The sequence below is a fragment of the Panthera tigris genome, chromosome B3 (genome assembly GCF_018350195.1).
Source record: "Panthera tigris isolate Pti1 chromosome B3, P.tigris_Pti1_mat1.1, whole genome shotgun sequence".
NCBI classification, from domain to species: domain Eukaryota; kingdom Metazoa; phylum Chordata; class Mammalia; order Carnivora; family Felidae; genus Panthera; species Panthera tigris.
Genome location: NC_056665.1, coordinates 35713487 through 35783896, shown reverse-complemented (window position 1 = coordinate 35783896; position 70410 = coordinate 35713487). Strand labels below are relative to the sequence as shown.

General features: G+C 54.5%; 2 long non-coding RNA genes across 3 annotated transcripts; one reads left to right on the top strand and one right to left on the bottom strand.

Annotated features, from left to right (window-relative positions):
• Positions 1 to 32859: 32859 nt before the first annotated feature.
• LOC122239436 lies at positions 32860 to 35315 on the bottom strand. Of its 2 annotated transcripts, XR_006218533.1 has the most exons (4): positions 34805 to 35315; positions 34085 to 34321; positions 33625 to 33784; positions 32860 to 33298 (listed from the first exon to the last, which is right to left on the bottom strand). It is a non-coding gene; the product is annotated as an uncharacterized LOC122239436 (long non-coding RNA). The 2 variants fall into 2 exon arrangements; XR_006218532.1 differs by having other exon boundaries at positions 32860 to 33784.
• Positions 35316 to 56484: 21169 nt separating this feature from the next.
• Positions 56485 to 70161, top strand: LOC122239435. Its single transcript, XR_006218531.1, has 5 exons — positions 56485 to 56820; positions 65282 to 65387; positions 68421 to 68592; positions 68858 to 68943; positions 69950 to 70161. It is a non-coding gene; the product is annotated as an uncharacterized LOC122239435 (long non-coding RNA).
• The last annotated feature ends 249 nt before the right edge of the window (positions 70162 to 70410 follow it).

Genomic DNA, 70410 nt, shown 5'->3' with positions numbered 1-70410 from the left:
TAAGGCAAGGCCAAGGTGAGGCGCATTCTACAAAATACATGGCCTGCGCTCCTCCCAAATGTCAGGGTCACAAAAGATGTATAAATGCACGGGAGCCGTTCCAGACTAAGGAGACCTGACCATCGCGTGTGAGACCTGATTGGATCTCGGGCCAGAAAAACATTGCTCTAAAGGCCATGATAGGTCAACTGGCATGAGAGTTTGTTGATGTGGTTGTATGAGAAAATGTCCTTGTTGCTCAAAAATGCATGCTGAGGTAGCTAAGGGGGAGGGGAATGGTCATGACATAGGAAGAGCGGTGTGTATAAATAGGTAAGTCAGTGTCTGCCGTGTCACAGGTCCTCAATGAGTGAGGATCAGTTACCTTTCTTCCCCCAGTGAGGACCTGCCATGTGCCAGGCACGGACCTACCTACTTACCCAATGATGCCCATTTTACAGATGAAGAAACTGAGGCTTAGAGAACCAAAGTAACCGGCCCGGGGCACACAGCAGTTAGTGGTTGGGCAGGCAGAGAGGCAGCAGAGGAAGGGCATTATTAGTATGGCACCCTCCGTGGCTGGTCCCAGACCGGTTCCCCTGAGCGCTGAGCAGGGGGCAGAGATCCCAAGCCGTGGAGACCACTTTGGGAGGATGCCCAGTGAGGGGACGGGATGTTGGGAGAGGAGCCCCAGGCCTCCCACGCCCTCGGCTCTAGGACACAGCCCCGATTGTGACAGGGCTGACAGAAAGGAGAAAAGAGGGCCAGTATCCAGGCCAGCAGGAGCTCAGAGCTACAGCTCTCCCGGGGGAATCACAAAGTCCCGTAACTGAATCTGAATCCCAGTTCCACCTGCCTTTAGTCAGAGCCCTCTGCTATGGTGACCAGTGTCCCAGTTAACCCTGACCCCCCAGCCATCCGGGAGAAGGGTCTGCTAAATGAATTGGCAAAGAGGAGTCAATACCTATACATTAGGTAGCATCCCCTGATTTTATTTTATTTTTAATTTTTTTTTGATGTTTAGTTCTTTGAGAGGGAGAAAGAGAGAAGAGAGCAGGGGAGGGGCAGAGAGAGAGGGAGACACAGAATCCCAAGCAGGCTCCAGGCTCCGAGCTGTCAGCCCAGAGCCCGACGCAGGGCTCGAACTCACGAACTGTGAGCTCGTGACCTGAGCCGAAGTCGGACGCTTAACCGACGGAGCCACCCAGGCGCCCCAATAGCATCCCTTTATTTAACTGGCAACCCCAGGAGATCATGACGCCTGACTTCCAATGAATAAAGCTCTCATGGTAGAACTTGAGGCACAATAGTAGGCTCTGAGGGAGAAATGTTGACTTGGAACCAATGGAGAAGACACACACACCCGTAGCCTGAAAAATCACAGCTTCATAAGACCTCACGCCACCCAGAGCAGTCTCCTTCCCCAATCTGAAACTGGAATCCACGTAAAGTATCCCCACCAGTGGTCATCTGGTTTGATTGCCTCGAGCGTCAGGGAGCTCATTACCTCATGAGGCAGTTTATTCCATCTTGGACAGCTGCTGGGTAGCTTCATTGCATAATAGCTAGCATGATCCATTTTTTTCCAGGACTCCAGCTGGTCTCTCTGACGGTGGCTGGCTGGGGCTGACTGTGTTCCAGCTGGAACAGGTGTGCACTTCTCCCTGTGACAGCACAGAATCAGTCAGCGTTCCTCACACCCGAGGTCAAACATTTGTCGCCTCTCCATGGCAGCAGCAGTCGGCCTGCCTTATTTTTCCACATCGGAAGAATCCGATTATAGCAGTCCTCTTCTGGGGTTACATGTCATAGACTTCTCTGACATCAGGTTGTATTTAAAGTCTCGGCGCCGGGACTGTCCCCTGCCACACCCCACCAGCCTCGGCTGCTTCGTTTTCCTATCAGTTCCTTTTGGTAACACGTAGGTCAAGCCCCCGAGTCTCAGTTGAGTGTTACACGCCGGGAATGGTGGCGACAGAGGTCCGTGACCTGGCCCTGCCCTGCAGAGGCTTACGGTGCTGTCTGGAAGGCACTGTGCCCACGAAAGAGACACCAAGCTAAGCACTCCTGATCTGCCTCACTCTACATGGGAGTGAATAACATGAAATACAATAGGGTCTGGTGCATCAACATTTGGCTCTGACAATGCCTTCTGGGATGGGGGAGGCGAGGCCGGCTATCAGTGGCATGATCGGGGCATAGTTCCTGGGGTTGGTGGCCTCTGGGTTCGTTTTGAAGAGTGGTTGGAAGGGGCTTTGCAAAGCGAAGGGGTCCAGCCGCCATAACTACAGAACGAGGGCTTAACCACAATGGAAGTGCATTTCTCCTTCACAGAACCGTGGTGATATCTGAAGCAGTCCAGGGCCAGGACGGCAGTTTCAAGGGTTTGGAGACCCGAGATTCATCCGTTGTATTGCTCTGCTCTTGTCCACTGGCAACTTTTATCATATGGTCCAAGATGACCCAGCCCCTGCCATCATATGGGTTCAGCCGACGGAAAGAAAAGAAGAAAAGTGGAGGTTGAGGAAACACCAGTCCCATTAAGGCCAGATATGACCCAGACCTTGCACACACTATTTCCCTCATGTGTCACTGGTAGAGCATGGGCTCCGGGCCACACGGCCTCTGGCAAGGGGGCCTGGGGACTAGGGCCTTTAGTTCTATTACTAAAGGCCATGGGAAGAGCGGGTCCTTGAAGAGAACCAACAGTCTCTGCCAGAGGAGGGTCCCGGGCAGCAGGAGATGGGCGTGAACTTGGCCTGGGAGCGTGGGGAGGAAGAGCTGAGTCCTCGAGGCCCTCACACGGGGCAGCCCTGGGAGGAGAACTCTGGCAGATAGGTGGGAGGCGCGGGGCCTTACTTAGCAGGTAGGGTTCATCTGGCACCTCATCCTGAGGCCGCAGAGAATGTAAAGGGGCCTTGGTGAGCACAGGGATGAATTCACAGAATTCCACACCTGAGCTTTGTTCTATAAACAGACATGTTCCTGATAAATCAGAGCATTTACAATCGTCCCCTGTTTTCTCTATTTATTTATTATTATTTTTTTAATGTTTAGTTTTTGAAGGAGGGAGAGAGACGGGGTGTGAGCAGGGGAGGGGCAGAGAGAGAGGGAGACACAGACTCCGAAGCAGGCTCCAGCCTCTGAGCTTGTCAGCACAGAGCCCGACGTGGGGTTCAGACCACGAACCGCGAGATCATGACCTGAGCTGAAGTCAGACGCTTAACCGACTGAGCCACCCAGGTGCCCCTTTACTTATTTATTTTTAAATGTTTACTTATTGGTTTTGAGAGAGCACTCGTGTATGTGTGAGCCTGCGCGAGACCAGGGGAGGGGCAGAGAGGGAGTGGGAGAATTCCAAGCGGGCCCCTCACCGCCAACGCAGAGACTGACGGGGGCTCGAACTCACAGACTGTGAGATCATGACCTGAGCCGAAACCAAGAGTCTGATGCTTAACTGACTGAGCCCCCCAGGTGCCCCTGTCCCCTATTTTAAAGTAGCCTAGAGGAGAGGGGCCAGCAGGGGGTTGCAACTTAAAGAAACCCAGTGGGTCATTTTGCAACTCGGAGAATCCTTGGGTCGAATGAAAGGTTACTTCTCCATTAACCTTTTCGCGGTAAATCCCTCATCGCATACACCTTTTTGGGTACAGGTTTGTATACCTGTGTAGTGACTTTGCCCGACTGGAAGGATCTGCTCACATCAACATCACGCGATCAGCAGACTATCCCCGTTTGAAAGATGCGGAGACTCAGGCTTTTGTCTCCCCCCCCCCCGTGTCCCCTTCCAGAAAACAGGTGGGTGTCTCCAGCAAGACTTGCCCACACCTGACCCACCAGGGTTCCTCTCCCACGCCCCCTGCTCCTCTCTGGCAGTGTTCATCGGGCCAGAAAGGGTAGGAGGCTGAATATCAGGGGACCCCCCCCCCAGGTAAAGTCTGGGATTCTCTGAACGAGTAGCTTCACGCCCCCTGTTGGGGTTTTGCAGAGACAACACTCCTCTCCCCCTCCTGGGGTTCAGAACATATCGAGGGATCCCTGCAGGGCCACTCAGATAGAAAGCAAAATGGCGGCTTTATTCTGGTAAGTGCTGCACCTGCAGATGGGGCTCGGGTCTGCGGGCAGACTTTCCCACCCAGGTGCAGGCCCGATGGTTGACCGCAGACCCCCTCGCAGCAGCAGGCCCGAAGGCACCCTCCCTGCAGGCAGGCAGGTCCCCAGGAGGCGGCACCAGGAAGGGCGGGGCCATGGTTTCCGTTTCTGTCCGAGGTCACCATTCAGGTAAGCCTCGGATCCCTCCTAACACGCTTCATGCCTCAGTTTCCCTACTTGTCGGACGGGATTGATGAAACCCACTGTCTGCCTCCAGTGGGGGCAGTGCCTTGAAAGGCAGATGGCGAAGTGCCTCGAAACATGTGAAACGGGCTTATTTGGGGGTCCGTTCTCCTAGTTTTCTCACCAGCTTCGTGTCTGTGTTACACAACTCGCTCACCCGTTCCTTCAAGAAGTGCGTATGTTGGGTGTAAGCTGGGTGCTGAGAGAAGCAAGAGCAGATCTCCTGCTCAAGGAGGCAGAAGACTTGGGGCTCATCTGGCCCAAGTCCCCGCCTGCGGGTGAGGAAGCAGAGCTCAGATCAGTGAGGGGCCTCGCCCAAGAGCTGGGACAGCAGGGCTGCCGCCGAGCCTCCACTCTGCCCCAACATGCCCCGCCCCTGGCGATGTCCCCGCCTGCCTGACGCTTGAATGCTCTCTCCCCTCCTCGCTAGCTCTCCACACCGATTCCGTCTTGTCTTCGAGAAAACTCCAGACCCGTTTTCTCGGCGGAGCCGTTGTTTATTCTGGCCACCCCTTCCTTGCATCTCACTAAACCCTTATTATCCTCTGTGCTCATCTCTGCACTTGACTTTCTCCTGTGGTTTTATGAGGCTGTGTGTCACCTCCTCACTTAACTGCCCCAGGCCCCTTGTCTTGGGCACAGGGCTGGACACGCAGGAGGGGTCAGGGAGGGCACGAGGACTGACGGCCCGCCGGTGGATCTAGCCGGCCAGGGAAGGTGGCAGGCTGGCCATGATCTCATTTTCCCCTTTTGCTGACATGCTCCTAATTCGGCTTTATGAGATTTTTCTGGAGTGTCAGCTGTGCTGTTTTGAGCTGGACCGCGAAGGGCAGAATGTCCAGAGGCAAGGGGAATGGTATGTGGGAAGGGCTTGGCACAGGGAAGGGAGTCTGCAGTCCTTCCCAGCCTCCGGCAGGGTCTCAAAATGTTCTGGCCCACTTTGAAGTCTTAAAGGGACATGTCCAGGAAAAAAACACAGAACGCTCAGAGAGATTTGGGGAATGTGGACCATAGGGAGCACTTCGCAAAAGGCCAAGGGTTAGGCCCTTCAAGGCAAATCACCTACAGATGGAGGAGTCGGGGCTGGGGTCCAGATACTGGCATTGCGCTCTCGGGGGATGCCATCTTGACCCGCATGGGGGATTCCCCACAAATGACTCAGCCACACTGGCCAGTGGTCCCTGCGTGGTCTCCGGCGGGCCACCGCTCTGTGCCTCAGATTCCTCATCTATCAAAACAGGATGCAGTTGAATTCTATTGCCGGTCATAAGTTAGTCCCGGGTGTTTTATTTTTAACCTTGGATTGTTTCTATATTTAAGTGTTGGACTATTTTACATTAAAAACTGTATTTTATAGATGCTTTTAAAAAGCCGGAAGGTGCAGAAATCCTCGGCCTGCGGGACGATGAGCGGTGTGGCAGTCACCCCCTCCCCCCACCCAGGTCCTGGCTCTCCTCTTCTGACACGACCTTGCGGGCCCCCCTCCCCCTCCCTGCCACTGAGGCATTCGGGTTTGTCCCCAACTCTTGCCCTGACCTGATCACAGTCTTCCTGTAGTCCTTTCCGGCGAGAGCACTGGGGATTTGGAGTGGAAAGTGGGAAGGGAGGTCAGACAGAACCGCAGGGTCCGGGAGAGCCGGCCTGGGTTCTAGCCCAGGCCCTGCCTACACTGACTCACTGGCCACCCTGGGGGGGGAGCCGCCCTCCCTCTCTGCCTTCATCTTCCTCATCTATTAAAAGAGGGAGTTGGTCATACCCATCAATAAGATCCTTTCAAGTTTTTGCATTCTGTGACCCTATGAAAATGCCATTTACCAGAAGTGAAATGGGCTGTGACTTCCATGTTGAGGAATCTGGCTGTCCCGCCCGTGCAGGCGCCATGGGTGCCAGGGGGGAGAGAGAGAAGAAGGGACCGACGGGTGGCTCAGGGGATCCTCACTGTGATCTCCGAGCAAGTCTGTGGCTCAGGCAGGCCTTCTCCAGCGGCCGGTGGAGTGAGAGGCAGCCCGGTCTCCTGGAATTCCTTCCAGGTCGAGGTCCTGAAATTCCCCCAGCCCCACCCTTTCCAGAAGCCCGAGGCTCTGGGATAAAGCTGAGGGTGTACAAACCAAGCATTCACAAGAGTGGACCCACAGCCAAATTCTTGGCTACTCCGTGCCAACAGAGACTTCTAGACGGAGCCCTGGGGCGAGGGCAGAGTGCTGGGTCACAGCGCTCAGCGGGAGAAGCCCGCTCTGGGGTGGCGAGGCCTCTGTGTCCCCTCCAGCTCTTTCCTGATGGGCCATTACTTAGTTGTCTGGGCCTCAGTTTCTCTGTTTGTCAAACAGGCTGGAAACAAACAAACAAAAAGCAAGCCTGTTCTCTCTGTCATCTAGAGAGAAAAACATTAGAGAGCAGAGGCCAGATTCTTGGAGAAGAGATGAATGCCGTCCCCCCATCCCCCCACCGCCGCCTCAGGGGACCCGTGGGGGTTTCTCAGGGTCCTCTCTGCGGTTTATGTGTCACAGTTTCTCTGGGATGTTCCCACTTGCCCGGTGCCATCGCCGGCCTGCCTGGCTCAGCCCGGGGCAGGCAGGCGCCACACCGCTGAGCCCCTAGTCGGAATGGCTTCCCAGGAGGCACCATCCGGGGACCCGCACCCTTTCAGCTGCCAACTGCATGCCCTCTTTCACAGCCCTCTCTGCCTCAGGACTCCTCAGCAAGAGAGGCCCTTCCTCATCAGCAGGGCAAGGGGCCTCCTGGTTGGGGGAGGGCCCCACAGGAGCGCAGAATCCTGGGAGGACTCAACGTAAGGGCCCTCAGATGCAGGGACTCCTGGCCTCCGCGGTTCCCTCTCTAGCCTGCCTCGAGGCTGAGTGCCAGGGAGTTAGGGTCCAAGGGACTGAGTCCTCCAGCCTCAAAGGAATCAGAGGTGGCCCCTGTCCCCTACCGCTCTGCACCCCCACCCCCTTGGTTCAAGATCGTCCCCTTGGTCCCTCAGCCCCGGAGATGACCAGGGATAAATCGTGCACACATCATTCCTTCCCCACCCACCGTTATCTGGAGGCAGCATCCCTCTGCTAGGGAATCGGAGGTGCCGTGATACCCTTTCTCTAAGGTTCTGTGCAGCCATAGAGCAGTGCACAGGGGCTGGCCGGGCCTGAGCAGGAGACCTGGGAGGAGTGAGGCCCTGGCAGCCGGCCTCAGGCCCACCTCCTGGGTGAATGCCCAGAGCCCTGTCAGGCAGCTGGACTAGCCCGTCCCAAGTGGGGCTGGGGGGCCACGGGTGACTGCGAGAAGCGGTCGGCCAGGAGACGTGAGTCCCACTGGGCAGGTTCTGGTCCCAGGCCCGGATTTCCCTGTAGGTGGACACTGTCTCCCCGAGTCTCGGCTGCAGGGGGAGACAGCGGTCAGGGAGATGGGGCTTTGCCAAGGGCTTGCATGCGCATTATCGTAAGGAAACCTCGGAGCGCCCTGGGAAGGTGGGGGCTACTCCCAGTTCGCCCAGTTGCCCGCACACGGTCCGTAGGAGTGGAGCTGAGACTCACAGACCCGGCTCTTCTCTGGCCAACCCCGCGCTCTTCCCAAGACCCCATAATTGGGTTCAGCTTCCGTGTGCAGTGCGGGTGAAAAACAGAGTAACTTATTGATGAATGTCTTCATTACTTATTGATAGCCCGCCTACTTCCAAAGAATTGTCAACCAACTTGCAATATGGAGCTTCGATACGGTCTGAAAATAAGGTAACCCACGCTCAGAGTCTTGGTAACAAGAAAGAGGAGGCCAGGGGTGGGAACTGAGAAAGGCCGAAAGGCGAGTTGCCACGGGGAGCCCTCCCGGGTGCCCGACATCATAGAAGGTTCTGTGCGACGTGCGAAATAGTCTGATGCCCTCTCCGAGTTAATGAACAACTGGATGGTCACAGTTACCTAATAGTCACGATTCACTGAACGCTTGCTTTGGCCAGACGCTATTCTGAGCACTTTGCTTTTGTTTTTTGTTTTTTGGGTTTTGGTTTTTTTTTTTTAGATAAATTTTTATCTTGGAGTAATTTTAAGATTCACAGAAAAGTTGCAAAGAGAGGACAGGGTTCCCCCGGCCCTCACTCAATTTCTCATAACGCTAGCGTCTTCCGGAACCGAGACGTGTTGGTCGCAACCGAGATATTAACGCCCAGTGTATCATTATCAGCTAAACGACAGACTTTATCGGGAGTTCCCGGTTTTTCCACCAATGTCTTCTTTTCTGTTTCAGGATAAAATCCAGGCTATCACATCGCATGCGAAAGCTTTTCACCCCCTTTTTTTTTTCCCTCCCTCCCTCCCTCCCTCCTTCCCTTCCTTCCTTAATTCTCTCCTCCTTCCTCTTCTCCTCCCCCTCCCCCTCCTTCTCCTCCTGCTCCTTCTCCTTCTTTTAATCCTCACTGTAATGAGAAACTGAAGCATAAAAAGGCATTTTCTGCCCATTCAAGGCCACACCGCTGGGAAGTAGCATTGCTGAGTTTATATCCAGTCAGCAGTGTTCCTGGGAAAGACGAAGGAGAGGAGACAGAGGGGGAGGGGAGGGAGAGGAGATGGGGGAGGGGAGGAGGAGGGTTAGCAGGTGGGGAAAGACCGGACACAGGAGGGTCCGGGAGAGAAAGCACTTCCTGGCCAGTGCTGGTGACACATTTTTTTAACAGAGGGAAAAGAGAAGGGTGCTGCCCCAGGATTTATGCCTCAATATTCACCCCTCCTCCCTCTCCCTCGCTGCCTCTCCCGCCATTGGCGGGGGAAATTTTTGTGGGGAAGATCTAAAGTTCAACCTGTTCTCCAGACCACCCCTCTGCTTGGGACGAAGGCTCCTTTCTTCGGGCTGTTGCTTTCTTTTTGTCATGGGTAAGCCCCACCTGTTGGTTGGTGGGTTGGTTGGTTTTTAATATAGTTTATTGTCCAATCGGCTTCCATACAACACCCAGTGCTCATCCCAACAGGCGCCCTCCTCCATGCCCGTCGCCCGCTTTCCCTTCTCCCCCGCCCCCGAGTCCCCCTCAGTTTGTTCTCTGTGTTTAAGAGTCTCTCATGGTTTGCCTCCCTCCCTCCCCTTTTGTAACTTTTTTTGTTTGTTTGTTTGTTTGTTCCAATTAGGGAAAGAGCCTAAATGTCCATCAACGGATGAATGGAGAAAGAAGGCGTGGTTTGCATGGGATACTCCGTGGCAATGAGAAAAAATGAAATCTGGCTTTTTGTAGCCGCGTGGACGGAACTGGAGAGGGTGATGCTAAGTGAAATAAGTCAGGCAGAGAAAGACAGATATGTTTCCACTCCTACGTGGAAGTTGAGGAACGAGACAGAAGAACACAGGGGGAGGGAAGGGGAACAACGTGGTACCTGTTTATGTAGGAAAATGTGGCCAAAATATTCATAAATGATCCGGAAGGCTGTTTGTCTATGACCCATCATGCCACATAGCATGCTTTTTCACAGAAAGGAAATGTCATTTTACTGCATGGACTCTGGCGTCCGCTAAGCGGCTTTTCCTACCCAGCGATGTATCCTGAACATCGTTTTTATGCCCAGGTGTAGGTTTTTGTGACATGAAGTCCAAAAGAATTCTGTTGTAGAGACGGACCACAGGTGACGGAGCCAATCTCCCTTTGTTGGACAAGTATGTTCTTTCTAATTCCTAGGAATATGCCTGAGTTCAGATATTTGTGTCCAGTCTTTATCATTCCACGGGGACGGACTCACAGACACAGAATTGCTCAGTTCAGAGGCCAGCACCTGGTCAGAGTTGTGCGGCCCCTGCCACCTTGCTCTCCAGAGAGGAGGTTCTCTGTGTCCGTCCCACACAGAGGGGCTGCTGGTCTACACAGCAGCCCGCTTCCCTACAGGCTCTCCCCACAGAATAGTCATCTTTTTTTTTTAATTCTTTTTTAATGTTTATTTTTATTTTTGAGACAGAGGGAGACAGAGCGAGAGCAGGGGAGGGGCAGAGAGAGAGGGAGACACAGAATCGGAAACAGGCTCCAGGCTCCGAGCAGTCAGCACAGAGCCCGACGCGGGGGCTCGAACCCATGAACCGTGAGATCGTGACCTGAGCCGAAGTCGGACGCCCGACCGACTGAGCCACCCAGGCTCCCCTAGAATAGTCACCTTTGCCAAAGGCATACCACTGTTTGGTGTGCATTTTTCTTTATTATTTTTTATTTTCTCGTTTTTACTGATTTTAGTTTTCACTGCGATTGAAACTACTTTCATGCATTTCTTAGCTGCTTCTGTTCCTTCTGTGAATTGCTTGTTCATTTAAGGCTGACCTTTCTGTGTTTGCTTTTGCTCTCTCTTGCCTGGAAGGAGTAGTTCCTGGCTGAACTGATGGCTAAGGGGTGAGCCAGGATGTGGGCGTCCTGGCTTCCAGAGGTTTCTAAGATGGAAGGAAATGAGCCGATTGGCCTGAAAAACCTGGGAATGTGCCAGCCTCCACTCCCTGCAGAAAGATGGGCGGGGCCAGCTTTCCATGGAGAATTTTCTAGGGAGAATTTTCCCTGGTCCCCAGACTCCACGGCAGAGTGGAAATCTGGAGGCCAAACTCAGGTACAGCCTGGCTTCCAGACCTGTCCTGGGGTGACTGTCAGAGTCAGGGGAGGAGGGCTAGAGAGGCAAAGGAAAAGCAAAGGCCTTACGCTCCCAGGGCGAGCAAGGACCACCCTCATGGTGCCTGGCTCCCCATCTTAGCATCAGGCATAACTGGTCCTTGGTGCTGTTTTCCTTTCACCTCGCCCTGGGATTCTTCCAGCCCCGGAAATGTGGACCACCAGAGCCACAAAGGTCCCAAAAGCTCTTCCCGAGGGAGGACGGGACCCAACAAAAAGGAAAAGTAGAAACAAGGCTGGGCATACATGCCTATGGCCGCATTTATGCACGTATAAAACATTTCATGTATTTATGCAGTACACCTGAAAAGAAAATGGGCAAAACACTTTTTTCCCCCCAAAATAATCCCCCCCGCCGCCAACGATGGTTCCACAAAAGCTCTGCTAAAGAATGGTGACGGGGAGATGAGTTTCTTCTTACCCATCATCTTATTTTACAGAAGGGGAAACTGAGGCCCAGGCATAGGCCCAGCAGGTGGCACTTGATCCCGAATCCAGGCTCCTCTGTGATGTCTGGTTCCAGTGAAGCTACGTTGAAGGGCTGCCTCTTGCCTATAGAAAATATTCCTTGGGACTGAAAAAATAAATCCGAGAACAGGCCGGGTTGGCAGAGGGTACAGCGGAGGGAAACGCATCCCCTCGTTACCCCGACCTCTGTCAACAGGCCACCATTTTCAACCTGCTGAGAAATTGTCCTTTTTTCCCCTCACGTCATATTTTGGGAGTTTCTTTCTGAGCCTCCTGTGCAGGCACTTCAAAGCTGATGACACACATCATACAAAGCAGAGGCGGAGGGACAGAGAGGGACTGGGGGGGTGGCCCCAGAGCCAGCGTGAGAATCAGGACTCCAAGACGCTTTCTAGAATCTTTCCTTCTCACTAAGGAGCTGCAGAGACATATTTTTTTCTTATAAGTGGAATGTTGGCTTTTGGGCATTACGACCCCCTCCCCCCCACCCCCCCGGCTTCTAGAACATTCTCCCTTAATTTCTCTCTCCGAATCCTCTCAACCTCCACCACTGGGTCACGTTCTCCTTTTCCAAGCACGTTCCCAGTGAATGTCTCAGTAGGATGGTCACGGTGCTCTGTAAGGAGACAGAGCCAGACCTAGGGGATCCCTTCTCTGCAGAGGCCATGCCCCGAGATGTTCAGGGACAGTCACTGGGCACGTCAAGGTCCGCATTTGAAGACTTCGCACTCCCAAATCAGTGCCCTCTCTCATTCTCCAGCAGGTGTGTGATCGGCATTTCGAGAAGGTAGAGCCGAACCCTGGCTCAGCAAGCTTCCTTGGAGGGGCCCCACTGGGGCTGAGCTCTGGGTGACCCCAAGGCTGGGCTGGAAGGGGGGGGGCTGCTTCCAACCAGTCAGATGGTCCCTCCTGTGTCAGCCGCTCTGCACTCCTCCCGAGCTCTGATCCCACCGCTTGCTGGATCCAGCCTCATTGGACCCGCCGGGGCTTCTGGGCTCGTGGGCCTTTATTTTCCCGAGTTGCCCTAAACGCATCACTCCGTTGAACACCACCATTTCTTCACGGGCTGTCGCTGACCCTGCAACCGCTAAGCGTCCTCGCGGTGGCCCAGTGTCCCACCAGCTGCCGGTGGCTTGTTAGCACCCCCAAACCCGGACAGCCGGGTGACAGCCCGTGACACAGTGGATAAAGCCCAAACCCGCAGCGACACTGAGCTCTGAGCCTGCCACAGGTGACGCCAGACCGAGAACAGGACAGTTGCTGGAACTCTCAGCTCTCCTCGCGCACTGGGGACACCGTGCCAACGGCTAGACCCCCTTTCTCCTTTCTTCCTTCCCGATTAGACTTGCCAAGGATGCTCTGCTCCAGAACCAGGTCTAGCCTTTGTATCTCTACTCTTCTCCCTGCCCCGCCCCCGTCTGATTTCTCATGACTGTCACCTTTGTATGTGTCCCCTTTGCGTCCCAAGAGAGCCGGCCGCCTGCTTTCTCTCTGCGGGGCTGATTCGCTTTTCTGGGTCATCAATTGTATGTGTCACTACCTACTTCCAGAGTGGTTTTTTCATGCAGCCATTGCGTTTTTAGCTACTTTGTAATACTTCCATTTCTCACCTCCTGTTAACGTCGCCTCCTGAGTTCAGCTTGGCGCGAGATCTGTATCTTCTCCCTGCAGGTCTTTTCAGCGGGTCATGAGCTCCCTGAGAAGGCGGACAAAGGTTCTGCTCGAATCTCCGGCGGGGTCGGGCACCCGGCTCGGTCCCTCCTTCCTGGTTGGTCTGTGCCGTGCTCCGTTGGGATCCGGAAAATCCGCCTGGGTCTCTGGCTGTTGGGGGTGAGGGGGGTTCCATGGGAGGGGGGAGGGGCTCTGCTCGATGAAGGCGTCCTGGGCAGGTCAGCGGACACTGCTGGGAATTCTGCCCTTTGTCAACATTCCAAGACGTACTTAGAACGTGTAAAGGCTAATCAGGGAGCCACTCACTACGATGAGCTACACGTCTATCCAGCTTGTAAAGCACTCTTACTCTTTGATCCCTCCCCTGCACTGACTCCATCATTTTCCAACAACCTCCCCCGAGTTTTCACTTAGGCACCAGCCACCTTTTAGCCCCGGTGGCCTGAGCGGGTCCCTGGAGGTAGAGCACATGACCCTGACCTTAGCCAATCAGCACTTCGCATTCCCCAGCCGCAGCTACTGGTTCGGCGGCGGGCACGTGACCAGAAGCTGGTGCGATCGGAAGGAGGTTCAGGCCTTTTGCAGAAAGTCCTAGAAAAGAAGCTCAGGTTTCCCCTCTAGACCTGAGCCTGAAGGCTGGTGAGGGGAGCCCCCCGTGGCATCCGGGAGCCTGGGCACGAAGCCGAGAATTGGAGAGAAGCTGTGTCCTGAGGACGGCAAGGAGCTCCGGATCCAGCTTTGCCTGAAGCTGGCCCTACTTCTGGATCTTCCCGCGATGAGAAACAATAAATTCTCTTTATATGTGGAAGCCCCACCTGAGTCACGTTATCAGTCATGGGAAGGCGAATGAGCCCTCATTTATGCAGGTTGCGATCAAAGGGTTAGGGAAAAAAAGGAGCAAATATAAGGAGGACACATTCCCAAATGTTTACAGTATTATCTTTGGGTGGCAGGAATGTGGGTGATCCTTATTTATCTCTTTGTATATGTTACTCCATTTTCCTACGTTTTTGGTAACAAGCACGTCTTGTAAAAAAGCACAAACAAGAAAGTCCCCCAATAAACACTATATTAAACATTTGCTTCTTCATTTTGGAAAGGCAAAGAGGCTAAGGGCGGATGCTCACGTTCTTGCTGAACTTGTGGAATCAGAGCCAGGCGCTCCTGGAGGGGTGGGGCGGGGCGGGGCGGGGCGGGGGGGGGGGGGGGAGGCAGGCCCCCACCTGACCCTGTAATCGCCGCGCCGCGCGAGGAGCTCCCTTAAAGCTGAAGGAGGAAACCCTTCTCGAAGCAATAGGAGGCGAACCAGCTGTTCTCACCCGAGGAGGATACACGTTGAAAACAGAAATGGTTTCAAGAGGTTTAGAAATGTCCCCGAATGGCAGTTCTGTCACAGAGGGGGAGAGGGGTGTGGTAGGGGTGGGGCCGTCTTGGGCCTTGGGGTGGGTGTCAGGGAGGCTCCCCAACCGTCCCCAGGGGCCAAGCCGGGGCCACCCGAGGGGCTGGGCAGGGGGCAGCCCACGGGGAGCTGGGCCGGGAGGGGGGGAGGGGGCAGTGGGCGGTGCTTGTCGTCAGCCTGCCCCTGAGTGTTCTCCCCACGGCGGGGACTCTGCGGGCGGCAGCTGCCCCCGTGCCAGATCTTGAGTGGCACAGAGGACAAATGAGCCGCGTGGAGTGTGGAAACCCCAAATCCTGAGTCACTGCGGACTGTTGCCGCAGGCGTAGGACTCCAGCTGAAGGCGTTTAACGCTGCTTCTGTCTGTGCTGTGCAAGAAGCAAAGTGGTGACAGAGAGAGAGAGAGAAAGAGAGAAGGAAGGAAGGAATAAATGGAATCAGGCTGGGCCAGGGAATTCCTATGTGTGCAAGTGTGTGTGTGTGTATGTGTGTGTGTGTGTGTGTGTAAGAGAGAGAGAAAATTTTAGAAGTCATGCAAGATGTCTTTTCTCATGTGACATTTGCTAGCTATTTTTCGGCAGCACTGTTGTTTCCCAGTGTGTTCCATTGTATTCCAGTTCTAGAGATAAATAAGCAACAAGGAAATGTGTTTGTAGCAAAAATTCATTTGGGAAATCAGGTGTGTGTACTATCATCCCGTCCTGGAAAGTCACCAGTGTACCGTAGCCTATGAAAGGCTCTGACAAGTCCTGCAGTAGAGGACTGGTTGACTGAATGACCGTGGAACTCATTTCGGGTGGCTTACCCACCCGCTGGGTGGAATGATGAGGCACGAGGCCAACTGCGCAGAGGGTGACCACTCCCTGAAGTGTGGACAGGGGTCGCCTCGAGAATGGTGGCGCTTTGGGCATGGGTGCGTGATCCAGCCAAGTATGCTGTGTGGTTCGGCCCCAGAATATTTAAAGCCTAAAGCAGATCGTGAGATCTCGGAGTCCATCTGGTTTCAACACCTCATGTTGTAGAGAAGGCCAGCGAGGTCCCTAGAGGGGAGCTGTGTTACTCATTGTCACCGGTCTGGGTTCTTGGCTGTGCACCGTGACCAATGCTGGATAGCCAAGGGGAAAGAGATGTGATGGTGGGGGGAAGGAGGGATATTAGGGAGCCCACCGAACCCACTGGAAGCCTGGAGATCCAGGTTCAGAAAACAAGCAGGAGTCCAGAGAAGGCAGGCTGCTGAGGGCATGGCCCGACCACGCTTCAGCTGGGGCCGTGATGCACTAGAAATTGACCCAGGGCTCTTAGGGTCACTCCCGGGGGGGAAACAGCCGATTGGCCATGTGCCCCCCGCAGTGGTCAGGGTCTGGGAGAACATGTCTGGCTGTTTTGGTGTCTGCATCTGAAGCCTGGAGCCTGCCTCTCACCAAGACTCATGAAGGAAGGAAGTGCCTCCATTTGGTGGGGGACAGAGTGAGGCTTCAGATCCTGTCTCCTATCTCCCAGTTGACATGATGCAGCCAAGGGTACTCTCTCCGATACACGTTTAAAGTCTTGATTTCACCAATAAGTTGGACCTTGGCGAATTTCTACTTACCATGGAGGATACCATTTTGAAAATATTTAAAACATCCCCCTATACCGTTCTTGGTGGTTTCTACCTTTCCCCAGGCTTTACTCACGGACCCCATGGTACGGTCATCGCAGCAGAACTACAGAGAAGCGGGGCGCCTGGGTGGCTCAGTCGGTTCAGCCTCCGACTTCCGCTCAGGTCACGATCTCGCCGTCCGTGAGTTCGAGCCCCGCGTCGGGCTCTGTGCTGACCGCTCGGAGCCCGGAGCCTGCTTCGGAGCCTCTGTCCCCCTCTCTATTTCTCTTCCTCTCCCCTGCTCTCTCTGTCTCTCGAAAATAAACATTGAAAAAAGAGAAATACAGAGAAGGAGAAACGAGAGAGCACATAACTTGTGAATCTCACAGTGGAGACAATAGCTTGGGAGTCTCAAAATCTTCCCTTTTGAGGATTCAAATCCTGGGCATCCATCACTTGGGAGGACTGGTGTGTGGTTAGTTAAGCCACTTTTTTCCACCGATAACCCAGATTAGGTTAATGCTTCCCTGAGGGGGGTGCTAGGGGAGAAGCAGAGGCCTCCGAAGGAAAGAATGAGTTAGATGGGTCTCTGGGAGCGGTGCAGGCTCCATGGTCCCACAGCCGGGAGCTGCGGGAGCAAGGACCCCCTCACCAGCCCATGACCGTGACCGTGACGCCCGGGACTGGATGGGCAGGGCCCAGCTCACTGGAGGTGACCCCAGAAAACCAGCTGTGCGCCCCTGGGGGCCCTGATGCGATGTTTCCCCCACCCCACCGGGTACAGCGCCTGAAGGACAGATGGGGAAAAATCCCCGGATGAACCAAAACAGAGGTCCTGCCAAGAGCAGAATTGGGGATCGAGGGAGAAATCGGCTTTCTCTTTCTTTCTCTTCCCCACCCCCCCCCATCTGAATTGGCGGCCTATGAAATTCGTTCTGATATGATACAGCGAAGACGAATCCGCAATCTTTAAAAGGCTTCAGGCGCCGTTGTCCTTGAATTACTATCAAACGCTATCTGACTTTGGTTTTCCTTCCCACATCCTGGGGCAGAAAGTGAAAATGATAGACCGCACGTAGGGCAGTTATTTCCTTAACAAACAGCTGGCGCTAGTGGTCGCCTTCTGGGCCCGTCCCCCCCCACCGCAGCTGAGTGTCCAGAAGCAGCCCAAGCCCCCCGTGGAGCCAAGAGGGAGTCCCTCTTGCTGCTGATTGAGCGATCGTGGACACTGGTGACATAGGGGCTGTGACATCGGCGTCTGCTGGGGCTGTGTGACTTCAGTCACGGCTCCCCTTGTGGGGCTCGGTTTCCCCATCTCGGAGGCCGCGTGGCTTTGCAACTAACAGCCCCCCCCCACCCCCACCCCCCGGCCCAGGCCTCACGAATTCAGGGCCTGCAACACGCAGGCGCCTTGTGTCGTCACCACAGCCCCGCCAACCGCTGCTGGCCCCAGGTGACGGGGACTGGAAACAGGTTCCCAGAGGAGAGGGAACTTGCCAAAGGCCAGACGCTCAGAAGTCCTTCGTCGAATCTCAGATTCCGTAGGCCGTGGGACTGTTTTCTGAACAATATTTCAAAAGCCCCCAATATTTTATAAACAACAAGGAAAGGAAAAGAGCTGCCAAGCATTCACGGGTTATAAGACACCTTCTGATTTTAGAGAGGTTAAAGGCACAAAAAGCGGGCCTCGGGGCTGGGGGACAGCCGCGGTAGGCAGGCAGTGACGCGGCGCGACCCCAGGTCCGGGGGACCCAGAGCCCGTGTTCTTTATGTTCAAGCAGCCACATGCCGATGTGGGGCTTGAAAGAACCACGGGACAAAGGAGGACTTCTAAGTGGGCAGCATGCCGTGCAGACCCGAGGAATCATCTCCGGGAGGGACGTGCCAACAGCCGGAATGAATAAGTCACCTGCTGACTCTTGTAGAAGCCGCCTCAGGCAGGCGGATTTTCAGCGAATCAGAGTTGGAATAGGACTTGGGTGGAAATCTGGCCCAACGCGGAAGACTGATCTTTGTTTTACGGGGTCTGATAAAACCTCAGAAGCCAGCTCATCCAAAAACCGCTCGGTTTAACACAGACCCGATTCACCCACGGAGAGTAAACTCCAAAACCAGGGGAGGCAGCCTTTTGGGCGCTCTAGGGGACTTCCAGCTGTTGGAATGGACGAGAACGGGGTCCGCAAGATGGCCTGGGCTCCACACGCCCGGAGGCTGGTGCGGGAGGCCCTGGGGCCTGCCTCTCTTCTGCCCCTCTCCTCGGGTGGCGTGGAACCTGCTTCCCTGGGGCCCCGTGCTGGACTGGGGGACGCGTCCCGGTGAACCGAGGTGTGAAGCACACCCACAGGCCCCGGAAACTGACTTATCTGTGAAACCCTCCCCCTGCACATCTGATCTGCCTTTCAGACGCAGTCCGAGTCCCCATGGCTTCCGAATTGGGATAGAGCCCTTTAACCATCCCTTCTGGGATGGTGTACCCCCTTCTGGATCTGGACCTTTCCTTTTCTGGCTCCGTCGCCTGCCCTGCCCCCTTCCCAGATGGCCATCGGACACAAGTTAGCGTTGCCATCGCTGGCTAACACAGACTGAGGGCGAGCGGTCCCGGCACCGTTAGGGGGCTTATTCCAAGTCTGCTCGATGTGACCCGAGCTAGCAATTATCACCCCTATTTTAGAGATGGCACACTCGAGGCTCAGAGAGGCCAGTACCTAACACGTCCGAGGCCACACAGCCCAGAAACAAGAGAGGTCTTCGCCAAGTCTACACCATCTGGAACAGCACCGGAGTCGGCGTGAACACTCAATAAATCCCCGTTCAATCCCCTGAATGAAAACCGCCTTAGGATGATGATGCGAAAAAGTTCACGTCTGAGCACCTGCGTTTGTGCCCGGTGTGGACCTACCTACAGAGGAAGTGGGTTCCAGGCAAGCAAGGCTGTAATACACACACACACACACACCCCCCTTTAATGACCCGCCTGCAATTGATATACTGCTAAGTAGCATTTCTTGTACTGGGGAGATTCTATTTCCACACTAGCAGCAAATTTGACCTTTGTGTCAGCTGCCAGCTGCTTATAATTCTGACAGATGCAAGCACATTTCTGGGAAGCTATAGCCACTCAGGACCTTGCAGATCAACAGGCAGTGTTGGCGGCTTTGGTGAGATTGATCGGCCCACGAGAATCCCATTTACAGCCCGAGCGGAGCCTCGGTTTACCGCGGCCAGGGCACTAATGACTTCGACAGCCCCCCTCGAAATCTGTCAGCTGGGGCTGGTGGCGATATTAAAGAACACTCTATTTATACGAAGCAGCAATTAGAGGAATGCTTGCCAATGGGGCACCGCTTCCGAGTAAATCCCTGGCCTTCCAAATGGTGTCATGCTCGTGGTTATTTTAATCCGCTTGGAATTTCAGGGATATTAATGTGACGGGCCATCGAGGAGGATTAGCCAGGTTTATTTCTGCTGACATTTCGGAGAGCACACTCAGGTTCCCAAGACGAGCCTGCGCCTCCCCCACTCCCCCCCCGGCACATGGCTGGCGGGGGCAGCCCGGGCGGGAGAGACAGCTGCAGAGGGGGTGAGCTCTCCCTCCGGCTCCGACTGCCCATCGCTTCTCCTCCCCCGGCCTCCTCCCCCCACCTTCCCTGAGACACCTCCGTCTTCTGCCCCCCTCCCTCTCATTTCCCTCTCTGCACTGTCCTCCTCTTGTTCTCTCCAGGAAACCAACCTGTGTCCGTGCTACGTGGTCTTACGGAAAGACGTGGAAGGGGCCCGTTTGGCAGTTAAAAGGGCACTGGTTATCGCCGGCAGAAATGGGGTTGCCAGGTAAGATACAGCATGCTCCCTTAAATGTGCATTTCAGACAAACAACCACAACCACAACAACAACAAAAAATTTTTAGTATAAGTATAGCCCAGGCAATATTTTGGGATATACTTACACTAAGAATGTGTTTTTTGGTTTTTTTTTTCCATTGCATATCTGAAATTCATATTTGACTGAGTGTCCTGAATTCTCATTTGCTAAATCTGGCAACCCTACACAGGGAGGGTGAGCGTGAAGCAGACAGAGCACTCCTGGACAAAAGACTGTCACTTTGTCCTTTGTCTCAATCACCTTGTTGGAGGCCCCGAGGGCTCTGTGCCTCGTGTTACACAGCCCCTTACTTTCTGATGATCTTTTCCCCACTACACGGTGAGTCTCCTGAGGGTAGAGAGCAGGCCTATTTCCCTTCAAATCCTCAGGCCCTGACATCCGTGACATCCGGAGGCGGCCAATACATATTTATTGAACGAACGGATGAACGGAGGCACGTTTGACTCCGACAATGGTGACGTTATCCCTCGAAGCATTCGGGGAACGCTTTTTAATGCAGTGATGAACCCGGTTCGTGGAGTGGGCCCCTCATACTAGCTACGAGCCCTTCAGTTGCCAGATTACGGGAACATCTGGGGTGGGGGGGTCTTGAGTGGCCCTCAGGGACACGAACAGCTGACTGCCGCCAGCTGGCGTGGAAACATTTCGATATTTTAGCTGTAAGCACGGCTGCGTCGTTGTAGATAGCAGCTGAGTGTCGTGGCATGCCTGTTCTGGAAACAGGTAGAGTTATCTTCACTCCCCTCTGACAGGTGAGCAAAGAGAGAGGCTAAGGAGTTTGCCACGTGTGAGCCCAGGCAGCCTGGCTGCTGGCTCTGTGCCGTTATTTCCTTTCCCAGGGCTGGCTACCCTTTATTAAGTTCCTAGGGTTCCTCCGCGGCCAGGCGTTGTTCTAAGCACTTTCTTCTACGTGCACAGTCTGTCTGAGTCGCCCTGGGCTGCGGTAACAAAGTACCGCTGACTTAAAACACAGAAATGTAGTTCTCACCCGTCTGAAGGCTGGAAGTCCAAGATTAAGGTGCCGGCTGATTTAGTTCCTGGGGAGAGCTCTCTTCCTCGCTTGCAGAATGACTTCTTGCTGTGTCCTCATGTGGCAGGGAGAGAGAGGGAGAGAGAGAGAGAGAGAGAAACAGAGAGGAGGGGAGAGAGACAGAGAGGGAGAGGAAAAGACAGAGAGACAAGTCTCTCCTTGTAAGACGGACACCCATCTCATCACGCGGTTCAGCCCTGTGATCGCATCTAAACCCGATTGTCCCCTAAGGGCTCTGCCTCCAGACACCCACGTTGGGGGTTAGGGCTTCAACCCAAGAACCTGGGAAGGACACACCCCCTCCATCCCCGATGCCGCTCCCACCAGGACCCTGTGAGGCCGGCTCTTGTTTCCACTTTGTAGATAAGAAAGGGAGGCAACCTGAGGTTAAGTTACTTGCCCAACTAGCGAGGAGAGGGGTTCGGATTGACCCCTGAAAAGTCTGTGCCATTGCCCACACTCTTGTGGGGTTTCCGCATGGGGGTCGGGACCCTCTGTCGTGGTTTTCCACAGGATTTCTATTTGAGGCTTGCAGGGCCCGGGCCCTTGTTCATTCCCCGCCGGCAGGTGCTTCGAAAGCACTTGTGCCTTGCAAGGCACTGACCACAGTAGGCACCACGAAGGACACAGAGGGGCATGGACCGCCGTTCCCACCCGCGAGTAACCGAGCACAGGAAGTGCATCCACTGCCGTGCTCTGGCCTTCTTCTACTTCTGGGATGCTGTCTCCAGCTCTCCGGTGACGGCTTTCAAAGGTGCACAACTCCGTGTGCCCGGCCGGCCTCTGCCTACGGCACAGAGCACGGATCCAGAGGTCGCGATGGAACTCCAGGGTCACGGCCAGCGGCCTGCAGGTGCGAGGCGGCACCCCACAGCCTGGCGTCAAGGAAGGCCTTCCGTGGTTGGGTTTTAAACCGCGGGTTCCCTTGATTTAGCCGGCAAGGTCCTATGTCCCAGCCCGAACGAGCTGCTTCCTGCCCCCTGTACTAGCTGACGGTTTCTGACTCGGGGGCCTGGCCTTGTATTTCCCAAGAGCCTAGCTCCCCTACTGGACTCTCGGCGGGGCCTGGGTTCATTATGGCGGACCCTCCCAACTTCGGAGAGACAGAACGGAAGAGGCCTGCTGGGAGGCAAAGGTCCAGGGAGAAAGGGGGAAGCCAGGGACACGAGCAGTGGCTTTGGGGTGGCAGGAGGGGACACCATCTCGGCAGAGAGACCGAAACGGGGATGTGAGGAATGGCGGAGGAAGTCCCAAGACAGGGCGGTAGGTGGGGTTGGTGGTGCTGTAAAGTGAGCTAAAAACCCTCAAAATCCTCTAGAGGAGGGGCGATCTGAGTTATTGGCAAGAACTCAACTCACCCACCGGTGGCTGACATTGGGAATAAGAAGGATTCGCTTTCAGCCCCTCCCAGATCACTTTGGCCACCGCCCGGGGGATGTGCCTGGGTGTCTCTGTTGTCGGCAGACTGCGGGGGACCCTCAAGAAACATCCCCCGGCCAGGAATTCTTTCCGTCCCACTCGGCGGCTGGAGGTGGGGAGTGTGCAGGGAAGGGCCGACTGAGCAGGGACACTGGAGGGCTACCGGGAAGCGGAGGGGTGGGGGGGTTGCCCAGGCCCCAAAGATGGACAGAACGCAGAGCAGGCCTGGGAGGGCAGCAGGGGAAGCATAAGGGCGCTCTGGGACTCACCCCAGCCCCTGGGCAGGAGGGAGGATTCTGGCCTTTCTGCTGCACCCACATGATTCACCCTTAGGCCTGAACCAGACTGGCCTTGCAGGGTGGGGCCCTGCGCCTGTCCCTGAGCAGGAGGTGGGCAGAGCAGGGGCGTGGACGGGCTGACCCTGCGGCGTGCCAGGCCCTGTGTGCACACGGGCGCGGGGTCGCCCGGAAATCTCGCTCCAGCCTGCCAGGTGGGCATTATTGTCTAGATGGACGAAGCTGACCATCGACGAGCGAAGGGGCCCTTCAGGTCAGGAGGAGAACTCTGGGAGCTTGGTTTTGACTCCGGGCTCCCTGATTCTGGCTGCGGCTCTCCATTTACCACCCCCTCCCCGCATCTGCCCACCGTGCTGTGCTCCCACCTTACAGGAGTGTTTTCAACCCCCCGACACCACGGCCTCCGTGGTGGTGAATTTTATGTGCCAAGTCGATGGGCTAAGGGGTGTGTCTGTGAAGGCGTCTCTGGAAGAGATTCGCAATCGAATCGGCCAACAGCCTCCTCGCTGGCCTCCTCCATGCGGTGGGTGATGGCCTCCTGGATAGCATCCAACCCCCTGAGGGCCCCTGAAAATGGGGAGGGAGGGCAGATTTACTCTTAGGCCTTCGGACTTCCGCACTCGGACTAAATTCCGCCATTAGCTTTCCTGGTTTCCTTCCTATGTATCCATCCATCCATCCTGTTGGCTCTGTTTCTTTGGACAACCCTGACTGATACCCGCTCTCTGGCCTCCAAGCAGTTGCCCATTCACCTCTCTGGTCTTCTCCACTCAGACGTCAGTTCCAGGACCCAGACTGACAGCTAGCTGCCCCCTCCCCCCGTGCTCCTGCGTGACTAGAACTGCTTGGTGACTTGTTGCCTCCCCGCCCCCCTCCCCCCAACTGGATTTCAAGGTCTTCCCCCCTGCCGGGTCCCCAGATACCGTTCCTGGCACACAGTAGGTGTCCTGTCTGTGTCTCTCCAAGGGATGTGTCCGAAACGCAGGCCCCTCCTCTCTGTATGTTGAGGCCCCAGACAGCCTGGCAGACCAGTGAGGAGGAGCCTGCGGGCAGGGACGCAGGCCACCTCCGTGTAAAGTCTTTCCAGGGGAAGAATGGCTCTGTTATCTGTGACTTGGCCTGAGGCTAGGATGCCGGGAGGCCCAGGACCGTACATCTGGGCATGTGGAAACGTAAAAGAGTGCTTTATTGCTGTTTTAGGAGTCTTTGGACAATTCCTTCTGGAAATAATTTTGGACTGCTGCAAGAGCCCGGGGTTGTCCAGAACTCGGCAGGGGACCAAGAAGGCCGCAGGCGTGGCCTCTGTGACTAGGTGCTCCACCCAAGCGGCGGGCCAGAAGGGCGTTTACTGGGGCTCTGGCTCCCCATCCTGGAGACCCGCTCATAACTGTCCCTACCTTTGCGCCTCGGGCAGAGCCCCGTTCCTCCTGGGCGGGCCACGGAGGGAGGGACGAAGACGGCACATTCCTCCTGAACCCAGCCCTGGTGCGTGTGCTTGAAGGGATGGGGGGCCGCCGGCAGAGAGATCACTGACGTCCGCAAGCAGCCCGGGTTCGAGGCCCACATCCGCCACTTTCTCGTCCGGCACTTGCGAGCGAGCACGTGGCCACTCTTCCAGTCTTAGTTCTCTCATCTACGGAATGGGAGGCGTAGCACCAGAAGCCCACGGTGCCGATTGCTGAGAGAACCCCAATTTGGAAGTGCCCGGATACCTCAAACTTACTGCCAAGAGAGTTATTGGCACTCTGTTTGGGGAGGGGGGTGGTCTCGGTAAACCCAGACTTCCTCAGCCGCTTCGCGTGAAGAGTATACAGGACTGGGGGCGCCTGGGTGGCTCAGTCGGTTAAGCGACTGATTTCAGCTCAGGTCACGATCTCGCGGTCCGTGAGTTCGAGCCCCGCGTCGGGCTCTGGGCTAATGGCTCAGAGCCTGGAGCCTGCTTCCGATTCTGTGTCTCCCTCTCTCTCTGCCCCTCCCCCGTTCATGCTCTGTCTCTCTCTGTCTCAAAAATAAATAAACTTAAAAAAAAAATTTAAAAAAAAAAAAAAAAAAAAAAAAAGAGTATACAGGACTGTGGACTCCAGTCCCGCCTTGGGAGGGGGCGGCCCTAACACGGCTTCACCATCCCAGGAGCTTCCGGCGTGATGTGCGACGCTGAGTGTGCAGAGAGAGGAGGGGTGGGGGTGGGGCAGCTGGGACAGGGCAGGCCCAGGGCTCCCTGATGGAGGGGAGTGGGGACCCAGGGCATTGAGAGGCAGGGTGGGGGAAGCAGAGGGCTGAGGACCGACTCCGGGAGGGGGAACCGGGCGGCGGGGTTCCCTAGAATTTGGGTTTCCTAGAATTTGGCAGGGGGTGGGGGAGGGGGGGCTGGAAGCCAAGCTGGGGCCCCCCAGGTCTCCACGGGCCCTGGGAGGCGAGCCGTGGGGTGGAAGCCTGTTCAGGCAGCCCCGAAGCCTGGTTCTCCACGTCTGTCAACCCCTGCCTCCGTGCCCAGAAATCTCCCTTTCTCTGGAGTGATCGCCACGAGCCCGCTCGGGGCCATCTTACGCGTCTCTGTCAACACCCCCCTGTTTTCCGTCCACGAGAACAAGCGAATGTTGCGGAGGGCAGCGCCCACCACTCCTCTCCAAGACCTTCTCGTCAGCTGGCTTAATGTCCACCAATACGTCCAGATCCAGATCCATTTACTTGTGTACTCTTCCCACGAGAGGGGAGGCCTGCCCGCTCTTTTGCTTTTGGAGTTGATGCTTCCATCCAGAAAAAGAAGGTAGAGTGGGCCTCTCTTGTCCCCACCCTCCACCTGTGCCAAAGACCGCGTGGCTGCGTCCTGTGGGGACAGACGCGCCATGCCCGGGGCAGAGCCACGTGGCGGGTACCTTGTGCACGTGGCCACAAGCCCTGGGGCTGGATCCCTCCACTCCTGGGCTGGAGAGAGCAGACGCGTCCCGGAGATCGTGGGGCTTGTGCGCGGAGAGGGGCAGGGCGTGCCTTGGTCTCTCTCCTTCTCCCTCGATTCCTGCTCCTCGACTTCCCCCTCGCCTCCCCCAAGCCCCTCAGGGGGTGTCCACGGCAGCGGCGGCCGGCTTTGCTCCGTGTGCTGGCCGATGAGAAGGTGCCAGGCGCCAGGTTCAAGGGGTCGCTGGCCGCGGGGCTGGCTGCCCTTTGAAATTCCTCAGCTGGAGAACGTCCCCCACGAAACCAGACTGGGATCGTAGCGCAGACCTTAAGTAACACTTAGCTCATGAGTGGAACCAGACAGAGCGTAACACTACGGGTTCCACGTGGGGAATCTGGTTTTTCAATCAATCTGAAGTTCCCTTTGGTGGATTTCTTCTGGGTGGGAATTTGGGCCCCACCCCTGAGACAGTGAGGTCAGGTTGGCCGGCAAGGGCTGCGGGGGCCGGTTATGACAGAGCTGGGGAGCTACCGTAAGGACGGAAAAAGCTCGCGGGAGCTCATCTCAAGGCGGGAAAATAAATCGATAATGGGATCCAGCTTGGGCGATGGTATTACAGGGCTGAGCCAAACCGACTTGGGCTCAAGTCCCAGCAGAAACACCGAAAGGCAAGTTACTTACTGCCTCTGCGCTCAGCTTCCCGAGGGAGGGCGGACGAGAAGAAAAAACAAACAAAATACCAACCATGCACCCTTCTCTGACATCACATGCTCTTTTTATTTTATTTTTTTAAGTTTATTTATTGATTTTCTGTGTGCGTGCGTGCGTGTGTGTGTGCGCGCGTGTGTGCATGAGCAGGGGAGGGGCAGAGAGAGAGAATCCCAGGCAGGCTCCGCACTGTCAGCGCAGAACCCGACGCAGGGCTCCAGCTCACCCACCGCGAGATCGTGACCTGAGCCGAAATCAAGGCTTGGACGCTCAACTGACTGAGCCACCCGGGTGCCCCCACGTGTTCTTTTTCAAGTTGCATCGTTAATTCCCGGCGGGGCGTGTAAATGTGTGTGTGTGTGTGTGTGTGTGTGTGTGTGAGTGTGCTGGGGTCTTCCACTGTTCACGTGTACCCCATCTACTTACGAAGCTTCGCGTTAGTTAAATAGCCATTATCTCGACACCCCAGCATGAGCCTCTTCGCCTGCTGGGCTTCTGGGTCACCATCTGTCAAACGCCGGTAATAAAAACGGTTGCTTTCCCTCCGGGGCTCCCATGGCGGGGAGGGAGGGGGCAGGGGTGTTGGAACCGTTAGCCACAGATCAAATCTAGTGCTGACTCAAACGAGCCGTGTGAGCTGTTGGCCCCCGTCGTTCAGCAAATCCTCGTCTTCCTTTCTGGGTCTCAGTGTTCTCACAGGTAGAATGGGTCGAAACTGGACGTCTACCCTGAGGCTGGGGGACTGCCTGGGCCGCTGTCAGTGAAGGTGCACAGAGCAGTGGCTTCCCTCGGGGGGCGGGGAGGCAACCCCAGACGTGCTCAGAGCACTGCTAACGGGCGCCGGGGGGGTCTGGGTGGAGTGCCTTTTCAGGAAGAAGGGAACCGGCTGTCTATCTCTCTCAAATATAAATAAACATTTAAAAAAAAAAAAAAAAAAAAGAACGACGTCTAGAGCCCCACTCTGCCTCCGTGAAAACTCTGGGTAAGTCTCCAGATCGCTCCGGGCCTCAGTTTCCCCATCAGCAGGGTGGAACCAATGTTCAGAATGGGGCCAGGTGTGGAAGTCGCTACCGTCCCTATTCGACCAGGCTGTGCCATCTCTCTGAATCACGTGTCACCAGAAATACGGAGTCTCAACATAAGAGGCTAAAAGCCTGGGTCTCCTGCTTACTTTTTAACTTGTCTCTCGGCACCGCTTAGAGAACACGGCAAAATTGTAAATGAAGTTTGGCTAAAGGCAGGGTGAGTAACTGCTCACGCAGGTCCTTCTTTCTTTCCTCCTCGAAAGCCACGCACATCTAGCCAAATAGATTAAATTATCATTATGTCGCATTGACATCCAACGCGGTGCCCATTAAATGCATTCATTAGCGAGTAAAAGTTCAATAAAGCCCCTTTGATAGCTACTCACTTCTCGCCCCCTGCCTTGAGTTCCCTATCAAAAGATGCCCCCAAGTTTCATCAAAGACCTCCCCAAGATCCCCCCCCAAACCATTACTTACGAGGCTGGAGCTTCTGCGGAGCGGGGAAAATGCCTTTAGAAGGATATAAATAGGGCCAATTTAGAGATCTTTATTGCCGTGTCTCCACCGAGGACCGAGGGACAAAATAAAGAGATTCCTGAGACTTTCTTTAAATGTGACTCCAACTCTTAGCTTCCTCCTCTGTGAGAGCAAATGGATTTCAATTATGCCAAGCCCGTGAGCAGCAAACATGGAATTTATGCCCGAAATTTCCCCCCATTCACCAGTGATTCGGGTTTGTTTGTGCTGCTAACGAATCTTTGTGCTGGCGATATCAACGTGCAGTGAGCCGTGGTTTGATTTCACATAGAAAAGCTCCCTTTCAGCACGACTTTCCAGGTGTGCTAGAGTACAAAGGCCTTGATGTTCTGGTGATTTCTCATTGAAAGCTGGAGTCAATCACATGGCTTTTGAGGTCCTTCCCGCCTCGCCTGCGGTGTTCGGGCCCTACCCCACCTGAATGGCACATCGCTGCGGGGGAAGTGCGTGGAGGTCAACACCAGAACTCTTCTGGCCCTTGGCTAGGTGGGGTGGCCTTGGGTGAGGTGCCTCACCTGCCCGCAGGGTTGCTCTGGGCATGAAACGGAGGGCAGAATCGTCCTAGGAACTGTACAATTCCACACAAAGGGAAGGTGTCATCTGATGTCCCTGCTTTGTGCGTTCCTGTCTCCCTGCTTCTCTGATGTTTCAGTCTGGATCACAGCTAATGTTTGTGCCGGGCAAGAACTGAGGAGCTTCTAGAATGTTCTTTGTGTCCAAAGGATGGCGCATTCGTTTGTGTTACCTACGGGTTTTCCCAGAGGGTTTGCTTGTGCTTCCTTTGCTTCAGGGGAACCCCGGAGAGCTAAAGAAACTTCTGGCAAGGCTGGCAGCCGCTAGGGTCCCCGGCTGAAGCCCCTCTGTCTTCTGGGAAATGTGGAGAGACTCCCAAGCTGGCTTGAAGGCTATTACCCCGACGAAGAATTGGGCTGGTCGTATTAAACCTTAGAATTCTGCCGGGTTTCAGGAAGGGGTAAGTCTATGTCTGGTTTCTGTCACTGGAGCACTGATTCCATCCGCTGAGCCCCTGGTGATGAGAGCTCCGCTTTCCTGATGAGACTCGGACAGTGAGGGTGGAAAGCAAGCTTCACGTCCTTCTGGCATAAATGACCAGGACGTGGAGAAAACCCTGACCCTCTGAAGATGCGAAGCTGGCAGCCTCACGAGCCTGGTGAGCTGGTGTGTTGACAAGCTTTCGAGAACCTTTCTGGAGTGAGAATGAGGGTAGCGGGAGGAAAAAAGCCCCCTGATGTTCAACATAACAAATGTGAAGGCATTTTGAATACGCGCGTCTTTTAATTTTCATATACGCCCTGTGAAATAATCACGTCTGCCCACACGGTGCCTGAGCGTGGAGGCCAGAGCAGTGAAATGATTTTCTCTGGGTCACGTCGACCAGGACAGAAAGGATCCAGACCCGGAGCCCTCGCCAGGATTCCACACTGGCCATCTGATCCTTCTGGTGCCTCTGTGGCCGGCACGGCTGCCTTTTGGGCATCAAGGGACGGCCGAGAAGGCGGGCTGTGGTGTGGGATGTCACGGGAAGCCAGGGGAGAACTTGGCAGGGCCCCCTCGGGCCCTCCCACCAGCAGGCCTTGTTGCACCAGTGCTCTCGGCCCACCTTGCCCAGGGACAGACACGGACGGGTGCGTGGATCGGGCCAGTCTCCCAGAGGAAAAGGCCGGAGCCTCTGGGAATGCACGCTCTTTAATCAAGGGCTTGAGGAGGAGGGTCAGGCTGGGAGGCCAAGAAACAGTTAGCTCTCCTTGCGTGCCCCTGATGCTAAGGTGGTTCATGAATGCGCTAATCTGGGTTTGCTGCTGCCCTGACGTGCACCAACGATCCATCCTGGGCCCTAGGTCTGAGTCCCCTGGGAGGGAGACAGAAAGCGGGGGAAATGGGGTTGGCTCAGTAGGCCCGAGACCACACCGAGCATCTCAGGGGAACCGTAGGTTCACGCTTCCAGCGAGGTGGGGATGAGCAAATACCTCTTCCTCTCGAAAACCGTCAACGCTTTTCCGTCGTCGGAAGTCCGCACAGCTTAACAGTTTTTGAGGTGGACCCGATCCTTCCCTTATTCTACCTTTCTGTTTGCAGCTGTAGAAACTGGGGTCCGGAAAGCGAGGTACCAGGAGATTGGCAAAGGGGGCGCCGGGCTGGGTCTCCAGCCTCCCGCACAGAGGATTTATGCGTTGCGTTACTCCTTCCTGGGCAGTACACTTCCTCCTTCGGGGACAGGGATCGTGACTTGGAGTTCCCTAGCCCAAATGTGACAGCTTGGGCTCCATAAATGCTCCCGGGATGAGTCGGATTTGGGAGAGATTTCTCTTGCCTCTCGACCCCGCCCCCCTTTAACACACAGTTCAGGTCCCCTCTCAGAAACGTGTCTGGGAGGCAGCTTCTGGGTGAGCTGGGGCTGACGGTCCCTGAGGACTTGTGCGGGGAGGGGTGGTTAATGGAGTGGCAGGACAGCGAAACATATTTGCAGGGCATCGACTCTATTTTCCGACTTAGATTAGAAGCTCTTTTTTTTTTAATTTTTTTTTTAACGTTTATTTTTGAGACAGAGAGAGACAGAGCATGAGCAGGGGAGGGGCAGAGAGAGAGGGAGACACAGAATCAGAAGCAGGCTCCAGGCTCCGAGCTGTCAGCACAGAGCCCGACGCGGGGCTCGAACTCGTGAACCACGAGAACATGACCTGAGCCGAAGTCGGACACTTAATCGACTGAGCCACCCAGGCGCCCCAGATTAGAAGCTCTTTGAGGGCAGGGCTGGGGCCTCCTCACGCACTCCTCAGACACAAGGTTCGAACCCTGGAGAAGCTTCACAGGACCTGGATGGGGAGCTGACTTCCAGAACACCCGTTTCCAGAGAGCCTGGGATCATTCCCCGGTGGTCGCGGAGGAAAGCAGTGGTGCTCCGTTTGAGTCAGATGGACCCAGATTTAAATCCCACTTGCGATGTTTTCTAGGTTTCTGGCCCGGGACACTCACTTGGCTTTCCGGGCCTCAGTTTCCCCATCTGTCAGATGAGACTGCCACGGTCGCCCTGCAGGGCCCTGTGCATTTTCCAGCCCAGACCCTGGCGTGACCAGGTATCTTGTGTGAGCAGAGCCTGGGGCCCCTGTTTGTTGCCTCCAGCCCGGGCTCCGTCGGGCCCTGGACTGGCCCCCCGCACTGTTGCCTTTACTGTGAGCAAAACCCTTCACTGACCAGTGAAGGCTTTCCTGGGAATTGTCCCTTGCAGGAAGTGAAAGAGTGGTTCCCAAGTCCCTGATACTTGGGACCACGCTGTGGGCCTGAGGGAGTCCCCTAGGTCCCGCCCTCGGGGAACGAGAGATGGGCTCATTCACACACACACACATCCTGCGAAGGGTGACGAGTGTGACAGAGGTTCTGGGTGGCGCTAGAGTTTTCTGGAATGCATCACGAGGCCCTGGAACGAAAACGGGAACCGGTGTCAATGTCCCGAAATTTGGGTTCAAGTCTCCTGCGTCTGTCCAGCTCTGTCACCTTTGAAGAAGTCACTTACAACTCCTCTGCACTCAGTTCTCCAGTCCGTAAATGGTGGGGTTCAATCAGAACGCTTGTTTTCGAAGGTGGGGTATGTTCAGTAAGCAGATGCTTTGGAAGCCATCAGGGGCAGAAGCGTCTACCAACTGATGCCACTGCTGTTCTGGCCGGACCAGGGTCACAATGTTCTCCGAAAGGCTCCTCTTGGGGACCCTGCCTGCAAACCTGTAGGGTGGAGGCTCTTCGAGGGCCTGGCCAGCTCCCCAACATCCTGCGTTCCTGAATCTTCTAGTAGGGATGGTCCAAGCGGTAGTCCCAGAAGCGCTAACCAAGCTTGCACTGGGCGGTTATGTTTCCTTTGCCTTCGGTATTAGGTTAAGGATCTTCGGGTGTGATTAATGGAACTCACTCTTGGTGGCTTAAGACAAGAGGAGGAATTGGGGGGGGGAGGACCCCGCGGCGTCTACAGAATTGGAGGATGACGCAGGATCCCTGGGTCCCAGGAGGTCTGAAGACCGCAGAAGAGGGAGTTCGTGGAACATCTCTCTGGAGCGCTGCCCCCAGCGTACCTTGACTCCAAACAGCCACCACCCCTGTGGCCCTCCTTTGGTTTCAGATTCACAGAAGAGAGAATGTGATTGGCCCAGCTGGGGTCAGGTATCTATCCTCGGTCCAGTCAGCATTAGTCAGGGCTGCAGGACACCCCACTTGGGTATCTTGGGAGGCCACCAGAGAAGGGAAGCATCAGCATGGAGGCAGCCTAACTGGCGTCTAGGACATCTTGCCTCCCCAACCATATCATCCATTCCTGAGAGATTAAAGCGGCGGCTGGTATCTTATACTTCTATGTATTTATTTTGAAGGTTTATTTATTTTTTTGAGAAGAGAGCGAGCATGAGCAGGGGAGGGGCAGAGCGAGAGGGAGACACAGAATCTGAAGCAGGCTGCCAGCACAGAGCCCGACGCGGTGCTCGAACTCCCAAACCGCGAGATCACGAGAAGCAGGCTCCAGGCTCTGAGCTGTCAGCACAGAGCCCGAGGCGGGGCTCGAACTCCCAACCTTCGAGATCATGACCTGAGCCAAAGTCAGACGCTAAACCGACCGAGCCACCCAGGCGCCTCTTGACATCGTATACTTTTAAATGCTTCTTTCGGGGCAAAGCAAATTGCTCAACCCCCCAAATACAGGCTCAGGGGTTCGAGAGAGATGTGGTTAGGGGATACGAGGACATCGCTTTCTCTGTTGCTACAACGGCAAAAGCCCACAACTTTAAAGTATGATTTGGGCAAAGCGATTCCATCCATTTTACCGACAGGCCAGTCAAAACATCTCACTGGGCCGGGGAGTGTGAAAAATCCGAGTGCGCCTTTGACTGAGGAGTAAATGGTGTGCGTGTGACGTCTGCAGAACCCCAAAATCACACCAGACAGGCACCAACAAAGGGACTCACACTTACTGTTTGAAAGTATGCCACTTTAAATGTTTATTAATAATAATAATAAATAAATGGCTCCGAGAGTTCTAATTTAGCATATTTTTTCCCCTCTTCCTAAATTGCTACCTTTTTGGTAATGTGTATATAATTACCAAACGCTCCTTCATTCCACCCAAACTCACTCTTTGTTAGGCTGCCTGACTTCGCCTGCACGCTGTCAGATGCCGGTGAGATCTTCAAAAAAACCACTGTTATGATTGAGGTAATTAAGCCGAGACAAGCCTTGCAGTTTGCCTCTTCTCCTGTTTTCTTTTCTTCCTCCGTCCCCCATCACAGCCGAGTCGAGAGAGACAGGGAGAGAGTATTAGTTATCTTTGATTTGCTGGAACTGCTTTACCAGGATGCACACAGTATCTGCGTTTTGCTCAAAGAACTTCATAAAACACCCAGAGCAAACTTCAGGCTGAATTGTTCTCGTCAATTACTGGTGCGGCCTCGGGTTTCTCCTCGTTAATTGCTGTGAGCAGGGAAGCTTTACTCAGTGCGCAGTGTACCCAGGCATGCATGGAGTTTAATGAATCATACTAACTCTGCACTCCAAGCAATTAGGTAAATCTAGCTGTTAGTTAGTGAGGCATAAAATAAATTTAATCTCTCTTCTAAAAAATCAATTATAGTGCTGTAATGTATAATTCAATTTGGGTCATGCTACATAAATTTTCTGTTTTTAGTATGTTTTTAAACTGGCTGTTATTAGATTTTGCAAGCTGCGTGTGCGTGTGTGTGTGTGTATGTGTGTGGACTGGAGGATGAGAGAAAGGGACACTTAGAGACTGGACTTACTAAGGAAAGAGTGTCTCAGCGGGTCTCTGTCCGTTCGATCCCCATGCCTTCCTCGAGCGCCGACTGCGTGGCCTTGTCTCGTGGCAGACAGACAGAAGGTACAATGAATGCCTGCCCTCAAGGAGCTTGTGGTCTAATCGGTAGGGCAAGACGAAACCAACTAGAAAATTAGAACATAGGAAGTGAGACTATAGACACACCCGAGGAAGGGGTATTGGAGAAAGAATTGGCTATTTCAAATCTGGGTATGTGGGCTCCCTTTTGAACTCTGCTGCTGACTAGCTGTGTAGGCTAAGGTAAGTGACAACCTATCCAAGCCTCGGTTTGCTCATCTGTAAAATGGGCACGGTAGCCCCTTTCTCCCAAGGTTTTTGAGATGGATCCCTGTAATACATGTTGTAGTGTCTCGAGTCCGCTGCCGTGCCAGAGAGGAGCGGATGAAAGTGTCTGGTCTCCTCACCTCCCTGTAAGCACCTGGAGGGCAGGGGCCACGTCCTGATCTCTCTGGCACTGCCCTTGACACGCAGTCCTGGCCCGACATGCAAAGGATAGTCCAGGTGTAGGAACCGGCGCGTGAGAGGTGATGATACAGATCTGGGTGGGCCGGACGTGGACACGTGACATCTGGGGAGTCACCAACGCCGGGCCTTCATCCGGGGCCACTTTGCCTCAGGTGCCGTGTTCATCACCACTGCCCCTGAGAATAACACTGCATGGTTATTCCAGGCCACGGCCAAGGAAGCTGATGCTCAGAGCGGTGAAGCCACCAGCCTAAGGCCACACAGTGCCACAGTGGCAGGGCGGAGATTGGAACCCTGTCGCCCTGTTCTCCACGTGGATGACAGGAAGGGGTAGGGAAGATGGGAGAAGGCCCGAGAGAACTTTGAATTCACACCCCAGAGCTTTTGCTGAGTTCCTGAGCCTAGAAGCTCCCTCCCCAGGAAGCCCCCAGAAAGCTCTCCAACCCTCCCCCCCCCCACCACTCCCACCTCCGTGTGCCCATTGGATTTTGTTAATGGAATTCTTAGGAAAAATTACACACCGTTACATTTCCCTGCTAATCTCCCGGCAACAGCCATGGTGCCAAACATTATTAAAATAGTTAAGACTCCATCCCAGCTGTCTCTTTCCAATTTTCTTGCTTCCAGGGGGTGCTCAGCAAAGCAGTGAGCGGGCTTACCTTGCGAGCCCTCCTTCATCGTGCAGCAAGCCCAGCGATCGAATCCAGAGCTCCCGAGACAGCCAGGGGCACGTGGGCATGTGCGGCGTGGGGGCGAAGGGAGAGCAGACGGAGCTTTGGGGACTGGCAAGAGATGGGGTTCCCGAACTGGGCTCTGCCAGTCGGCTGGGATGCCCCGGGCGGATCCCTCCCCTCGTCTCGGCCTCAGTTATCTCAAAAGGCTGCTGCGTTCCCCTTGGTTCTCTGTGGCCGTGTGTGTGTGTGTGTGTGTGTGCGTGTTTTTGCAACTCTGCGAACGCACTGACCACGGGCTGCATTCGCGAATGGGGGCTCTGGAGTGCACGCCGTGTTACTGTCTAATAAGCCGTGAGCAGCTCAGCGCCATCAGTTGACTCACTTTACAGAGCCTATGGGTCATTAAAAAGAAATCTAAACTAGTGTGTGTGAAGTGGCTTCCACAAAATGTTTCCCATCACAAAATAAGCCTTTAATTAGCAGAACATCTCAGCCAGCTGAAGCACAACTTTTCACAGACGTATACCCAGGGATGTTAATTATGAGATGAATTTGCACATGCATGATTTATGGGTCTTTGACTTTAAAGAGAAAAAAAAAATCGGCTGCCTACTTTATTTATGCTTTCTGCCCTCTGAGAGAATTCACGGGAGAGGGATACCGTGGAAGGTTCCAGTGTTTCTTGGAAGCTTAACGTCCCCTTCAGTGACTTTTATGCTTTGCTTACATCAATCAGCTAAATATGTATTGAATTCTCAATTGCCCAGCACAGAGCCGGAGGCTTGGAGGGGCAGGGGCGGGGCGGGGCGGCAGGGGGGGGGGGGGGTGCGGATTCAGGATGTCACTGTTCTGGTGCTATGTTTAGCTGAATTACGTACCCTGGAGGGAACTTGCAGACACAGGGTGTACCTTCCTAATTTTGCAGACTAGGAAGCTGGCCAGAAAGGGGAGAAAGGGGACTAGTTCCCCCCGAATTGCACTGTGAGTCAGGATCGGCGCCCCAGCCCCGGCCTGGCCTCCAGCAGTCTGCTGGGCATTGGGGCGGTTAGAAAGTAGGGCACCCCCAGTTTAGAGGGGTAACTAAGATGTGTCTGCGCGCGTGCACGTGAGCACACACACGCACACACACATTCAGACCCCTTGGAGGACCATAAAATAACAAGGTAAATGGACCACAAAATGGCACCTGTTGGGGACCCCAGGATTCTAGGGGCTCTGAAGAGGGGTCCTCAGAGCCATCAGGAGCACCTGGGGGAGGCAGCCCTTGGTCTGGCCGCGGGGGAGCGGGACAGGCAGAGAGTGGCTAGACTTTGGCTCTCTATCACCCCCCCCCCCCCCACCACCTTCACCAATCTTAAATCAACCCCCCGGGCAGGGGCAGTGGGGAGGGCCGGGAAAACCCTGGAATGATGGAGAAGACTCAGGCCCGGCCGGGAAATATTTCTGCCAAAATAGATTCTAAATTGATTTAAGGATATTGATTTCAGGGAAATCAGGTTGAGATACAACGCACCGAAATCTATGGCCTAAAAGCTCCGTCCCCAGGTTGGCCAGGGGCGGGGTGCGGGGGGGAGTGAGCTGGAGAAATGGCAGGGAGCCGACCGCAGATGATCGCCCTGCTGCGGGGTCTCAAGAGGCCCCAGCTAGAAAGATACAGAGCCCCGGACACTCCAGCGGACCGAGCACCTGGCTTCTTGCACTCTGCCATGCACCGGCTGTGTGACCTTGGGCAAGTGGCTCAACTTCTCTGTGCCTTGTGTTCCCATTTTAAAATAAAGAGGGTGGCTTTATAATTTCTAAGCCATGGGTTCTCAAGCTTCAGAGTGCCTGATACTCATGGGGGAATTTGGCTAACATGTAGGTTCGGGGACAAACCCTCAGAGATTTAGCCACCAGGGTCTGGAGTTCCCTGGAGAACCGCTGTTCCCAGGACCTGTCATGATGCCCATTGCATCAAAGGCTCCGGTGGTCCCTGAGATCCTGCCCCCTGCACGCTGCTGCCCTACCCCTGCCGGATTTCCTCCATGCCCCCGAGTGTCTTCCCTTTTCTGTTCCACGCCTCTGCTGGGAATGTCTTCCAAATCGTTAAACTGTAAGCTTTGGGACATCCTTTCTGGTCCCGAATCTTCCTCCTTGGGGGGACCTTCCCCCGTCCCCTTCTGCCTCCTTCTGTGAAGCCAGCTCTCTTCCCCTCCTCTGTGAGCGCCCTGGAGAAGTTCCAAGGGGTCTGCCCTGAGGGACTTGAGAGCCTCCGAGATGCCCGCACCGCCCGTCCCCTGCTGTATCTAAACTCGCCTGTCCCCTCAGCCTTCACCACGCTCTTCCTCCCCTAAGAGTCCTTTCTCCTGCTCTCTGGCTTCACAGATCCTACCCTCTTTTATTTTTTTAATTCTTGATGGATTCACTTATTAACCATATTTTCCTTCTGCTTACAAATCTAAAAGAGGGCAAGGTAAAAATTTGCAAACACAGGAAGCCGAGCACTCCTTATGCCAATGACCCTCCTCTAAAATAACAAACGTCGGTGACCCGCTGTGCTTAAGTTCGGATGTTTGAATTCAGCCTATCAATACATCTAAAAATGTAAAATTATTAAATTTAAAAATGAATATAAAATTGAAGAATTAAAATTATTTTGCTTTGAAACAAAATATAGTTGTTCCGTACATATTCTTTCGTGTCACCTCCCCACCCCACGTGCTGGGAACGGTTTTATGCCCTAGTGCATACGCCACTGTATGGAGATGTAACATATTCTTTTTCGTTACTGTATGTTACTGCGTTGGATTCATTTGATGGACTGGCCGTTGATCGGGACGCAGGTATTGTCTAGTTTTTCACAGTTACTCACATCATTGCAGTTATCTTCTTTGCCTAGACATCTCCGTGCGTTTGAACGGTTGGGGGACACATCCTAAAAGCAGGGCTGCTCCATACAAGGGTGTGAGTATTTTGCATTTTGCCCGTATTGCCCATGTGACCCTCAAAATGGATCACACATGTACTCTGCCGCCAAGATCTTGTGAGTGGCTGTTTCTCTCTATACCCCCTCTCCCGCTTCCCCCCCCCCCAAACCCTGGGTGTTACCTTTTAACTCTTTGCCAAACGGATGAAAGCATCCTTTATGGTATTTCCTTTTCCTTAACGATCAGTGAAATCGATCAGGTTGGGACTGTTCTTCGAAGCGCCGCATCGTGACCTTTGCCCGTTCTTCCTTTTTCCTGTATTAAGGACTTTTACAAACCCCACGGAAGCAAGGCATTAGCGTGCCTTGAAGATGTAGCAGTGCAGGAGGGTGTGATACGAGCACGAGAGCCCCTGCACCCCCAGGTTAGAACACACTCGCACCGCACCCAGACCCTGGTCTTGAGCCCTTGCAGACCGTGAGCAGAGAGCTTCCTCGGGGCCGGTCCCGCCCACCGCACAGAGAGCGGGGTCCCGGGACGCTGTCCTCCCGGTGGGCACACCGCTCCCAGGGTGCAACTGTGGCCAGAGCTGTGTTAAGGGGCGACAATGGTGGGGCCCGCCGGGACCCCACCCGTCCCTGTGGGGAACACACAGCCAGGGCCCACGGGCGGCCACTTAAGCCGCAGATAGGCAGCTGGGGGTCGAGTGGCCAAGTCCCAACGTCACAGCTAACTGTCCTTGAGACTCCGGGTAAGTAGCTGTGGCTCTTGCTTTGACACAGTTGTAAGAGGAAAGAATGACGTCAATGTCATGGGTCTCTTGTGAGGCTCAAACGAGACCGTGTACAAATAAAACGAGCCTCCCATAAACGGTGAGCCCTGAATGTCGATGCCTGAAATTCCACCGATGGGTGATATCCCTCGTGACGTGTATGCAGCTCACGCAGACTCCCGCGTGCATGCGGGCCGTGTTCTTGTGAGTTGTTCCATATGCAGCATGGTGGTTAAGAGCATGGGCCCTGGGACTGAACACAGCCGGGTTCGCTGTGCTTACTGACTGTGTGACGACTCTAGGCAGGTACTATAAGCCCTCTGAGCCACGGTGCCCTTCTAGATAAGGTGGCCGTCACTACTCCTCGGTTTATGGCGAGGCGTTAACGAGCTGTATTAAAAGGTTGATGCGGGGTTAGAGGTCAATCAGTGTCGACTGTGTTATCATCCTTAATAAATCATTAGCGGCACTGATCTTAACCACAATGGCATCCTCTGTCTCCTCCTTCCCACCCCGGGGCCCGTTGATGGCCGGCTCACCCAGACCTGGTACCCGCCAGCCCTCTCCTTCTCTTTCCCTTCCCTTTCCTCTCACCCTGTCTGGGTTGAACGGAGCCAGTGTCTCCTGCACCACCAGCCCCCTAGTCCTACAAGTGTCCATCCTGCGTCCTTTGCTCTCACCCCAGAACCTGTGAGAAGGACGACGTCCTTTCCCGGCACGATTTGGAGAGTTCTATTGTCTTTTCACCTGTGTCCGCGGTGGGGACGGGAATCCCACGTCCGTGGGAAGCCTTATGCTGGGGTTGACATTTGTTTTTGGCGTTAGGAACTGCTTCGGGACATTCGGCTAGGAAATACGGCACGTTGTGACCCCCTCTGCCTTCTCACCAGAAGACCTTGGGCCAAGTATCCAAGTGGCTCTGTGTCTCAGCATCCTTATCCAGGAAATGGGACATAATGGTACTGACCACACAGAGGTCAGGGTCAATGAGATAAAGGAGCTGGCACAGCCTGGCAACAGCGAGTACTCCCTCCGTGCCAGCGATGAGGAGTTTTGCCTCCCGGGGGGGCAGTGTCTGCCTCTCCCGTAGATGCTCCTTCCATGGAAATTCTTCCCTTTGACTTCCCTTTGCCTCAGAGCCACTCCCCACCCGACCTTTTGAGTGGATCAGGCAGCTTTAAAATTTTAGTGCGGGAGCGGGGGAAAGGAAGGTGGAGGGTGGTGCTCATGTTGGAGCCTCAGGAACCCCCTTGGAGGGAGAGGAGAGGAGAAGAGGGGAGGGGAGGGGAGGGAAGAGGAGGGGAGGAGAGGAGAGGAGAGGAGAGGAGAGGAGAGGAGAGGAGGGGAGAGGAGAGGCGGCTGGAAAATTGTGGTCACAGAATCACAGGATGGTTTTTCACCCGCTTTCCCAACAGAGAGCTACAGGCCATTGGGTGCCCTCAAATGAGGGCACTGGGACCCTCGTGCAGGATTGCGGCCCAGGAGCGAGACGCTCCTATGGGCGAGCAGGCTGCTCCTTGCACACCAGCCCCACCGGCTCCTGGCTGCTCCTGGTATGAGCCAGGTGCCCTCCCGACTCAGGGGCTTTGCACTGGCTGTTCCCTCTACCTGGAACTCTCTTCTTCCAGACAGGTGCATTCATCGCCTCCTTGGGTCTTTGCTCGTACGTCATCCTCTCTGCGAGTGCTTCCCTGGGCACACGGACACTGCCTTACACATCCTCCATTCTCCGTAGCATTTTCCTCCACTGCGTATGTTTGCCGTCTGTCAGTCTGTCTTCCCCTGCTTCCCCTATTGCTAGAGGACACACTTTCTAGAAGTTTTAACAGTTTAACACAAGAAACCTTTCATTATTTTTTTGTGAGTGTGGGGCATTCAGGAGAGGCCTCTTGGTTCATTTACTGATAAATGAAAAGACCACTGCCCGGTGGTCTTCAGCTGGTGGGCAGGGATCGGACATCCAAGCTGGCGTGGCTTGCCTCTCTGTTGCCTTACCAAGGAAAGTGGGCAGGCTGGGCCCAGTTGGACTGGAGCTCCTTGAGGGTAGGTAGGGTCTTTAGAATGTTTTGCTCCCTGCTCTATTCCAAGTGCCTGGCACATAATAGGTGCTCAGTAAATATGTATTGACTGCACGAGCGAATGAATAGATGTAATCTTTATAGTCTGTGCCAAGCCCACCTCTGCCAGGAAGCCCTCTGCACCTACCCCAGGCTATGGAATCCTCTCCTACCTCGCCCTCCACCTGCCACCTGCCCTTCCCTCCCTCTGGGCTTTGGGCTCCTTCCTCCTCAGTAGATGACCCTAGAAACAAGGCCTGGAGCTCCCTGAGGGCAAGCGTGGGCTCTGTCAGGCAGGGAGGATTCAGTTAGGTGTTTCTAACCGTATGCAGGATATAGTCACATTTTATATATGTACTGGCTGATGAATCAGAACCACTGCCAAGGTGAACGTTGCTACCCCATCTTACAGATGAGAACACCGAGGCCCAGAAAAGTTGAATCATTTTCCAGCCTGTCCAGCCTGAGTCTAGCTCGGTGTCTCCACGGAGGCAGGTGCTCAGTGTCTCCGAGGACCGATTATTCCAACTGTCTGCCCCGTACGTGGAAAAGGAGGCACCCAAGGCTTCCCCTTGATGTTCCAGGGCCCCCTAAAGGTGGCGTTCAAGGCCCCCGCTTTTCTCTCCCCTGGAGGCCACGGTTTGCCACGGCTGAGATGCACTGGCAAGGGAGCTGGGTTTAATATTCATGAACCAGCCAGGCATGAGTGATTAGCCCACTGTGTGTTGGAGGAGGAGGAGGAGGAGGAATAATTGAATAAGGTATTTACATAACAAGTTAATGCTGTGCCTGCGGGGCTCCTTTGCGGGACCTCCCCACCCCCAACTCTGTTCTCGCCCACCTCGTGCTTTCCCTTGCCTTGGCCGTCAGAGGGGCAATGCCGGGGCTCCGCCCCCCTCAGCAATCGGGGCTGACATCGAAATGACCAATAATGTTACTGAAAGAAGAGAATTAGAGGGTCTGGAAGGGGCCAGCCACAGGCTGGCTGGTGGCCGGCGCAGGGGCCTGGACCCCCAAGCGAGCAAGCGAGCGAGCAAACAGACCCTCTGCGGAATCTGAGAGCCCACGAGGTAGGGCCGAGAGGTCCACAGGTGGATGGCAGGGTTCCACCCAGTGCTGCCCGCCACCAACCCTCGGGAGACCCTGGGCGCCTCCCACCCCGTTTCAGGGCACGTCTCCTTTTCTGTAACATGCAAGTCCCCAGCATGACCCTCTGTGGTCCAGACCTGTGTTCCAGCCGCCCAGCGATGACAGCAGGCAAAGAGAGGAGCCAGGCCTTTCTGCCATTAAAAAGAGAATTCCTCTTTTGTGGCTGCAAGGGGTGAGGTAAGCCACCGCTCCCACGCCTACCTGAGAGCTGCCTTCGGGATTACCCCTGGTCAGTGCTCACTTGGGGTTCTGGAACCAAAGGTTATTAGCTCATAATCACCTTGTTCACGGCTGGCTGGGAGGCGCGCAGCGCGTCTGACCCCAGGCGAGAGGAACACAGCCAAGTACTCTGGCTGCAGTTAAAAGGGTTCACCACCCTCTCCCTGAAGGTGAACAGCAAAGACAGGCTGGGGAGTTTAAAGGGGAGTAGGAGGCATTAACCACTGGCCAACCCTGCCGCCCACTGCAAATGCAATTAACCAGCGTTATCCGAGTCTCTGGAACGGTGGATGGTGCCCCGCGAGGGCCAGAACAGTGCGGTTCTCCTTGCCCCGAGTGCGGAGGGCGGACCTGGGCAAGTTGCCCGTTCTGTTGGTCGTGTGAACGCGGGCAATTTACGTGACTTGTCTGAGGCTCAGGTCCCTCATCTGTGGAGCCGGGAGGATGACGGTGCTCCCGTCACAGGGCTCAGATGAGGACAGACTCGCTGCATGAACCATTCCTGGGTTTCTTCTAGAAAGATCATGGGGTACGATGCTAAGACTGAATTCTAGCCTCTTCTCGATGACGGAACGAGGTATTTTCACAGTTCTGAGTCTTTGTTTTCTCAGCCGCAAGGCTGAGAAAATTTCCTGAGCCCTGTATGATGAGCTGGCTGAGAAGATTAAGTGGCACACACACACCGTGTAGAAGATGCCCGGACTCGCTGCCTGGTACACAGTAGGTGCTCAGTGAGCATCCAAGGAGGCAACACCAGGTCTGCCAGGACCTGCCTGGAGGCTGGCGCCACAGACCCCAGAGAGAAGACCCTGCGGGAGAGAGGGTGGGCTTTTGTGCAGTTCAGGGGGCAGAGCTGGGTCCATCAGCTGAACATTGCAACCAGAGTATTTTAACCCAAAGCCAAGAGGAGCCCAAATCGCCTGAAAATCAGGCAGCATCAGTGGGTGCGAGTGCCCATCACAGGGTGTATCCAAGCTAAGACTAGTTGGGATGTCATGGAGGGGCTCCTGGGACTAGGGGAAAGGAGGCTTGCTGGCTGATTTCTATGGTTCCATCTGTCATCCACGGTTGCGAGCTAGGAGGGAGCCCCCTCCTCGGAACCCAGTCTGGAGAGTGTGCAGTGGGGGCCTGGGATGCTGGGGGGCTGGTGGCAGCCAGGGGACATGTTGGCTCTGGGCAGGTTGGCCGCAAGGCAGACTTGCGGGAGCCTCCCCTCATCCGGATGCCGGACTCCGTGGACAGGAAAGGAAGCGGGAGTCCGAGACTGTGCTGGGGGACAGGGTGCCATTGATGAGGCAGTGAGGACTCCAGGTCAGAGGTGGGTGGGCAGTGCAGGTAGGGCCGAAACCGACAAGCAGCCCCTGCCCTGCCCTGCTCTGCTCCATTCACACTGCCTTCCGGACTGAACACCCGCCACCTCGGTTAGTCCTCCACAACTCGCCCGTCCCCATTGTGCAGATGAGGAAACTGAGGCTCGGAGAGGAGCAGCCGCTGGGGCGCCTTTTCCGGGCGGTGTTCTTTCCAAGCTCACACGCTACCTGCGAACTCGGGCCCCTCCGCAGATCCCAAACTGTCACTTTCCCCCTTTTCCCTCCCCTCTCCACTTTCCCGAAGTGAATATCATTATTAATATTATTTGCCTAATTAACACGTTGGCTGAATGACAGAAAACATGCAAACAGGTTTCGCCAAGGAAACTCTGTCTGATTAAAACTGCAGCCTGTCTAATTAGATGGAGGTTTCTTCATTAGTTTCCCCATTTTAGATGAGCCGTCTCCCTCCCCTGGCCCCCTTCCCTTTGCTGTCACCCACCTTCCTCCAACGGCTCTGCCGCTCCCACCCCCACCTGCACCCCCCTTCCCTCTGCGGCCAGTCAGAGGACACTGTCTGTGGGATGGGCACTGGCTGGCCCACCACACAGCCTTGGAGCTGATGTTGAGAGCCCTCATGGGCTCTGTGGTCAGGGGTGCCTGAGGTCTGGGTTGGGACTGGGGCTTCCTGGGCCTTCTAAAGGTGCCTTTATTAAAAAAAAAAAAAAAAAAAGCAGGGGGATGCCTGGGTGGCTCAGTCGGTTGAATGTCTGACTTTTGACAATTTCAGCTCAGGTCACAACCCCAGGGTCGTGGGATCGAGCCCCGCACCGGGCGCCACGCTGAGCATGAAGCCCCCTTGAGATTCTCTCTCTGTCCCTCTCCCCTGCTTGCATGCACTCTCTCTCTCTCTCAAAATAAAAAATAATAAAATAAAATAAAATAAAATAAAATAAAATAAAAATAAAATAAAATAAAATAAAATAAAATAAAATAAAATGCTGTAGTCTTATTTAAAAAAAAAAAAAAAACCCTCCTGGTTTACAAACAAAGCAAAGTAAAGCAAAACAAAGACCCCAGGTCCCCTCAGTTGTCGTGAGCAGCAAAAAGCTTGTGCAAAAATACAAGTGACGATAGATAGCGGAGGTTGACTATTCACTCGCTATGTATCAGACACCTGCACGCGTCATCGCATTTTATCTCCAGAGCAATCGTACATATAAAGAGATGGCCCCGATTTCCAGATGAGAAAGCTGAGGCTCAGGGGCAGCTGGCAAGTGGCAGAGCAGGATTCAACCCCAGCCCAGTCCGGTCCACACCCTGGCTTCTCTCTCTTGGGGGCTCCCTGGACTTGATGTCCACAGAACCCACAATTTTCCTCATTTTCTCTTTCTTGCTTTATCCCAGTGATAGCTCTCTAGGTGACCGGGAGGGCTGGGGGGTGTGGACCGGGCAGCCCGCGGCGGTCCAGCAGGTGTCCTGTGTCGTGGTCCGGCTGAGCCTGGGACTGGCCCAGGACGAGAGGGGCCGAGACATGGAGGGGCACCGGGCCCCATGACAAGTGATATCAATCGTCAATAGGGGTGTGTGGCCCGGGAGAAGACAAGCAGGCGTGGGATTATGGGTTACCTGAAGGGGGTAGGTTCGAGCCATCCCATGCCGGGAGGTTGTGAGTACCCGCGTCTGCTTCCTACAGCGAGGTGACATCATCGTCAACGTTTTATAGAGGAGGACACCGGGGCTCAGGGAGGTTTAGAAATGCCGGCAGGATCACACAGCGAGGAAGGGGCTGCATTGTCTCCTGTGAGTACGGTTGCTCTGGTGACTCTGAGAGCACAGGGGCACAGAGGGCGGAGGCGAGACGGGTGGGATTCAGCTCAGGCTGGGAAGAGAGGTTGTCACCATTGTGGACGGGCTGCCGCAGGCTGGAGTGAGCTCTGGGTCACTGGAGGGCTACAAGTGGAAGTGGACTTGAACGTTGCTGGAGGGCGGGCGCTGGTGTCTGAGGCTGCTTTCCTCTCACGTGCCATTCATTCTGCCATATTGACTGAGTGCCTGTGGGCAGGCACGGTCCCTCTTGGAGCTGGCCGGCTAAGCCCGAGAGGCTCCTGTCTCCCTATCCGCTTTGGGTGGGTCTTTCCTCCCCTGTCTCAAGAGTGCCCGGCGGCCCAGCTGCCCCATATCCAGCTCTTAGGCCCTTCCACTGGTCTCTTGGGACCCAGGACTCCTGACCCTGCCTGCAAGGGCCTGACCAAACCCCCCTCAACTTGTGATTCGTGTACTGAGGGCAGGAGAGGGAAGGTGCAGGTGAGATTAGCTGTCTCTTCTTACCTCCTCCCCAGACCCCATCAGCCCTCCAAGGATTAGCTGGAGCGCTTAAGCCCCTAGAAAACTCTGGAAAGCTACTTCCTGGCCATGCGGGAGAGCAGGTGGCCTGGTGGCCCCGGGGAGAGACACGTGGGCACAGCTGGTTAATTAGTAAAGAAGCCTGACTTGGTGACCCAGATCCCTGCGAATGAAGCTTGTTTGTGACTTGGGGTGTGAGCCCTGCGTCTGAGAACGTGTGAGGAGAACCCAGCCCCGCCATTCGGGAACCTCTAGCCCACCGGGGAAAATAGCTCTGCGCCTTTGGCCCCTGATTCCACCATCCTATGAGAAGGACCCTGGCCTTGGGTTTGAATCCCAGCTCTGCCACTTGTTAGCTCAGTGCCCTTGGGTGCATTTCTTCACCTCTGTGAACCTCTGTTTCTTTGTCAGTGGAGTGTGGAAACAATAATGCCCCACAAGATGGTTGCACAGATTAAATAACTTCATGAGAACAAGGGCACCTGGTATAACGCCCGGACACGTAGGACAGCTCCTTTCCAACACTCCTCCAGTGGGCGAGTCCAAGTTCACAGACACAGTAGTAACATTCTGGGCTCAAGGGCGAAGGGTTCATCACCGTGGGTGAGAGGACGCTGACTCTGGCCCAGGAGGGCTGAACCCCTTCCCAGAATCCCAGCTTCCAGCCGGTTCTGGCGCTCTCTGCGTCTCCCACCCATGGGTCTTCAGGCGCTCCGAGAGTCAGACTCTCCCAGGGGCCCGACAACCCTGATGGCTTCCCTGTGCCTCGCTGGGCTCTTCCCACAAATGGGCACAGGCCCAGCCCTTCCTCGGGTGGTTTGAGGCCTGTGGGCCAATTGTAGGAGGAAGCCGGAGCCCCCGCAGGGAGCACGATCAGAGGCGGGGAGGACTCGCCTCATTAGACAGCTCCCGCGCCTCGGGGCCTGTCACCATGGCAGCCGGCCCTCCGCAGACCAGGTGGTTTTTATTACTGAACTTGGAAAACTTTACTGCGGCGCCAACAATGAATCTTTATTCTGTTGTTAATAGCGTGTCTCTTATTAGCATGTATCTTTTCCCCTTCTTAATAACCTTTGCATTTCCAAGCCGCATTTATAATTAAGTCATTAATCCCTTACTGGAATTTCTTGTTTTTCAGAAGCTGCAAACCCGAGGCCCCGTCTGGCTCTGGCGTGAATGGAAGGGCAAACGCTCCACCAAATTGCTCTGGGAATGTCATTCTAATTACTGGATCCTGACCCAGCAGCAGCGTGCTGATAAGCTCTGGGTTGGAGACGCCCTATCTCGGAGGAGCTCAAAGCCTGCTCAAGGCCGCTTCGCTCCCCCTGTGGCATCCCTGCCAAGCAATTAGCCTCGTGGCTGCCTGAGCGCCCGCTCTGGGAGGAGCAGGTCCCCGCAAGGGCTGCGGTGGGGAGGGCCGAGGGGTCAGGGATGTCCTCCGACTCTGTTCCCACGAGAGGCAGCCCCGGCTCCTCTGGGTTTCCCTTCTCGGCCTCCCCTGCAATGCAAGCACTGCGTTCTAGTCTGCACAGCGGGAGCCTGGGGGACTGCGCGTGGTGATCCCGGGCTCTGGGGACGGGCCGACTTGGATCCCCCACCCCCAGATTTCCATGTTCCAGTCCTAACCCCCCGGACCTCAGAATGTGACCATATTTGAAGATGGGGTCTTTAAAGAGGTAACTAAGCTAGGGGGCGCCTGGGTGGCTCAGTCGGTTGAGCGGCCGACTCTTGATTTGGGCTCAGGTCACCATCTCGCGGTTTGTGAGTTCGAGCCCCGCGTCGGGCTCTGTGCTGACAGCTCAGAGCCTGGAGCCTGCTTCAGGTTCTCTGTCTTCCTCTCTCTCCACCCCTCCCCCACTCTTGCTCTGTCTCTCTCTCTCTCTCTCTCTCCTTCAAAAATGAACAAACATAAAATTTTTTTTTTAAAAAAGAAGAAGAGGTGATTAGGACACAGACACACACAGAGGGGAGGCCGCATGAAGACACAGGAGGAAGACGGTCATCTCCGGGCAAGAAGAGAGGCCTCAGAAGAAACCAGCCTGCCCGCATTTGGATCTCAGCTGGCTGGTCTCCAGAGCTGAGAGGAAATGAATATCTGCTCTTTAAGCCACCCGGTCTGTACTTTGGTTGGCCCGCCAACTGTAGCATGTGCTGGCTCTCCCACTGACGGTCTCTCACCTCTTCCCAGGGTCTCAGTGAGAGAAAGCCAGGCCTCCCAGCACCTTGCTCTCGTCCGGGCACAAGGGTGAAGGGCAGAGAGGTTTCTCTTCTGCAATTTCCACTAGCTCCTGGCCTCCAAGGAGGCTGGCTTCCAGAGGCAGGGACTTGGCCAGGGTGTCCACCCAACACCTTGACAGTGAGTCTAGGTCAGGACCCTGTGGGCAGAGTTGGGAGGGAGCCCTGTCCCACCTTCCCAGGGGTATTGGTACACGCGCAGGTCAGGGGCAGGGAGGTCCCCAGCCCTGGGGACCTGAAGTGCTCCAGCATTAGTCACAGGCCGCCTGGCAGGGGGGTAAGTAGGCCAGCTGACTTGAAGGGCAAGAGGATGGACAGACGGATACCCAGAAACTTGTGGCCCATGTTTACTTTCTGCTGTTTCCTAGCTATCACCTCCTTTCTGCCCCAATCCTAAATGAGTCCCCTTAACCTCTTCTCTATGACCCTTTGGTGGCTCTGAATTGTTCTCTGTGTGACCAGCCACCATCCAATCTTGCTTCTATTTACCCCCCAGGGTCATTTCATATACTCTTCCTCCCTGTCACACTAATCTTCTCACTATCTCTGGCATAACGTGTTCTTTTCCATCTCATTTATCTGCCCATCCACACATCCATCCACACATCCACACATCTATCCATCCACCCACCCATCCATGCATTCACCTACCCATCCATCCATCCACACATCCATCTATCCATCCATCTGTCCATCCATCCATCCATCCATCCAACCACCCATCCATCCATCCACCTATCCATTCATCCATCCATCCATCCATCCATCCATCCGTCCATCCATTCACACACCCATCCATCCATCCACACATCCATCCATCTATCCATCCATCCGTCCATCCATCCATCCATTCATCCATTCACACATCCATCCATCCATCCATCCATCCACCCATCCACCCATCCATCTATCCATCCATCCGTCCATCCATCCATCCATTCATCCATTCACACATCCATCCATCCATCCATCCACCCATCCACCCATCCATCTATCCATCCATCCGTCCATCCATCCATCCATCCATCCACCCATCCACCCATCCATCTATCCATCCATCCGTCCATCCATCCATCCATTCATCCATTCACACATCCATCCATCCATCCATCCACCCATCCACCCATCCATCTATCCATTCATCCATCCATCCATCCATCCATCCGTCCATCCATTCACACACCCATCCATCCATCCACACATCCATCCATCTATCCATCCATCCATCCATCTATTCATCCACCCACCCATCCATCCATCCACACATCCATCTATCCATTCATCCATCCATCCACCCGTCCGTCTGTCCGTCCGTCCGTCCATCCATCCATCCAACCATCCATCCATCCATCCACACATCCATCTATCCATCCATCCATCCATTCATCCATCCATCCACCCATCTATCCATCCATCCAACAAATATTTGCTCAATGCCTTGCAAGTAAGTACTGTGCTGAGCCCATATTCACAGCCCCACCCCTCACAGAGCTCACAGTCCAACAGGGGAGCTGGACATCAATCCCATACAATGACATACACTTAAGATTATAAACTGAAAAGTGCCACAAAGGGAAAAATCAGGGAGCAATGAGCATGTAGGACAAGGAGACTGAGGGGTTGGTGTTGATGTGAGCCCACAAGGAGGGAATATGTGAGCTGAGACCTGGACTGAGAATAACAGTCAGCCAGAAGGAAGACAGGGACTAGTGTTCTCATTCAAAGGAATAACACATGCAAAGTCCCTGAGGTGGCAGGGAGCTAGAAGAAAGGGAGGGGAGCACAGAGCAGCGGGGGGCAGGGCTGAGCCTGGAGAGACAGGCAGGGGTTTGCTGCTGGACTGGAAGGTCAGGATTGGGCCGATACCCCTTTCCATTACTAGGACAGCATCTGGTTTGGGCTAGGAGCTCAGTATCTGAGGGGTGCCTGAGGCTGTCACCAGTCATCCTTCATGTTGGTGGGGGGGAAGGTTAGTTCAAGGGCTTTGTAGCACATGACCAGACCCTATGCACTATCTCTAAGGGGTGCCATGAAGGTCATCTGTCTACTCTGGGCTCCTTTTGTTCCCCTGTGCTACTGTTAGTGTTTTGATAGGTTTTCTTCCAGATGTGTAGGTAGGGGTCGCTTAGATTTCAGCAGGCCAGCCCAGCCCCAGTAGCCTTGTTGTTCCTCTGGCTCTGTCCTGCCTGTCAATTCCCTCTCTCTCTCTCTCACACACACACACACACACCACACTCCCTGCAGTCACATGGGTATGCCCAGTATGTGCTCACACCTAATACTAGAGTGCTGCTCTTGTGTTCTCAGGCTGCCCTTGGTGATGCCCACATCTGACACCTCCACGGGGTGACAGGGCCTGGCCACCACCGCCTCTGCCACTGCAAGGTGCCAAAGGGGTGCTGCAGCCAACCAGCAAGGAGGCTGCCCCGTGGATTTCTGCCCTGAAGACATTCTACACGACAGTGGGTCACCTGCGCACCTTGTCAAAACAGCACCTGCTATCCCCCTGCTGCCCTCTGTCCTGCGGACTTGGCCCATGGGAGGGTGTCTGGGAACCATACACCTAGGGCAGGCAGTGCTGGCTCCCCAGTCCCCGGGGCCCACCCCTCTGGGTGCCTCCCTCAAACCTTCGTGCAAGCCAGCACATACACACGTGCCCCGGGAAGCCCACCCCACACGATGACCAAGCACGCTTAGAAATATCTGGATCCCCACGCAGACATGACTCAGGCTCTGACTTCCCTCTAGTACATGGGATTGTTAATTTTTTTTTTATAGATTATAATCAGCGTGCATTCAGTTTTGAGTGCTGTTTCTCCACTCTATGCTGCAAGCACGTCCGTTCAGCACACTCTTCATCAACATAATTCCCGGCAGCTCCCTGATGGTCTCTTAAGTGGATGCACCACTTCCCCCGAGCACCCCCCATTGTTGGACGTCGCGCGTGTTTTCAGATTGCCGCTGTTATAGATGGCATGCTTGCCGTCTATTGGGTGACTGGTATACAGTTTCAGAAGAAGAATGACCACCTTAGGAAGTATGAGAGGCTTAGATTCACGGGGTTCAATTGCCATCCAAGTGGTTTGTAGCAATTCCCTCATCCACCAACATTTCACATGGGTAAAGGCACCAGATCATTAACCATAATTGCCGGAGGGGGCTCCGGGCTGGACTCCCCCTCCTTAACAACACCATGAATGACTCTTGAAGCTCAAGGTTGTATAAAAAGCAAGGGGCACTGGCTAAGTACCGAATGCAGACCACAGGGATCAACTGTGTCAAGTTTCAAACCAAACATTTAAGCATAAATATGTACCTAGGATAACATGATCTGCCTACACCACTGTGGCTGTCGTGGGAATCTTGTTTATAACAGTGATCTCACCTCGCAGGTTGCACGAGTGAGGAGCCATGTGGGGTAAGACCCTCACCGCTGCCCTGGATTGCCTTCTGTTGTCTGGCGCAGAGATCACCCCGGCTTCTCCATACCCGCCCGGCCCCAGTTCTGACTGTCCGAGCCCGGACCGGGAGCTCATTCACCCGCCAAGAGGGCTGGAGGGTGTTTATTCTAGAAGTGCGCAATACCCCCAAGGCGAGGGCGGGGTCTTCCTGAGCGGCTCCTCCAAAGCTTTGCCTAGTCGAGCTCCTATTTGCTACTGTCCCAACCTGCTGCAAAAGCAGGGCATGTGGCTGTCCTCCGATTTGGCAGGTGTCTCCTCTAGGCGCCTGGGACGCAATGGCCATCTTTTGCGCTTTGCATTTTGGCGGCAGGAGGGGCTTAAGAACCTTCCGAGCTTGTCGCAGGAAGAGAAATCCACTCCATGTATGTGATCCCTGAATCTATGCACAAGCCGTTTTCCTAGGTTGTGTAAGCGAACACACTGCCCTCTCCCACCCCGGGCAGAAGCTGGGGTGAACTGCACTTGGGCCCGGTGTACCGGGGAGGAGGGATGTTTCCCTCTTTCATGCTTTCCTGCAACACCTTTACTAGCGATTAACTAAGATGATTATACTCATACAGAGTTAACAAGGGGACCCTCGCCAGGGGGCTGTTTGTCCTTTCGAATGGGACAATCCTGACCTTTAACAACAAGATGCAAAGCTTCAATGGAAGAATGGCAGGCAGGGATGAGTCTACATCATTCAGCAGAGACACATCTTACTTGGGGCCGTTTTTTCGGTCATCCTCAAAGGCGACCGACAAGTACAATTTCCTGTTTGGTTGATGATATCAGAGACCGCAGCTGCGTGTCAGAGACTCAGGAACAGGTGGGAAGTTTCTTACAGTGACCAAGTCAGACCGGACTCAGTCCCGGCTCCTCTGAGAATAGCTGTGTGACTTTGGGAGAATCACTCAACCTTTCTGGGCTTCTGTTGCCTCATGTGTAGATCTGAGATAATAGCATTTCTTACACGGTAAGAGTTAAATGAGAAAATTCACGTAAAGTGCTTAATGCAGTGCCCGGCCTGTAGCAGGGGCTTAATAATTGCTGGCTATTATTATAATTATGAGCCTGTCATTTTGAAAATCCCTTTCTTGGGGCTCCAGCAATAATCACCTACCGGGTCGAGTGTCTTACAGCTCACGGGTGACGTTCATCCCATTAACCCTCTGAAGTCTCACAGTAAGCGGGGAGGAAAGTTAATCTTACTTTCCTGCTCTCAGGATAGCCTCCTCATCCCTAAAACGTGAGGTTGCACCTCCCACCCTCGTTACAGGGCTGCAGCCAGAACCCGACAAGAAGGTCTATTTCCAAGTACATCGTACGCACCATGAAACGGCGACCATGGAAGCCGCGTGACCATCTCAGCGGCCGTTTGAGCCTGCACCCTTGCAAAGCTAAATCCAGCCACAGAAGTCTCACGGACAGCCTGCAGCCCTGTCCTCGTCCACGGTCTTGCACTTAAAGGCTGCAGGGCAGACCGGAACGAGAAGCACTGTCGTCAGACAGACTTGAACTGAGTCCTCTGGCTTCGGACAAGTTATTTAATCTCTGAGACCCAGCTTCCTCTGCTTTAAAATCAGGTGGTCCCTTGGGGCGCCTGGGTGGCTCAGTCGGTTGAGCGTCCGACTTCAGCTCAGGTCACGATCTCGCGGTCCGTGAGTTCGAGCCCCGCGTTGGGCTCTGGGCTGACGGCTCAGAGCCTGGAGCCTGCTTCCGATTCTGTGTCTCCCTCTCTCTCTGCCCCTCCCTTGCTCATGCTCTGTCTCTCTCTGTCTCAAAAATAAATAAACGTTAACAAAAATTAAAAAAATAAAATAAAATCAGGCGGTCCCATCTGTCTCCCAGGGCTGTTCTAAAAATTCAATGAAATAATTTAGGTAAAATGCCCATTTATTCCACAAACACCGAGCGTCTACTCTGTGATGGGCTTGACTATAAGGCATGGGAAGAAATTGCTGAGCGGAGGCGAGGCGCCTGCCCTCCGGGACCGGAGGAAACAGACCACACACAGTCAGAGTGCTTTCTGCTGCCAGCCCACAACATCTGACAAAATGTGACTGCAGACAGCTTCAACAAACCGGAAATCTAATATGTTACGTATAGTAGACCCAAAGACAGGACTATCCCCGGGTCTCCTAATTCGCAGCTTCTCCGTGCCATCAAGGGCAACTTTTTCCATCTTTCTGCTCTGCCACCCTCAGCGTACAGATGTTTGCCTCCAGGCTGGTGCCCTCCTGGGCACGAGCTGGCTGCTGAAGTTCCAGGCTGGCATCCTCACATGGCATTAAGAGAAGGCCAGCAAGGCGAGGGACACTTCTTGCTGTCCATTTTTTCTCCCTTGAGATGAAAGTCACACAACATGAAATTGATCGTTTCATTTATTTGTGTATTTATTTTTTTAAAAAATTTGATTTTGAGAGAGACAGAGAGAGGGAGCATGAGTGGGGAAGGGGCAGAGAGAGAGAGGGGGAGAGAGAATCCCAGGGCAGAGCCTGACATGGGGCTCAGTCCTGCCATCTTGAGATCACGACCTGAGTCCAAGTTGAGAGTTGAACACTCAACCGAAACATTTTCACCACCCTTAAAGAAAAACCTTTATGTCCATTTTTAAGAAACCGTTTCCAGCAGCTCAAGAGACGTGTCCTCAAGGCTCATCAACTCAAATTGGGCCACGTGATCATTACTAAACCCATCATGGATAGGAGGAGTGGAATTATTATGCTTGGTCTTTCAGAAGTCCCTCCAGTTCAGCAACCCCTGAAGCACAGGAACATGACCATGACCGTGAGGTTCCTGAACAAATGAATGACCGAAGGAATGAGGGAATAAAATTGTTGAGCCGAGGGAGCACCTAGTAGATGCCCAATGTATGCTTCTTTCCCATAGCAATGAACGTTGGATGAGAGGGCAGACACACTCCAGCCTTCCCAATTTGCCAAAATGAGAAAGAAAAAAAAACAACCAAAATAAATACAATCACAACAGCCCCTCCAAGGAAATGCCCAATTAATTTTCGGTGCCTGGAGAAGGCGTCTTTGCAGTCAAAGAACAGCACACAGCGTTTCAGAGACGGCGAAGGGATCGGCATCTGGAGCCTGGATGGTTTGCCAGCCGCTCGTGAATTACCCAATTACACCATTTTTCTGATCTTTTTCACTACCCCAAACCGACTGCTCTTCTACTCTTTTTAAAAAATGTTACTCAGAAACAGTAGGCCATATTATGCATTTTTGAGACACCTGTTTGCAATCACATTGCCTTTTATGGAACTATTTTGAAGCTGGTTTTCAGGAACGACCTAGAAAGCCAAATTGCTACAGCTTAGCACCTGTACAAAATGTTCTTCCTGCTTCCTGCTGGAGGGTGCACATCCCCTTCCTCTTTGCCTGATGGTGACTGAGAAGAGAGGCGTGTCCCTCCTACCTGTATGATAGCACCTTCGATGCAGGGAACATTCCAGATCATCCCTGCAGCTCCCACCAGGAGTAGTGGCTGATTAAACTGGCACCTTCCCAGAGTCCCTCGTTCCAGGTGACAGGGTAGGCCAGACATTCCCATCACGGGCAAGTGAGGCAATACCTCGGTGAAGCAGGGGTCGATGACTCATCTCCTGTCTCAGAGATTCAGGGCTTCGTTGATTTAACAAATACTGACGGGGGTCATGGATGACTCAACACTGTGCAAGGCATCAAACTTACACACTGCTGTGTGGACCTTGCCTCCTTGGGGCATAAAGTCCACATTAATCAAATGGTCTTCCCCAAACGTAATTAAGCACTGTGGGAGCTCTTTGCACCATCCGGGCCGGACAGGTCCGTTACCAGGAAAAAAACAACAGCGGCGATAACAGTCTTACTGTCAGAAGATTCCAAATGCTCACGGCCCACACCAACCATCTACTCTTCTCTTCCGGCACTTTTCCCATCCCTTCTGGGTCCCTTCAAAGGAAGTCCGGACTCGCTCCTTCTCAAGGTCTTTTGGCTATTCATCTTTTGCTAATATCTGAGTCGCAAATCTCTCTTTTCATAGCTGGCTGGGTATGCGATAAAGCACGTGCCGTAAATATTAATTATAGAATCTAAGTCAGAGGTCAACACATTTTTTCTTTTTAAAGTTTAATTATTTATTTGAGAGAAAGACAGAGAGACAGCGTGAGCAGGGGAGGGGCAGAGAGAGAAGGAGACACAGAATCTGAAGCAGGCTCCAGGTTCTGAGCCATCAGCACAGAGCCCGACGCGGGGCTCGAACTCACGAACTGTGAGATGATGACCTAAGCTGACGTCAGATGCTTAACCGACTGAGCCTCCCAGGTTCCCCAAGATACGGTGTTTATTTTTTTTTAATCAGTGCAAATAAAGTAGTGAAATATTTGTGACTCAGCTAAATCTGTTGGCCTTGTCCCTCGTGGTGTATGATTTTGGTGAGGAACCTTTCCTTCCCTGACATCAGGTAACTATTCTCTGGGGTTTTCTGTGTTCTGGGGGGACTTCCCCGTGTGTGTGATGACAGCTCAGAACAGAGCTGTATCTCCACGAACACGCTCAGTCACCCATGCCCTTGACATGTTGGTCCCTCCTTCGTGCTGACTGGGAGGCCTTCTCAGTCACCTGCTGAGCTCCCCTTGCGGCAGATCTGTTTCCAGCTGTTTCCATGGTCCCTTTTCCATCCTGGGGACACTCTCGTCTTGCTTCCCCTCCCCTGTCCCCTCCCCCAGCCTCTCCCAGCCTTTCCAGGGGGTCCCTGAGAGGTGACAAGTCCTTCTTGGCTCTGGGCAGTGATCCCCATTGTCCACTCGGAGAGAGGCTCAGGTCCCCAGGCCTCATGTTCAGTTCAGGGAAGGCCCTGGCTACCCGCACCCGCTGTGACATCACTTCATGTTTTATGAAGCTGATACAGTCTCTGTCTTCACTCTGTCTTACCCAAGTCCCCTCCCCACCAGGAACAAGGAAGAGAAAACAGAAGGGGGGTGGAGGTGGGAAAAGAAAGTTCTAGTCACTCCTTAGAAGGAAGCATGCAGGGAGGCCCCACAACCTCCTGTGGGGCCTCACGAAGCCCTGGAGAAGACCCAGCTTCCAGCCCCGTGTCTGCCTCTCACTGACCTCACTCCATGGCCTCCCTCCTCATGAGGGCACAAAGCCAAGCCTGAGAGGCATCTCCCATGACGACGACGGCCTTGTCTCTCCTTTCCTGGCATCTCTGCCACACCTCTGCCCACCCCCCCCCACCCCCCGAGTTCAGAGCCCCCTCCCGGAATCCTCTCCTCGCTCCTGGGATTCTCCGGCAGCATTCGCCGATTAGAGACCCTCAGGGGACCCTGGCATTAAAGGGCCCTGTGGCCTCGGGCAGGACCCTTTCCCTCTGGGGGCCCCGTGTGTCTGTGCCTCCTCTGGTAAGATTTCCAGGCAAATGGTGCAAAATTCCAGGCCTCAAAAGGCCCTCATTGCAAACCGGAGTTTGTAAGCGGTCTACACTGCACGGAGCTCTTTTACCCCTAGACAAGCTGACTCCCTACAGTCATCAGATATCGGGGCGGGGCCCGGGCGTTGCCATCGACCCCCGAGGTAAGTCTCACTCAGCCTCCTTGTGCCACTGCTGACTTCCTTTTGGCTTCATCTCTAAATTAAAACAGGTGTCTTAGCCGCCTGCGAACATTCTGGCAGAGTCTAGCTGCAGCACAGTGAAGGAAGGCATCCACCTCCATGGCCAGGGGGACACAGCTCATTATCCTGCTCCCTGGGCTCTTCCATTTAATTAGGGGGCAGGGTCGCTGCCACCAACCCAGCCCCTCCGAGCTACCGGACTCACGGGAACCCTGCTTTGCACCTGCAGAGAGGATATAGAAGGGAGGCCCGGTCACTGCTTCCTGACTCCCCAGCTTAGCTCCGGGTCCCGGTGTCCCCTGTTCTCGCCCCCTGTGGCTCCCTTGGGGGCAACCCCCCCTCCGCTTTTGCAAGTGGGAGGTGGGGGGGCTGGCATCCTCCGCTGGTTTCCAGGGGAGACTGGAAGCCTTTACTGGCCCTCTTTCTCAGAGGCAGGAGCAGGGTTATGCAGCTGGATGAGACAGGAAATGTTTCAGGCAGGCCCCATACAGACTCCAGGAGGCAGCACTGGTGGAAGGCCTGGCCTGAACGGGGAAGAGGGAGGCCTGCCCCTGGGGTTTCGTTTTCAGTGTTAGACTCAATATGTTTTAAAAGATAGACTCTTTTAAACATAGCTCTTGAGGCATGATGAAGACAGACCCGGGTTCCACTCCCCGCTCTGCACTGAACAGGCTGTGGGACGCTGGGATAAGCCAGCTGACGGTCCTAAGCCTCAGTTTCCTCATCTGTGAGATGCGGCTAAGAATACCCGCCCACGGAGGGCTTCTGTGAGGATTAAGAATGAGATGCTGTGTGTGTAACATTATTTATCACCACGTTGGCCTTGGTCTGTTGTCTCGCGGTTTGTTGGTCTAAAATTTTGTAGGTGCTACGTCAGGGACAAAGAAAAGGGAACACTTTTGAGGTCAACAAGAGGAAAAAGAATGGCGTTGCGCGATGCAGGGATGGGATTGCAGTGGGCAGGCCCCCAGGCGGGGAGCATTCTCGCCCAGGCAAGACGCCAGAAGGGTGGGTGGCCCTGGGCAGCCACAAGGAGGCCAGGCCCCCAGCTCAGGGTTACCTGCCTGGCAAAGACCTTCGCCCTTCACGCAGCCGAGGAGTGGACAGTGTTTGGGAGCTGGGGGCTGCAGGAGCTTACCCCATGCAGGACGAGGGGGTGCCGACCACCGCCTGGCCTCTGGGGGTCCTGCTTCAGTTCTGGGCTCCATGAAAACTCCAGCAACCTGAAGTTCCTGGGGCGGGGGGTGGCGCAGAGAGAGTGGGGGTGTCAGATCATAAGAGTAACTGCCACAGAATTCCCCGCCACCCTGGAACGAGGGTACCTCAGGCGCAGATTTGGGATGACGGAGGTAAAGAAGCTGGGCATTTCTCACTCGTCGGTGATTCTGGCCTCAGACCACCGTGTGGAGCGCGGCCTGAGGTCGACGGCTGGGAAATGGGAGCTGTCCTCAGTTTCCCCTCTGTAAACCGGGGATCACCAGCTGGAGGGTTGGAGGGTTAAGCCTGACGCATAAGTAAGCACCGGGGGAGGGGTGGCCATACTGTTTCATTCTGGTTGGCTTCTTCTTGCACGGGAGGGGGCGGGTAGTCCAAGGGTGCAGGATGTACTGCAGTGAAACAAAGGCATTGCGGCCAGCCCCGCCGCGGCCCCCTTGCCGCCACACTGGCGGTGCCATTTTCCAGGTTGACCTGGGGGGTGGCGCCAGTGAAGGTCAACAAACATCTTTGGGCAGCTGCCCCCCTACCCAAGGGACAGAAAGAACTAAGCACAACTGGGGCGCCTGGGTGGCTCCGTCGGTTAGGTGTCCGACTTCGGCTCAGGTCACGATCTCGCGGTTCGTGAGTTCAAGCCCCGCGTCGGGCTCTGTGTTGACGGCTCAGAGCCCGGAGCCTGCTTCGGATTCTGTGTCTCCCTCTCTCTCTGCCCCTCCCCTGCTCACGCTCTATATCTCTCGGTCTCAAAAATAAATAAAACATTAAAAAAAAAACCCAGAATTAAGCACAACTAAGGGTGATTTTAAACAGGATTGTTTTGTCTTCCAAGGTGGTCTTGGCTGGACCTCTTGCAGGGTAGAGGGGAAGGGGTTCCGAGCAGCTGCTTGTTGTTGGGGAGGGTTTCAGACGCCTTTGCCACTTGGTCCCATCGGCCAGTGCTGCCATGAGTCAGCCTCAGTAAGGAAGAGACCTGGGGTGATTGGGAGCCCCAGCGTGAGCGGCAGATGTGTGTGTGTGTGCGAGGATGCCGAGAAGCCCAGGAGGGCATTTGGGCAGGCGTGGAGACACAGAACCCCCGGAGGGTTTGCACCGCAAAGAGCTGGGAGTGTAGAGGGGAGCAGGTGTGACAATGGGGTCAGGGCTGTCGGAGATACTAGGCAGGGGTCAGGGGCCATGAGGACGGGCCCACAGAGGTAGGCGGGGCCAGTCCTGGGAAACAGTCCTTAGTCTCTCCTGGTGCTGTGCTCTCGGCCCCTGGCACGGCTAAGTCTGCACCTTTCCTTACAGCCAAGTCTTCCCCAGCCCCTTCTGTCCAAGGGCACGACTCCAGGACCCGCTCCCTGGCAGTCCCCCTCAACAGCTTTGCCCAGCTCGGACTTGAGATTTCACAGACCAGTGGCGTTCGAAATATAAACATAATAGCAAGTCAACAGAAGGGGCCAGCTGTTTCCTTTGCCACATAAGGTCATTCTTAAAACCTAATTGTTCCCATTATTGCATAAAATAGGGGGGAAATTTACTACCCAAGCCTTGGAAAGACATAACCTTGGAGTCATCCCTGACCATCTTTCTGGTGTCCCCACATCCAACCTGCCAGACTGGACCCAGGTCTGGTTAGGTGTTCGTTAAAGAAAAAGAACGTCGAGTCCAAAATTAAGTATGAGAGTGCGTGTTATTGAAAAAAAATTGTTTTTAATATTTATTTCTTTTTGAGAGAGAGAGAGAGAGAGAGTGAGCAGGGGAGGAACGGAGAGAGGGAGACGTAGACTCTGAAGCAGGCTCCAGGCTCTGAGCTGTCAGCACAGAGCCCCACGCAGGGCTGGAACCCACAAACCGCGAGATCATCACCCGAGCTGACGTCGGACGCTTAACTGACTGAGCCACCCAGCGCCCTGACTGAGTGTTATTTAGGATGAGAAATCACAACAAATCCCATCTTAAAAAGCTGACAAATACCACACACACGACAAAATCCAGGAACCAACAACAATATTTAGCAGTTAGCTGCCTGACATGCCCATAAGATAGCTTTCCCCTCTATTCTGGACTATATTCTCTTTGATCCTTTTCCCCCACGTCAACGGCTTCGTGCTAGCATTTTCTGGAGGCAAAACAGCAGGCCGATTCTATCTTCCCTTTAGCACCGTCGACTGAATTTTGCTGTTATTGAGCATTCGGAGGCGTTTCTTTCAGCTTTGGAGATCGCTGCTGTCAGGTCATTGGGATTGTAAGGCTGTGGCCACCTCTACCAAATTTCCTTCAGGGGCGAGCGGTCAACATGTTCCATGTTCCTAATTGTATACGGGAGAGTGTTGAGTATGTTCCTTACAGGAAGGAACCTCCCCGACTGGGCCAGGCACGGTGACAGCCAGAGTCCCTGCTCAGAAGTGTGCAGGCTGATGACGGGAAGAGAGTCCCTTGGACTAGCTTCTGGCTCCGTATGGCTTCTTTCTTCTCCACAGTCCGCGGACAGAATCCGGTTTGCTCAAGAACGTTCAGCATTTCCTTGATCTGTCTCCAGGCCGCGGGCTGCAGCCGAAACATCTCCATTGACCAGCTGGGGGGCCGGGGTACGGGGTGGCTTCCCCGACAGCCTGTTGACTCACCAGTGCACATTGTACCACCTCTCTGGGACGACTCCCTTTCAACAAGGGAGGGGGAAAAAAATCTTCTCTGTGGGATTCTCAGCCCAGGAAAAACTGGTCTAGGGGAGAGTTCTCGGCCGGAGGGATCTTGCCAGGCCCTGCCCACTGGCTCTGCTCCCGCTGAAAACGGTCACAGGGATGGTCCCGAAAACAGAGATCCCTAATGAGGTGGCAGGGACCCACAGCCTGGTGCACCCTCCGCCTCCCCCTCTCCCTCCACACCGATTTTTGGAGCTTGATTTCTGGGCCTGTTCTTTTCTCTGAAAAAGTAATAATAAGGCATTCTGGCTTGGGGAAAAGATGATTAAATTTCAAATTACCCTTCCTGCCAGATAAGATTGAAATCTCTGGATCCAGGCAGGCCGGAGACCTGTTCTGCACACAGGAAGCCGTAACAGGGGTTTATTTGCACGTGGCGGTGGGAGGGGGGAGGGGGACTGAAATGGAGCAGTGTGTTTAAAACGACATTAAGGGGAGGCAAGCACGGTAATTGGGGCATTTGTTATACTGTAAGGAGCTTTCCCGAACATGGAAATTAAGAACATTGCGATTATGATTTGGAACTTGGCGAGGGAAATCAGATCCATCCGCCCGTCGCAGCACCCCTCCCCCCACGTCCCCCTCCCGCTCCTCCTGCCATTAAAAGGCAGAGGGTGAAGGAAGGAGGCGCAAGAGGGCTTTCAGGGTCTTTGGGAGGGAGGAGCCGTGGACAGTTATTAAACGCTTTAATAATGCGGAGAGTTGCGGCTTCGGCTTGGGTTTGGGGAGGCTTTGATCAAACCCAGCCTCGTTGGCAGGGCCTGCTTACCCAGGGGAGGCCGAGAGGAAAACGGCAGGCGGGAAAGGGCAAGGAAGGGCCGGGAGCCCAGCCTCGGATTTCAAAGCTGCACCGAGGGTGCCCTGCAACAGGCTAGAGGTTCTCATTTTCTTCCCAATGCCTTGAAGGCAGGACGCAGGCGTCTCTTCGGCATTCAGGCTTGTCACAGAACTCAGACTGGAAGCAGGTGTTCGAGGGTGTGTGTGTGTGTGTGTGTGCGCGCGCGCGCGCGCGTACAGGCTAGGCCACAATCTAACGATGAGTGTAAACTGTGAGTTACGTGAAGACAGGCTGGCGTGTGATGTCCTTGCACACTCAAAAATGAAAACTAGGCTGGGGCGCCTGGGTGGCTCAGTCGGTTGACCGTCCGACTTCAGCTCGGGTCACAATCTCACAGTCCGTGAGTTCGAGCCCCCGCATCGGGCTCTGTGCTGACAGCTTGGAGCCTGGAGCCTGTTTCAGATTCTGTGTCTCCCTCTCTCTCTGACCCTCCCCGTTCATGCTCTGTCTCTCTCTGTCTCAAAAATAAACATTAAAAAAAATTAAAAAAAAAAAACAAACGCCTACTAAATGGAGAATAAATTCACATAAATGTGAATGTGAGACCAGGCTGGCTCCCAGGGCTCCTGACCTGCTGTCCCATGGTGTCTCTTCTTCTACACAGGGCTTATGTGCCCAACCAGTTGAGTGTCCACAGGTGAGGGACCCTCGGTCACAACCCAGCTTCCTGCTATAAAGATAAAAAGGCTATCTAAAATTTCCTGTAAATTGCAGTTTGGCTCTGGATGGAAGGACCCTGCTGGGACCACAGTTCTAAACCTCAGTCCTCTTAGCAGGGCGCTTCCCAGGCCAGAATGCTCAGTCTTGACAGAAGCCTCAGAGCCTCCCCCGGCAGCCTTGGCCGCACCTCCAGAGGCTGGCACTGAACTTGGCACGCGGTAGGAACTCAAAAATATGTGTTGCTGGACTGTGTAGCTGACCGGTGACGGCCTTGCACACCCTGCTCAGATCCCGGGGACTCCTACTTTGCACACACTTCTAAGGGGCTGGTCGAGGGCTTCCCCATCCCTTGGCGCGTTCGGATCAGGAGGGGACGGTTTCTAAAGGCCAGCACGCTGATGGCAGGGAGAGAAGGCACCAGGACAGAGGGCAGCAAGGGAGAACATAGCAACGTTGGCTCAGGAGCATTGGTTACAGCCCACCGAAGAACTCTGGAACGCTCGGAGCGATGGGGCCCTTGTCGGCTCACAGAAGGAAGCTCACAGAAGGGGACCCAGTGTGGGAAATAGAGTGAGTGTTTCCTGGTCTCCAGGCTGTAGGGACCATGGGCAGGGATGCTCTTAGACCTTCCTTTACCTTCTCACTCTGACGTCAGCAGCAGACCCCCTGGACCGGGGGGGGGGGGCGGTGTGTGTGTGGCCTGGCTCAGCGTGTGGCCTGGGCCTGCTCTTAGCTGGGTGAGTGAGAGCCTCTCTTGAGAGCCCTTCCGAGGCGGCCCCCAGAGAGAGACCCTGGGGCTCATCAGGCAAGGGGAGGGTTTGCTGGGCAGCGAGGAAATCAACATGGGCAGCACTGGGGAAGGGACTCCCACTGGAGGCTCTGGGCCCCTCAACTGGCTGCAAACTGGATAAAAAGCAGGAACAGCTCACCTGCCCATCATCTGATGGGCAAATGATGTGTGATTTCACCAACTGTCCCCACTGTCCTTTTAGGGACAGCGTGATTTCCATATGAAATGATACAAACTTATTTTTAACTTGTTATTTATTTAACTTTTTAAAAAAGTCTTCTAATGTTTATTTATTTATTTATTTTTTGTTTATTTATTTTTGAGAGAGAGAGAGAGACAGAGCATGAGCTGGTGAGGGGCAGAGAGAGAGGGAGACACAGAATCCGAAGCAGGCTCCAGGCTCGGAGCTGTCAGCACAGAGCCCGACGCGGGGCTTGAACCCACGAATCACAAGATCGTGACCTGGGCCGAAGTGGGATGCTTAACCGACTGAGCCACCCAGGCGCCCCTATTTAACTTATTTTTTTAAATATGGTGCTTAAATTGAGAACCTTCACTTAGCTGGGGATTGACTTTTGAGAACCCTTCCCATATTTCCAGGCCAACGGGCATTCCCCTTTCCTCTTGCCCACTGAGACCCTAACCTGGGCTCTGGCGAAAAGGACACTGGCCCTGCCTTGATCTTTGCATCAGACCAAGAGCTGTCAGCAAAGGAGCACTGGACAGGGAGTTGAGCGGATGTGGACATCAGCGTCAGCCCTGCCCCTAAGAGCTGTGTCATCTGAGCCTCCCGTTGTCACACCGGCAAACGGGGTTGAACAGACCCTGGCCAGCCCGAGAGTGGGGTGGTGGGCAGGGCTCACAGCAAGCAGCGAGCAGCGAGCTCTGGGCTGCTCCGAGAATTAAATGAGATACGGTGTGTGAAGCACCTCCCGGAAGGCCCGCCGTGGAGAAGGGAGCGCGGAGGTTAATTGAATGGAAAGGCGAGGGGAGAAAAAAGGGAGGACTGACTGCGTCCCCGCGCAGAGCGTCCCAGATCCTGCTGGACTTGCCAGCTGCTGCCTGGAATTTTGCAGTAAAGCATTCTCCTTTTCGCCTAAAGCATTGATCCCAATTAAAATGCTAATTATCTCCAAGGGTTCTCCTTTTTCATTTTTTTTTTTTTTCACTAGTCTGCCACTGACCCCAGAGTGTGGATGAGGGGATCTGTGAGCCACAGTTCATGGACGGGGATGGAAAAGGTGGCTTATCCCCGCAAGGCACCCAGGGCCCCCACCTTCGCGCCGTCATTTCCCCATGTGATGTGAGCGTGAGTCAGATGCTCAGATGCCCTTCTCACTGCCCCCTGCGTCCACCACCCTCATTCCAGCCGCCATGCCTTTGGTCCTGTTCTCTCTGTGCCTGGAATGCTCCCCTCCTCCTCTCTGCTCCACCCCCCCGCTCCCCAGGGCCCGGTTCAAATCCTACCTCCTCCAACTCGCACCATTTTCTCTTTCCTCTCCTCCTGTGGGATGTCTCCTCAGTGCCACATACTTTGCCCTTAACGAAGGACAAAGTGCGTGGTAGGATGACCATCCTAGGAAAGGCTTACAGGTGGTTAGCCCTCCCTGGTTCCACAGGCAGCACATGTCATGGACACAGTATCGCGTGGACGAGAGAATGTGGCCCTTGGTGGCGCCGACTTGCGATCACATCCGGGTTCACCCTGGGCATTCGTCGGCGTCTCTGAGCCTGCTGCCTCCTCCGTGGAAGGGACGACTCAGCACGAATAATAGGGCAGCGATGTATGTAAACAGCCTGGCGTGTAATAGGGTTCCAGAAATATTAGCAGCATCCTCTGGCTTGGTCTTCCCCTCCTCCACCGATTTTCTAATGATTCCATGAGATAGCCAGAGCATTACATTCCCACTGGACAGATGGATAAACTGAGGCCCAGGCAGGTAAGGAGACTTGTCCAAGGTCACGTGGAAGCCTGATTCCCAGGTGGATGCCCCAGGCAGCCCCCCCCTGGCTCCTGCCTTAGAGTCTCCTGCTCCTGTTCTCGCTCAGGAGGCTCTGTCTGGGGGCAGATCAGCCATGCTGGGGGCATTGAGGGGACAAGAAGCAGCAGCGAGAAGGGTACAAACCAACAGCCCCGAAGAGAAGGCTCTGCTGTGGGAAGTAAACTGTGACTTTCTCTTCTGCGTAGTAGATATTTTCTAACAAGGTCCTCGGTCTCCTGCTCTTTTTCTGCAGTGGAGTTAACCTCGGTCTCTTCCTGTGCTTCAGCTGCTGATGCCGAGGCGGTTTACGGAGCGGGCAGCTGTCACCTCGGAGGGGTGGGAGCTCAGAGCAGAGTGAGGTCAGCACTGTACGGGTCTGTGCTCCTTCTTTTACCGGGGGTGGGGGGGTCAGGAGGGGAAATGAGGCTAGAAGGGACCAGCTGGAGGCTTCTTGGTCCAGAATTGGAACCAGCCAGGAACTCACTCAAACAGAAGAGGCAGGACTGGAAAGGAGCAGTGCCTCGTCATTCCTAGGGTCCTTCGTCAGAGTCCCCTGGCCCAACTCTCTGTTGGCCTGGGAACCCGGCGGGGGGCTCCTAGCACAGCCAGGAGAAGTCAAGGGGGCTTTCTTGAGTAAAGCACTACCCCTTGCTGAGTTTTGGAAGGCAGGTCGCTGCAACCCGGGCACTATCGACATTTGGGCTGCACCCTTCTTTGCCGTGACTCCGTGCGGTGCACTGCAGGCATTCAGCGACGTTGACCTCTTCTGGCTACACGCCGACAGCTCCCTCCCAAAGCTGTGACTGCCAAAAATGTCTCCAGGCATCACCAAATGTCCCCGGGGAGTGAAACTGTCTCCCATTGAGAGCCACTAGAGGAAGAAAAGAGGGGGTCCAGGCAAAGGGCATGGCTTTGACATGTTTGGGGAGCCCTGAAGTTTGCCACAACAGCAGTGAGCAACCCCCCGACCCCCCCCCCCCGCCCCCAGAGGGCCTCTGCGGGGATAGATGAGGCTGCACACATACTCAGAGCCTTAATGAAAGGCTTCGTATGATCTGCTCAGCCTTTTAAAAATTGTTCTGGAAGTTACTGTCCCGCTCCTCTGAGCCCTTCGCTTGGCAGTGGGTGTCTTGTCTTATCCACCTCTGCAGAAGCCTCTGCAAATGCCCTGGGGGCAGCGCTTTTGCAGGACCTCTGGAACACGCAGTCTCTGCGGGGCTGCCCTAGCAGGTGGATATGGTAGAGACCCCCCCCCCCCCTCCAATCCAAGCATCCATTAGATGGTCACCTGTACAAAATAGATAAAGGAGACATACGTTGCTAAACCTTAACAAAAGATTAGCCAACGGAGCCCTTTAACTGACGCCTGCCTGAGCGCCTGTAAAATATCATCCACTTTATGAGGGACAAGTTTGCCCACGGTGTTTCCAGACAGTCACTGCAGAAAGCAAGTTACCTCATGTTTATCTGTACCTAATTCCCAGCCCAAACACACTTGACTATTTCGGTCTAGACCACACTTGATCATTGCAAACAGCCACCAAATCCCTCTCCTCTCCTGTTTACGGATGGAAACAGCTGCTGTATTTGCATGCCGGGCTCCTTAGGATAAACACAACTCTGATTTCCTAACTTTCTTGGGAGAATTCCTCCTCGGCGCCCATGTTTATTAATGAAGCTGGCTTGGAGATACAGCAGGCATCCCTGTAATCTCTGGGGCTTTCGCTGAGGTCAGCTGGGGAGAGTGGACATCACCTGGGGAAAGCGGGGGGCGGTGAGCCCCCTCCCGGTGGGCCGTATCTGAGGCATCAAGCCCGGCCCCACCTCCAGGAAAGGATCGAGGTTTCCCTTCACGAGAATCCCCAAGTTCCCCATCACTTTTCTCTGACTACTTCATTTTGCCTTGGCTGCCAGGAGGCTCGGGGGGGCAAATCAGATCTTATTATTCGAGGCTCCTGAAGCGTTCTTCCTCCCAGTTTGCTACGTGGCTCAGGAAACCTCTTTTTTGGTTTTCGTTTGGGTTGTTCTCTGTGTGTTTTCATATTAGAAACTGCCTCAAGTACTCTCAGGAAGTGGGCGGGGCGTCAGGAGCAAACAAACATCAAAACGCACCAAACCTTTTCTCCCGCCTCCGTCAAAATGCAGCCACGATGTGTCTCTTTTGCTGAAGGAGTCCCTCCGTATGGGAGAGGTGATTAAGATAACCCACAGTGATGCTGGGACGGGGAGGTGTGAGCTGGAATGGGCCTGCGGGTCTCAGAGAAAGGAAGGAAATAACATCGTTAACTACGCCCAGGCCTTGGCCAGTATTTACAACCCAGGGATGAGAACACCAACATCCGGGAAAAAGGAAAAGGCTTTTTCAGGCCGAGACTAGAACCCGCATCTGCCGGCCCCTCCCAGCCTGGAGCTGTAGGCATGACTCCCCTGCCGTGTCCTTGAAGCTGAGGAGACTGGGCCAGCCAGTTAACCGAGGCCTTCTCTCAAGCCGGCGTCTTGTTCCAAAGGGGAGGCCCTACCGGGGGCATGTCATTGGGAAATGAGGTGTGAGTGGCCAGTCGCTGTCTGGGTTCTGAGTTCCGGCAGGGGAGGGCCTCCAGACGGCTTTGGTTTGTGATGGGCAGGGCAGGGCGGGCTGGGAGAGGAGAGGCCGGGTCATGTAACCAGCAGGAGAGAGCAGCAACTTCTGAAGGACGAGTAAGGTCAAGTGTTAAGCCTAGAGGACAATCATGGCTCCTTGGAGCATAGATTTGACCCAGAAGCAACTCGACCAAGTGTCGTCCAGCCTCACCTTAAACATCCCCGGGGGTGGAAAGATTCATGACCCGTCCTGAGCCAGACGGGACAGGCAGGTGCTGAATGTCCTGACTCACGGGCTCCTGGGTCCCAGAGGTGAAAGAAATGTGGAGTGGCAGGCGAACGGTCCCTCTGCTGAAGGCAGCTGTGGGTACTCGGGCCACCTCTCAGGGGACCGCTGTGCAGTGCCTGGCCTGCCTCTGGCGATGCCTCAAGTGCGATGCGGAGGACTGCAGCCGCGATGATCCAGAAGGGCCGGAAAATAAAGCTGCTTTCCAGCCTTAGACGTCCCTGCGAGAGACGGAAGATGAATCTGGAATTGGGCTCGGGGGAGGGGCGGGGGAGGTGCAATGCCCTGATTTGTAGTGTTTGCCGGCTCCCACGGGTGCCAGGCTCCCACCATGGTCAAGCTCAAGCCGCCAATGTCCAGGTCGCGGAACGCACGTTGCGAGAGATGCTAACAGTCCTGCCGCCGGCTGGTCTCACGTCACATCGTGGCCTGGTCTCCGTTACCGCTCTGACTCTCACTCGCCAGGTACCTTTAGGCCCCGGCTTCCTCATCTATAAAATGGGATGTCCCCATTTTATATTTCCAGGCCTTTTTGGAATACAAGAATACAAGAGCTTGAAACGAGCTTGGGACTATCACCAATTTTGATGGGAGGCAAAACAGGACAATGTGCCCTGGCAGAGGACTAACGTGACAGAGCAGGGAGGCCCGGGGTTTGAATCCAAAACCCCAAGCCCGAGTCCACGTTTGCGGCCCAGGTAAGCCACGGGTCTCGGTCTCCCCGCCTGTGAAATGTGGGTCCCCCTTCGCCGCCCCGGCCACCTCCTGGGGTGTGGTGAAACCGGAGGGATAAAAAAAAAAAAAAAAAAAAAAATCCCGTATTTTTCAAGAGCCCCACGCACGGGAGAGGGAGGTGGCAGATGGCTGTGACAGAAACGACAAAAAAGAGGGCCAGCCCAACCATCAAAGGGACAATTTACGCTCCAGAAAACTAATCCCTAATTATTCCTTTCTGTTCTGAAGAGACAGGGGCCCAGAAGAGAAGCCAGTGTGGTTCAACCTTCACGTGACCATTTAAGCCTGAACCAGGAAGAGGAACAGCTATACATGTACACAGGCTAGAATTTGAATACCTAATTCGAGGAGGCATAGAAATTGGCAGTTATTCAAATGAGTGCATTTGCATATATAGGGTTTAAGGCTACATGATAATTCCTTAATATTTTTCCCATAGTGCAGAGTAAGGACTTTAGATCTTTCTCCTTCCTTAGATCTTTCTCCTTCTTTTAGGAGGGGATTGCTAAGACAGCTGGGGGGAGCCCGGGCTCTGGGTGTGCCAGGATTTGGGGGTGTGGGGCGAGCACCCAAGGGGCTGCCGAGAAGCCCTTTTCTACAGTTGAGGAGGTGGTACTGACCTGTGGGCATTTGACCGTGACCTCCTGACTCAGCAGTGCCAGCCGGGGGCACGTCCTCTGCCTCTTAGGGGTTGCAGAGGCTCCAGGACGGCTTGTCTAGGTCCTAGTAGAGTGGGGTGCTCCAAGTGTGACCCCCCGACCGGCGGCAGCAGCCCGCGGAAGCATGTGAGGCATGCAGGTTCTCAGGCCCACCCCAGATCTATTAGGCGGGAGATGCTCCGAAGGTGGAACCCGAGCCACAGTCTGTTTTAACGGGATCCCGGTGCGCGCTCCAGTGGGAGAACCCTTACCCCGAAGCGTCCCTTCCTTCAGGAATCTGTTTCACACACATGGGGCTCAAGGTCGCATGGTCATTTTGGATTTATTTCCCAAGGCCACGCCAAATTCTCATCCGACAGCTTCCGGGGATGGTTTTGACTTCCTGGGTTCTCTTCAGGAGCGGGGATGAGGAGGAAACCACTCCTCCACTGTGGTGGCCTGGCTGTCGGCAGGCAGTGGGGGACCTGCCACCCGCTGACCTCATGCCCTCCTTCCTCACCAGTAGGGGTCGGCTGAGCTCAGGCTGGGCTGCTATTGTGGGCAGGTGCAAGGAGCCCCACGTCATGGCTGAGGCACCCAGAAATCGCTGGAATTTCTTGGACCCAGGCCCTGGCCTACGCTGTCTGCCTGAGCAGGGCCTCTACCTGCCATTACTTAACAGGGGACAGACAGGGGGTCTTGGGACCAAGAAGATTCCCCGGTCCGGAGGTCAAGGAAGTCTTCCTGAGGATGGCTGACGAGAAAAGCTGCCAGGGCGGACAGAGCTTCACTCTTACCTGGGAGACGGGGCCCAAGAATAAAGTGAACTTCTAGAGGCCACAGCGAGTCTTTGAAAGTTGCTAAGTAGAGGAGGTACGTGACCAGATTTATGTTGTGCAAAGCAGTACTGGCTGCAGAAAGGAGCCTGGCTTGGAGGCTAAGGTTAGGATCCAGGTTGGGATCCCAGATTTGTGCCCCAGGATCGGGGTCCTGCCTTCACAGACTTGACAACCGGATTTGTGGTTGTGGTCCCGACTCTCAGGGCAGGCCACTGGGTGGAAATGCCAAGCAGGAAGGATGGGCTGCCACGAAGACCAGGGATAGGGACCTGGGTCAATTCGGAATGGAAGAGGCCATCAGGAG